Below are 72,089 nucleotides of genomic sequence, written 5' to 3' on the forward strand. Positions count from 1 at the left end.
TACCGCTAGCATATCCAACGTTGCAGGAGCAGGAAGAGATGTGATGCGGTCAAACACTTGGTGTGGTAAGTGTCATCAAGCAGGCCATTTAACCACTGAATGTACACGAAAACCCACCATTCCTGAGGCCTTCTGTTCCTACTGTTTGCGGAAGAATCATACAGAGGACATTTGCTCTCTGAAGGAGATGCATGATAGGAGAAGGAAGGAAGAAGACGCAAGATTCAACTTGCTGGAATCCAAAATGACAACACAGGATATTGGACCCAAGCCTAGAGAGTTTGGTCCTAATTTCGGACCCAGAAGATTTCCCTCTCAAAGTTACAGAGGAAGACAATCTGGTGGTGGTCAGAGATCAGAAGTGGAGTGTTACAGATGTGGAGAAAAGGGACACATCTCACCAAATTGTCCAAATCCTCGAAGGTCAGTGGATTACAAGCCTTTATGCAGTCGATGCAAAGGAGAAGGCCACACTGCAAAAGACTGCCCAAGTCCAGCCCCAGTGAAAAACAGTGCTACTGACAGTCCGGCCAAGGCCCAAGAGCCTACCTCCAATTTGGTGGAATTGGAAGTTGCTGCCATCACGCGTGCAAAGCAGAAGGAACCACCTGTCCAGAAAGAGAATAACCCTCCTGCCAGAACAGTGAAGTTCAATCTTTCACCAGAAGAACAGAACAGAACAGAGCCTAACAGTGCCATACAGAGCCCTACAGTGCCACATAGAGTTATAGAGACAGTTAGAGAGACAGGACCAGAGGTCCAGGATACAGAAGAGGAGGAAGTGCCACAAGTGGCAGACGAAGTTCCTGTAATTCCTCTGTTGGAAGAAAGAGGGAAAATGAAAATGGGTGTTGCCCCATTCCCTAACCGATTAGAGAAGCCAGTGGATCCTATTAAGGAATACGATCTGGTCAAAGATCTAGATACCTTTAAACCAAACCTTACATTTCGACAATTATTGATGTTGTCTCCCAGTTGCCGGAAAAGATTCAAAAGTATACTGACAAAAAGACGTGGTTTAAGGATTGCTCCCTCAACAGCAACAAAGTCCAACAAGGCTCCAGAGCCTGTAAAAGAAGTGGATGTGGCTAATGCTTTCCTAGATCCAGGTACTCCAGAGACTGGCGCATGGATAGAAGGCTGCTTCATTGCAAATGCACTGATTGATGGTGGTTCATCGGTGAACATTATGACGGATGTTACAATGAAGGATCTAGGCTTACAAGGTGTGAAACCAACCCAATGGCTCATCAGACTGGCGGATCAGAGTAGAATCAAGCCTTTGGGCATTCTCCCATATGTGAAGACTACAGTGGCTGGAAAAGATTATTGGCTGACCTATTTGGTGGTAAAGCCAAACTCTTATGGTACGTCCTATCCCCTATTACTGGGCAGACCATGGCTTTTTGAAGCCCGAGCAAGGACGGATTGGTTTAAAGGAACTTTGACCTTGGGTAGAGGACCCAACAAAGTGGTGCTGAAACTGTATGGTTCTCAAAAAGGACATGGATCCACCTCCTTGGAATTATCTTCTGACTCCCCTAATGAGGCTACAGATGGAACATCAGCAGACAAAGATGCTGTAAAACAGATCCTTCCCAAGAAAACAGTGGCACATTCCTTAACAGTGGATACTGTAAGCCGACTTCCAAAAGATGCAAAGCCATTATCAATGGGTGAATACTTCCTGCCTGAACCAGGAATGACTTTTGAAATCACTTCTGACAGTGAGATAGAAGCATGGATGTACTGCTCTCCCTGTTACATGGCCATAGCAGAAACAGAGACAGAAGCAGGAGAGGAAACAGAGAATCTGTTCTTCTGTTACAGAGCTCCTACAGAAGTAGAAACAGAAGCAGAAGCAGAAGCAGACGCAGAGACAGAGACAGAGACAGAGACAGAAGAGGATGAATATGATATGGACGAAGAAGGTGATGAAAGTGAGCCAGAAGAGTCTATCCCACCTGAAGAGGATACATTTGAGGAAGAAGTTCCAGAAGTATCAGAAGCCGATGAGCTCATGCTATGGGACAGAATGGCGATGGTACCATTTGGTCTGGTAAATGGATCTTCTCATATGCAAAACCTTTATAAGAAATGGATTAAGAAGAGCAAGCCGTCTTTTAAGTGTGGCTCCTGCCGTCCTAACCCATCCTTGCCAAAGAAAGATGATGATGATGCACCGTGCCAACAAGCACCAGTCCCACAAACCCAACAGAAATCAGAGGGTCCATGTTATGTGACGTTCCTGGATGCGTCATCAGAAGATGAGTCTTCAAGCCAAGAGGTAATTAATTTTGAAACCAAGCCCGAAACGGCTTTAATCCCATTTCAACATCTCGAGGAGCAACCTAAGTCTCCACCAAAAGAAGAAATTGGTTCTAGTGGGACATCAGAAGAGGACACCACTCCCTTGAAGGAGTCGGATCTCTACCCAGAAGCAGTCCGTGGAACCTTCATCCGTGAAGTAGAAGGTGAAAGGCAGTTAACCTTTGTGAATGCAGAAGGCACTGAACGCCACTTGAAGGTGGGTAGCAGTCTCCCAGAAGAGGAGTTGTCAACCTTATACAACTTGTTGAAAGAAAATTTGGACGTGTTTGCATGGTCTTACAAAGACCTAAAGGGGATTGATCCCACAATATGTCAACATCATATTGACTTGGAGCCTGATGCCAAGCCAGTATGGCAACGACAGAGGCGAATGAACCCGAATTATTCCACATTGGTGAAAGCGGAGCTGCTGAAGCTTCTGGAAGCCGAGTTCATCTATCCAGTGGCAAACAGTGAATGGGTTTCACCCATCGTGGTTGTACCCAAGAAGAATGGCAAATTGCGAATATGTGTGGATTTCCGAAAGCTTAATTCCAAGACAAAGAAGGATCACTTTCCAATCCCTTTCACAGACCAACTGTTGGACACAGTGGAAGGACATGAGCTTTATTCTCTTTTGGATGGATTCAGCGGATACAACCAAGTCCAAATCGCAGAAGAAGACCAATCCAAAACAACCTTCACCACAGAATGGGGGACCTACGCTTACCGAGTGATGCCATTTGGGCTCTGCAATGCCCCTGCTACTTTTCAACGAGTCATGATGGCCGCATTTCAAAATCATCTGCACGACTTTATTGAGGTATATTTGGATGACTTTTGTGTCTATAGTTTGATTTGTGAACACTGGGAACATCTGGAACAATGCTTTGACCGATGCCGGGAGTATGGGATTTCCCTCAACCCCGACAAATGCATCTTTGGGGTTTCTTCTGGAGTTCTGTTGGGCCACATTGTCTCTGCACAAGGGATATCAACAGACACTGCAAAGATCGAAAAGATTGCAGCTCTGACAGCACCCACCAACCTCAAACAGTTGAGGGGATTCTTAGGTCATGTGGGTTACTACAGAAGGTTCATAGCCCATTTTGCAACAAAGGCAACTTCCTTGCACAAGCTTCTGAGGAAAGATGCAGAGTTTACTTGGACAGAAGAATGTGACAAAGCCTTTCACACTCTGAAGCAGTGTCTAATAGAGGCACCCATTCTGCAACCTCCTGATTGGACGAAAGAGTTCCATGTACACACTGATGCATCAATTGAAGGTTTAGGTGCTGTCCTCTGCCAAAAGGGCCCCTTGAAGTTGGATCAACCAATCTATTCTGTAAGCCGAAAAGTCACTGATAGGGAACGGAACTATACAATGACCGAGCTGGAGTGCTTGGCAATGGTGTTTGCCCTGGAGAAGTTTCGCCATTACCTCCTATCTACCCATTTTAAATTTTATGTGGATCATGAGGCCCTATCCTTCCTAATGAACAAAGTGGATGTGAAAGGACGAATGATGAGATGGCTCCTTTTATTCCAGGAGTTCGACTTTGAGGTGATTACTAAGCCTGGTCGTTCCCATGTTCTGGCTGATCATCTGTCGCGTATCCCACAAACTGCAGACGAGGAGCAAGATGATCCAGACCTCCCTGATGCTTCCCTATTCTTGGTAGAAACTGTAACTCCCTGGTATGCAGACATTTCCAATCTGTTGGCAACCCAACAGTACCCTCCTGGTATTTCTAGTCGGGAAAGGAAGAAGCTCATGCTAGAATCAGCCCCCTACACCCTGCTAGGCGGTGCACTGTACAAGAAAGGCAAAGATGAAGTACTCAGAAGATGTGTTGCAGGAGATGAGATTGGGATTGTTCTGAAGGCTTGCCATGACGAGCCATGTGGAGGTCACTTCGCAAGAGAAGCTACGGCCAGGAAGGCTTTGCTAGCAGGATATTGGTGGCCTGCAATTCACAAAGATTCCTATGATTACTGTAAAAGATGTGATGCTTGTCAAAGAATGGGGAAACCCACCAAGACAAGTGCCATGCCATTGCAACCTATCCTTCCATTGAAGCCGTTTGAGAAGTGGGGTATTGACTTCGTAGGTCCGATCGACCCTCCCACCAGAAGGAAACAGAACCGATACATCCTCGTATGTACGGATTATGTCACAAAGTGGTGTGAAGCTAAAGCTCTAAAGCGGGACGATGGTAACAGCGTGGCCCTATTCATGTACGAGAATATCATCACCCGTTTTGGCAGTCCCTTAGAGCTGGTAAGTGACAGAGGCACTCATTTCCTTAACAAAGTCATGGAAGAGTTGACAGAGTTGTATAAGATCCGCCATCGCAAGTCCACTCCTTATTACCCCAGAGCCAACAGCCAAGTCGAAGTCACCAATCGCATCCTCTGCTCGATTCTGACAAGAACAATTGCTGCACATCGTCGTGATTGGGATGATCGACTTACAGAGGCCCTCTGGGCGTACAGAACCTCCCATAAAGCAGCAACGGGACAGACACCTTTCCAGCTGGTGTATGGTACAGAAGCAGTTTTTCCTGTTGAATTGGAACTACCCTCTTTGAGAGTGGCTATCAAAGAGCGTTTGGGGGATGATGATTCACTGCAACGTCGTCTCCTGCACTTGGAATGTTTGGACGAAATTCGTCGGATGGCTCTACAGTGCATGGAAGCCACGCAAGCTCGACGCAAGGCTTACCATGACAGTTTCATCAAGCACAAAGAGTTCAAAGAAGGTGATTTGGTCCTAGCTTATGATTCACCCTTTGGCAAGTTTCCTGGCAAGCTCTAGCAGCGGTGGATGGGCCCCTATAAAGTACTTGCAGTCAACCCTAATGGCTTTGTTCAAGTACAGACCCTGGATGCCTCTGATGATCCCTTTCTGATCAATGGATATCGCCTAAAGAAATACTTCCCTCCTTGGGGATCTTGACAATTACGGTCACGTGATCCTTTCCCTCGTTGGCACGGCACTGTACTTCTTATGATGCTACTTTTGATAGCCGTTCTTCAATCATTTCTGATGAAGAGGGCGCAACTCTCTGTCCCCTCCAAACCCCCTTCCAGTCTTAATTTCTTATCCTCTATTTTCCACCAGCGACAGTGGCGAGGTTGGTCTTGAGACATGGTTTTTCTACCATTCCCTTGCTCAACTGGAAGAAAAAAAAAAAGAGAACAACAAAACAAAACAAAATATATCGGTTATGGGAGAAAAGGACTTAGGTCCCTGTCATGCCGACCTCTTCTTCGAGAAAAGGTGGAAACACCCTCGGGAATAGGGGAAAATAAGAAAAAAGAAAAAAAAAACAAAGAAGAAGAAAAAAAAAACAAATCTGCTATGAGAGAAAAGGAAGCAATTCCCTGTCATAGCAGGCCTCGTGCCAAGAAAAGGTGGTAAACACCCTTGGGCGAGAAGCTGGCTGTGGAAAAGGTGGTAACACCCAACAGTCCAGAAAGTGGATTCATTGATTGATATCCCTAGGATCCAATTCCGACGCTACCTCCCTTGGTACGCTGTGTCCTGGGTCTCTTTGCAAAGTGACTACCTATCCTCCAGCAGACAACATGTTCCTATCCAATACAATGTTCGAATTGATGGCTACCTCCCTAGGTACGCCTCTTTAACAATTGATGACGCGATCTTCATCGACAACCAATCGAGTGATGTGAGCTTTCATCCTAACCGGATGGGGAAGTGAGTACGGTTGCCCTCTGTATCTATCAACAGAGAGTGAGACAGGGGGTGGGGCGAGAGACTAGTCTTTTTCCTTCAAAGCGAATGAGAGGTGAGAAGTGTGAATGAAGTGTTGCACGTACACGATGGGCCTCTCAATGCACAAAGCACAATTTGTTTCTGTGCACTGCACTGTAAGGCTCCCTCGCCTTCCTTCTCGCACCGTATGCCGGCACAGGGCGGGATGCACAGTTGCACCATCAAATGTGCACAAGGCATACACCCTTTGCACAAGTGACTGTGAGGATTACATCAATGGGTTTCAGGAAAAGGCTGCCCTCCTGTATCTATCCACAGAGCATGAGACAGAGGGTGGGTTGAGTGTGACTGGAGTTTCTTCAATCATTTACCGAGAGGTGAGATTGAGGGGCGTTACGACACTTGGAGTCAGGTATGTTCCAGTTTCCCTGTGCACCCACGGGATGGGTCTTTACCGTCCTCACAAGACACATCACCCTGTTCTGTACATTGCACCATAAGGCTCCCTTGCCTTCCTCCTTGCACTTATGCCAGACGGGTTGGACGCACTAATGCACCATCAACTGTGCACCCTGGCATACTCCTTCTGCACCATTCCCCCCTTGTCGATTCCTCAACCGGGTATGAGATATGGATTTTAATCATGCTGCTTCGAGTGATATCAGTCATGGGGCGAGTGACTGTTCTTTCATTCCAATTGAGTGATTGTGAGTTGAGTGCAATATCCCTCATCATCGACAAATTTCCTGCGATTCCTTCCATCAGTTACCTCCCTGGGTGCTGCCGCGTGGTCCCTTCCATGACGGACGTGTGCTGAGAAGATGCCTTGGTCCCTCTAGCGCCGACAACCACACTGGACGTGCCGTCGACACTCAACCTTGATTCTTGACGAAACGGGCCAAGTTTTTCTAACCCTACACTTCGGGTTCTTCGTGACGTTCATGTTTTAAGTGTGGGGACGTTAGTGGATGGTCTATGGCGTGGTCCTAGGTCCCTGTTGCTCGGTTAACCCTATCCGTTAAGGTCTTAAGTGTGGGGATGCGTCCCTGCGCGTCTACATTGCATACCCTTCTGCATATGCCTTACCCTGTTCATGCATGAATGCCTTGCCTTGCTTTTACCCTAATGGGATCCCTTTCCACCCATCCGGTTATGTTCCACCCACCCTTGAGGCTGTTTCCCTGCAGTTTTCCTTCATTCCCTGATTTTGAGGTCCTTCCATGTGAATGCACCCTACGTTCACCAAAGTCCCCATCCAACCTTATAGCCCTGTTCCTCCCATTGAACGGTCCATTTTTTCTTTTTACCTACCCCTGTTCCGGTGCACGATTTTTGAGTTATTAATTTTTGAAGCATTTTGTGCAATTTAGCTGGGTTTCCATGTGAACGCGTTTTTCTTGCTTCAGAACCGTGATCTGATGTCATAACCCTGACCATCACTTTTCCCCTGACATTTTTCCTTTTTATTCCACATCATTTCGATACATGGTTTGTCCGTTATTAATTTTCCGGTTTTTTAAGACTTTTTCGTGTGTATTTTTGACATTTTTCCATGTGAACCTGCCCTATTTGCATCGGAAATCCAATTTGATTTGACAGCCGTGTCCCCTGTGCCTTCTCCCACCTTTTTCCTTTTTCCTCCACCCTTTTTCGACTTCTGGATTTTTACTTATTAAATTTTAAATGACTTTTCGGGAGTATTTTTGGAGTTTTTCACATGTGAACCCCTCTTACTTCCACCGGAACTGCGGTTTAACGTGATAACCCTGTGCCACCCTTTTCTGCGGACATTTTTCCTTCTTACTGCATGTCATTTCGGTGAATGGGTTGTCCGCTATTAATTTCCGATCCCATTTTTGGGTTTTTTTTTTGGGTTTTTCCCATGTGAACGCGTCTTATCTTAGTCGGAATTATGTTTTGATGTGATAGGATTGTCGGGCACATCTTTCTGCACAGTTTTCCTTTTTTCTGCACTTCATTCCGATGCACAGATCTTTCGATATTAATTTTTAAATTGCGTTTTTGGTTCGTTTTTTGTGTTTTTGCACGTGACCGCCCTTTACCCCTCCCGGAACCCCCGTCCCGTATTTTCCTTGTTTCCCTCCTGTCGTCTTGCCCACTTTTTGTTTTTACGCTATTTCGTTTTGACGTCCGGATTGGGAGTTATTAATTTTTCTTTATTTTTACGTTTTTTCTCGCGCCCGTTTTGCGCATGAACGCGCGTTTTCGATTTTACGCATCTCCACGCGCCCCGGTCGTGTCCGCGTAACCCGTACCGTCTTCCCCGCGCCATTTCAATCCCGTCACGGCAAATTTTTTTACCCCGCCCCGCGCACGCGCGCGGGACGGGGGTACGCGCCCATGGGCCCCCACCCCTTCCCCCCACCCTTTCCCCCCACCCCTTCCCCCCACCTGCCCACCCCATGGCCCCCCCACCCCTCCCCCCCCCCCAACTGCCACCCCTTCCCCAACCGCCCTTCTCAATCTTTCTTTCTCTCTCTCCCTTTCTTTCTCTCTCTCTGTGCACCTTCTCCCTCCTCCCCCCAGCCCACCGTGCCTCCTCCTTCCTCGCCTTCTTCCTCCTCCCCCCAGCCCACCGTGCCTCCTTCTCCCAGCGCCTTCCTCCTCGCCTTTTCTTCCCTCCCCGCCAGCATCTCCTCCTCTCCCTCCGTCCGCTAGCGCCTCCTCCCTCCCCTGCTTCGCCATCTCCTTCCTTTTCTTCCCCTCCTCCTCCTCATTCTTCCCCTCCTTCCCCTCCACCTTCTCCCTCCTCCCCCTAGCCCACCGTGCTTCCTCCTTCCTCGCCTTCTCCGCCTACTCCCTACTCCCCGCCCGTCCGCTTTCCTGCCTACCCCCCGCCCGTTCGCTGTCTTCTCCCTTCTCCTCCCGCGCCACGTCGCCCCAGACACGCCGCCACATCGCCCGCTGTCGCCGCCAGCGTTCCGACCACCCAGGCCGCTGTCGCCGCCGCGTGGAGCCGCCGTCAGCCGTCGAAACGCCGCCATCCACCTCCCCTTCCTCCTCCTCTTCCTCTTCCACCTCCTCCCTCAGGCTACTCACTAACCTCCCTAGTTAATTGACTAACCTAACTAGGTTAAACTAACCCTAGTTAATTAACTAACCTAACTAGGTTGAACTAACCCTGGTCAACTAACCTAATCCCACCCCCTAACCCTAACCTAACCTTAGTTAGGTTAACTAACCTGATCCCACCCCCTAACCCTAACCTAACCTTAGTTAGGTTAACTAACCTAATCCCACCCCCTAACCCTAACCTAACCTTAGTTAGGTTAACTAACCTAATCCCACCCCCTAACCCTAACCTAACCTTAGTTAGGTTAACTAACCTAATCCCACCCACTAACCCTAACCTAACCTTAGTTAGGTTGACTAACCTACCCTGACTAACCTAGCTGACTGACTGACCTGACTAGACTTAGGTAGACTAACCTGACTTATCCCACTAACCAGACTTAATTGACTTATGCTTAATTGACTTATCTGATTAATGTGATTTAGGTGACTTAATTAATCACTACATTCATTTTTCCATTAAAAAAATTCAAAAAAATTTCTAAAAATTCCTTTTGCCTTTTGTCAATTTTTGGGAATTTGTCTGCTGGAAATTGCCTACCCTATAATTTTTGAAAATTCCACATTTCCTAAATTTACCCCTAAATTACCAAAAAATATAGAAAATTCATTTAAAAATTCTAAAAATTTCTAAAAATTTTCTAAAAACATTCTAAAAAATTCCCCTCACCTCCCTTGCTCATTTTCCATTTATTCAACCATAAATAATCACAACTTAACACAAGAAAATATAAAATATAAAATAAAAAATAAAAAATAAAAATCAAAATAAACAACCAACACAACCCAAATCCACACAACCGCTAAGGTGTTGTTATTGTTGTTTCATCAATGATCTTTACTTTTCCTTTCCTGGATTCCCTTCTTTTGGTGGATTCTTCCGTGCGCATTCCTGCATTACATACACACCCCTTCCAGGTATTTATTTTATGTGCTTTATTTATTTTTATTTTTCCCCTTAATCACAAATTAATTGTTAAAATGAACCCTTTAATTCACCCACAGTTTCCACGCGCATTCGCACTAAACACACATACTTTTTAATTAAAATAAACCAGCCGTTCACTTAGCACGCGCTACGTGCGCTACAGAGGCACTTTAAATTTTAAATTAAAAAGAACCAGCCGCCACATGAGCACGCGCTGGCCAAAAAGCGCTCCACATCACCTTAATTTGTAATCAATGAATTGCATTTAGAGACCCAGTCGGGAATCGAAGTCCGGGAATCGAATAACTGCACCGTTTTAACCTAATAATTGGTAATTAAATAACTAATAAGGAACCGCCATTTTCTTGCTAAGGTTTATCACCTAATAAAAAATTCACCCATTTTTATTAATTAATTAAAATCAACCCTTCATTAAATTAATTCCCCCCTCACTGCACTTAATTCCCTTTTTTTTTAATGAAGCGTTTCGTGGGATGGGTATGCGCCGTCATTAGAGTTATTTTCCATGGTCCAGTCTTGGTTTATCACAGATATAGTATTGATATGTGTCGGATGTGGTCTTGTTTTGGTTTCATGTCTTTGTTACGGTTACGGATACGGTATGCAGTTTTTTCTTTTGTTGCCTAATACGGGGTTCAGGGTGTTTGTCTGATGCATCGCATGAATCTTTCGGTCGCATTTGTCTCAAGGTAATGTCAAATTTTTTCTAGGATGTGGTTTGCTTGGGGTTAGTAGGTCGAGTCACGTTTGATTGGTTGTTCTCTTATCCTTGGTTTTTTTCTGTTGCTTTGCAGGCATTCTCCTTGATTGTCTGTGTTTGTGGTGTGTGTGTAACCATCTGAATGGCGCCTTCTCATGCTCCTCCCCCTATCCAGTACGTCCCACTAGTTAGTAGGGATTACTCGTCCCTACTTACTTTTGAGCCCCTCACGAAGGCAGGACTTGCTGCTTTTGTGGCCACTCCTTTTCCATTGCTTCCAGAGGATCCGTCCTTATGTGATGAGTTCCTGGCCTCTTACAGCAAGAAGACAGGAGTAGTCCAAGGCATGTCTATGACTTTGACATCTCGAGGCCTAGGGAAGGCTCTGTCTTTACCCTTCAAAGGAGAACCTTTTGTGACCACTCGTCAGCTCTTCTCTAATGAAGAGATTCTAAAGCTGTTGCAGAAGCAGACAAGGGAAGTCCTTGATGTTAAGAAAGTGATAAACTCTTCAGGAGTTTCGTTTTCTATGATTACTGATCCCGTATGGAAGACGATGTGTCAGTTCCTTCAGGACAGGTTTATGCCTACCAAAACACCATCCCACTATTTGTCCAAAGAGCTTTTCACAGCTTCCAGGATGGTGCTGAAAGGCGTTGCTATTGATTGGAGCACATACCTCCTTACTAAAATGGATCAGCATTTTGTTAAAGTCACCAGGGGTAATGTTACCAATGTTACCTATGGATCCTATTTGTTTGCCTTCTTGACCTATTCAGGTTTACAGAAGACTGTACCTCCACCTCCTCCATCAGATCCAGTACCTCCTCCTCCACCTTCAGAAGAGTCAGCACCCATTGACATTGAGGATGATGATTCTCCGCCTCCCCTGGTCATACAACGCAAACGCTTGAAGAGGGTAGCGGATAAAGCCCCTGCTGTACTTCCCTCAGTGCCTATCCCTGCTACTTCTGGCAGTGAACTCCCTGGGTATCTCACTTGTAATAACCTGTTCCGAGCACATCGAGAAGGATCCTTGGAGATCTCAGTTCCCTCCCTGAACAGTCTCGTTTCAGGAGATGCCATTCCTTTCCTCTGCAAGGATATTCAAAGTTCCATTGAGTTGTCAGTGACAGCCTGTGTTCAATAGCTGTACGCATCTTTCTATGAAGAGCTCATGCAGTCCAAAGACCAGTTGCATAAGGCAACATCTGAGTTAGCTTCTGCTAAGGATACCCTAGCAGATCTATTTAAGCAAATGGAACAGCAAACCCAACTGGTTGCCACTCAAAGCGATGAGATTTCTTCATTGAAGACCCAGTTATTCGAGGCTCAGTCACAGGTTACTAGCCTTTCAGCAGAGAAGGAGAGGATGTCCAGCGAAGCGAAAGAATTCCAAGTTCTTTTAGATGACAAGCTTTCAGCTTTACAGACTGCTAATGACACAGTGGCCAACCAAGCCTCCCAAATCCAGCAGTTGCAAGATCAGCTTGCAAAGTCCCGCTCTGTTCCTCCAAGCCCTCCTGTTCCATTGATTCCTTCTCTTTCACAGCAGGACTTGGCTGCCCTACAGAGACAGGCTACTTTGTGCCCTCTATTCCAAGATAAAGTGGAAAGATTGCAGTCCAGAATGGACTTGTTATGGTCTACCTTTGAGCAGTTTCAGGAATATGTCTTACCAGACCATTCTTTCTTTGTCCACTACCACTTACAGAAGTTGGTCTTCTACATGAAGCTTTCCACGATGGATTTACCTTTTCCAGAGGATGGCTGGAGTGGGGCTTGGTCTGCTGAGTTGTTGACAGAGGTAGTCAGAATAGTCTTTGAAGATTCTGTCACGCCAGATACCATGTTGATGTCATACATGTATCTACGAGGAGATTTGTTAATTCCAGATGAGGTAGATATGGCATGGTATGTGGGGGATGTGGTCTTACAGGCTGTTCTATATGTCAATCATTTGGAGTTGCGCATAGCTGATATGTTCCAAAGTTATTCCTCCAAAGTAGCTGATTGTCAGGATAATTCGTGGCATCCCATGATTGATTCGGTGGTCCTCAATCAAAGACAAAACACAGCTCCTACCTTTGCCCAGAGTACTAACCAACTGAGGATGGATCTCTTAACCTATCTTTCCAAACATAATCCATTTGATGCTACCTTCTTTGATGCCTATCATAGACGATCTCTCTTAGGACCTTCTGTTCCTACCCTCCTCTATTACCAACAATTGGCTCACCGCTATGATATATATTTTTCCCTTTGTCAAACTAATTCCACAGTAATTTTACCACTTCTTTTCCAACCTTCCAATTTCCCTCAAATTCCTATTTTCACTTACTGTTCCTTTATTGAGGATAGGGTATTTTCCCCTTCTCCACCCTGTCCTTCACCCCTCATAAATGTACCCTCCACATTTCCTATTTATCAGTTAACACCGTTCCTTAGTGATTCCTTACAAATTTCTGCCACTCCTTCTTTAACCTTTTCTTCTTTTTATGATTTTTCCTATCCTTCCCTACATCCACTTTCCCTTATTCCATTACCCTCTCCTAATACTTCCATATCTCAACCACCTCAGTTGGTTAGTGACTGTGACGGTTTTGATAATCAGATTTCCAGAAGAAGGGGATGGAGTTCGGATGATTGCCTTACAGGACCGCAGATTAATTGGCCAGTAATTCCAGGGGAATGGACAGCTTCCAGTCAAGCTTATCAAAACTATGTTCATTTTGCCCAACAATATTCACAGTCTGCAGATCCCTTAGTGAGATTAACTGCTCACTTTACTTGGTACCAGGCGTATATGCATAGGCACTCTCATACTGATTCAAAGCCTATTCCAAAGTTGTGCATGAATGTCAATATTAGCATTGATTCCCAACAGCTGGAGATACTGTATTTTCATGCCCTCTGTTTGCCTAGCAGATACTTGGTCCTGTTGGAAAGGATGTGCTGTCTCCAATTTTTTCAAAATCCTCCTAAAAACTTTGTAGATGAATCCTTATCTATGGATCGATTCCGACAACATCAATCTTTTAAGAGGGATCATCTTCATTGATACCTTTCCAATGTATGGTGGAAGCTTTTTAATGAACAACTTTCTTTTTGAAGAAGTCATTCAGATGGTTGTGTTGTGTATTAGTGTTTGTGTTGTGAGTTCATTTATGTCAAATGAACGTGGTGGTTTCCTATTGGATTTCGTGTACGAGCTATGTTTTGGAGATTTGTAGAGTTGGGGTCGTGGTTAGAGAGTTGAAGCTGATGCTGATGAAGAAGAAGCAAACTCTTATATCCTTTACATAATTTGTGATGATTTTTAGTTTGATAAGAGGTGTTAATTTCAAAAGAGTTTTCCTTTCTTTGTATTTTTATATCAGAAACAGGTTATAAGTTGGGGTCGTGGTGGATGGATTCTTTGTGAAAAGATCTTGAAGATCAAATATGAGCTTTTCCTTGAACTTGTATTCCCTTTTTCCTGGGTCGCGAGGACGCTTCCTTATTAAGTGTGGGGATATGTTGAGTGTTGAAATGACTTGTTTTTTGGCTGATTTTTGTTGTTTTTGAGAGCTGAATGGTTGATTTTATGGGATGATTGATTGATTTAGAAGTGGATTGAGAGTGTTTTAGATGATAATGATTGTGTTTTGGAAGTTCATCATGTTTGTTGATGATTCTGTGATGTTCTGATAGGTTCTGATTGGTTCTGTATACCTTCTGTTTCGCTCTGTTTTGGTCTGTTTTGTTCTGATTGTCTTCTGTAAGGAGGGATAGAGTATTGATTGATGAAGAATGAGATATTGTGAAAGTTTATTGAATGGTTTGTGAGAGTTTGGAATGATTTAAGAGTGAGTTATGAGGTTTTGATGACCTTCTGTAACCTTCTGTAGGTCTTCTGTAGAGCTTCTGCTTCTGTTCTATTCTGTACTGTAGCTGTTCTGTAGACTGTTCTGTATGCTTCTGTAAGTGTTCTGTGGAATGTATGTGTGACTTTTGGGGAAAGTTTTATAGACTTGGAAAGAGGTGAATACAAGTGCAAAAGAGCTGAAAGAAGTGGAAGAAGTAGCTGTTGAAGACTCAAGTAAAGACTGAAGTGAAGTGACAGTAGTGAGCCGTGAAGAGACACTGTAGTGGCTCTGGTGACTCTTCATATCAGACATACCTCTTGGGAGGGGTGTCCACGACCTAAGAGTGATTATTGAGAGTGATTTTTGAGAGATTGTAGTGAGGATATGATGTATTATTGATGGAGTGAGATAGAGAGAGTCAGAGATAGCCAATTCTACTCAAACAGAGTGATTGTATATGAGAGATTGAGAGAGAAGACTATGAAGATATTGAAGATGAATACTATGTGATGTATTTATATTCAAAGATGGTGTATTTCTTTGCTTTCTTTGTTCTATTGATGGATTTTGTGAAGATATTGAAGAATATGGTTGGTTCTATTAAAACCGTGGGAGATTTACATGATGCTGCATGAAGATTTGTTGTGCCTGGTGTTCTTTTCTTTATTGTGATAATATGAAACATGATAAACAAGCTTGTTGATGTTACAAGATAGATTTTCTTGCAAGAGAATTCCCTTTTCCTTGGTGTTCCTCTTGGGGCCCCACCCATATGTGAAGACTACAATGGCTCGAAAAGATTATTGGCTAACCTATCTGGTGGTGAAGCCAAACTGACTTCTGTGTCTATAGTTTGATCCGTGAACACTGGGGATATTTGGAACAATGCTTTGATCGATGCCGGGAGTATAAAATTTTCCTCAACCCCGACAAATGCATCTTTGGGGTCTCTTCTGGAGTTTTGTTGGGCCACATTGTCTTTGCACAGGGATATCAACAGACCCTACAAAGATTGAAAGGATTGCAACTCTGACAGCACCCACCAACCTCAAACAGTTGAGGGGATTCCTAGGCCATGTGGGTTACTACAGAAGGTTCATAGCTCATTTTGCAACAAAGGCAACCTCCTTGCATAAGCTTTTGAGGAAAGATGCAGAGTTTATTTGGACAGAAGAATGTGACAAAGCCTTCAATACTCTGAAGCAGTGTCTGATTAAGGCATCCATTCTGCAACCTCTTGATTGGACGAAGGAGTTTCATGTACACACTGATGTATCAGTTGAAGGGCTAGGTGCTGTTCTATGTCAAAAGGGCCCCTCCAAATTAGATCAACCGATCTATTACACAAGCCGGAAAGTCACTGATAGGGAACAAAACTATACAGTGACAGAGCTGGAGTGCTTGGCAATGGTGTTTGCCCTAGAGAAGTTTCGCCACTATCTGCTGTCTACCCACTTTAAATTTTATGTGGATCAGAGGCACTGCCCTTCTTGATGAACAAAACAGATGTGAAAGGACAAATGATGAGATGGCTCCTTTTATTCCAGGAGTTTGACTTTGAGGTGATTACCAAACCTGGTCGTTCCCATGTTCTGGCTGATCATCTGTCGCGTATCCCACAAACTGTAGACGAGGAGCAGGATGATCCAGACCTCCCTGATGCTTCCCTATTCCTAGTAGAAACTGTAACCCCCTGGTATGCAATTATTGCCAATCTGCTGGCAACCCAACAGTACCCTCCTGGCATCTCTAGTCGGGAAAGGAAGAAGCTTATGTTAGAATCAGCCCCCTACACCATGTTAGGCGGCGCACTGTACAAGAAGGGCAAAGATGAAGTGCTCAGAAGATGTGTTGCAGGAGATGAGATTGGGATTGTTCTGAAAGCTTACCATGACAAGCCATGTGGAGGCCACTTTGCAGGAGAAGCCACAGCTAGGAAGGCTCTACTAGCAGGATACTGGTGGCCAACCCTCCATAAGGATGCCTATGATTACTGCAAGCGATGTGATGCTTGTCAGAGAATGGGGAAACCCACCAAGACCAGTGCCATGCCACTGCAACCTATCCTTCCTTTGAAGCCATTTGAGAAGTGAGGGATTGATTTCATGGGTCCCATTGATCCACCCACTAGAAGGAAACATAACAGATACATCTTGGTATGTACGGATTATGTCACAAAGTGGTGTGAAGCTAAAGCCCTAAAGCGGGACGATGGTAACAGCGTGGCCCTATTCATGTACGAGAATATCATCACCCGTTTTGGCAGTCCCCTAGAGCTGGTAAGTGACAGAGGCACTCACTTCATTAATAAAGTCATGGAAGAGTTGACAGAGCTGTATAAGATCTGCCATCGCAAGTCCACTCCTTATTACCCCAGATCCAATGGCCAAATTGAAGTCACAAATCGCATCCTCTACTTGATTCTGACAAGGAAAATTGCTGCACATCGTCATGATTGGGATGATTGACTTACAGAGGCCCTCTGGGCGTACAGAACCTCCCATAAAGCAGCAACATGACAGACACCTTCCAGCTTGTGTATGGTACAGAAGCTGTTTTTCCTGTTGAACTGGAATTGCCCTCTTTGCATGTGGCTATCAAAGAGCGTTTGGGGGACGATGATTCATTGCAACGCCATCTCTTGCACTTGGAATGTTTGGACGAAACTCGCAGGATGGCTCTACAGTGCATTGACGCCATGCAAGCTCGACGTAAGGCTTACCATGATAGCTTCATCAAGCACAAGGAGTTCAAGGAAGGTGATTTGGTCCTAGCCTATGATTCACGATTTGGCAAGTTTCTTGGAAAGCTTCAACAGCGGTGGATGGGCCCATATAAGGTACTTGCTGTCAACCCTAATGGCTCTGTCCAAGTGCAGACCGTTGATGCCTCTGATGATCCCTTCTTGATCAATGGCTATCGCCTGAAGAAGTACTTTCCTCCTTGGGGATCTTGACAATTACGGTCACCTGATACTTTCCCCCGTTGGCATGGCACTGTAACTCTTATGATGCTACTTCTGATAGCCGTTCTTCAGCCACTCCTGATGACGTGTACGCAACCCTCTGTCCCCTCAACCCCACTTTCCAGCCTTGATCTCTTATCCTTTATTTTCCACCAGGGCAGTGGCGAGTTTGGTTCTAATATATGGTCTTTCTACCATTCCTTTCCTTTTTTAAAAAAAAAGGAAAAAAATATATACATATCGGTCATGGGAGAAAAGGACTTCGGTCCCTGTCATGCCGACCTATTCTTCGAGAAAAGGTGGAGACACCCTCGGGAATAGGGAAAACAAGAAAAAAGAGGGAAAAAAAACAAGAAAAAAGGAAAAAAAGAGAAAAAAAGAAAAAAAACTGTTATGGGAGAAAGGAATAAATTCCATGTCATAGCAGGCCTCGCTCCAAGAAAAGGTGTTTAACACCCTTGGGCGAGAAGCTGGCTGTGGAAAATGTGGTAATACCTTGCAATTCAGGATAACTGACTCACCAGCAGAAAATTGTCCAGAGAAATTTGAAGCCACCTCCCTTGGTGCGTTGTCTCTGCAACTTCATCAGTCTGTCTGCCCCCTTTTGCAGACGATCTTTTCTACAACTAATTGAAGTACCAGATCTTATGGCTACCTCCTTGGGTACACCTCTTCAACAACTCACAACACGATCTTCATCAACAAACAATTGAGTGATGCGAGCTTTCATCCTAACCAGATAGGGAAGTGAGTATGGATTGCCCTCTGTAACTATGAAATGAGTGTGAGACAGAGGGTGGGGCGAGAGACCAGTCTTTTCTCTTTAAATCAAATGAGAGGTAAGAACTGTGAATGAAGTGTTACACGCACGGGATGGGCCTCTCAATGCACAAAGCACTATCTGTTTTTGTGCACTACACCATAAGGCTCCCTGGCCTTCCTTCTCACACCGTATGCCGGCACAGGGCGGGATGCACAGCTGCACCACCAAATGCGCACAAGGCATACAACCTTTGCACAAGTGACTCTGAGGATTACATCAATGGGTTTCAGGAAAGGGCTGCCCTCTGTATCTTTCAGCAGAGCGTGAGACAGAGGGTGGGCTGAGTGTGACTGGTGTTTCCTCAATCACTTATTGAGAGGCGAGATTTGAGGGACGTTACGACACTTGGAGTCAGGTATGTTCTCTTTTCCCTATGCACCCACGGGGTGGGTTTCTGCCATCATCACAAGACACGCCACCTTGTTCTGTACACTGCACTGTAAGGCTCCCTTGCCTTCCTCCTTGCACCTATGCCAGACGGGTTGGACGCACTGATGCACCATCAACTGTGCACCCTGGCATACTCCCTCTGCACCATCCTCCTTGTCAATTTCTAAAGCGGGTGTGAGATATGGGTTTCAATCATTATTCCTCGAGTGATATTAGTCATGGGGCGAGTAACTGCTCTTTCATTTCATATGAGTGATTGTGCGTTGAGTGCAATATTCCTCATCATCGATGAATTTCCTATGATTCCTTCAACTAGCTACCTCCCTGGGTGCTGCCGCGTGGTCCCTGTCACGACGGATGTGTGCTGTGAAGATACTTTGGTATCTCCTGCAGCTGACAATGACAGTGGACGTGCCATCGACAATCAACCTTAAATCTCGACAACATGGGCCAAGTTTTTCTAACCCTACACCTTCTGTGGTCAGTGACGATCATGTTTTAAGTGTGGGGACGTTAGCGATTGGTTTGTTGAGTTGTCCTAGGTCCTTGTTGCTCGGTCAACCCTACCCGTTAAGGTTTTAAGTGTGGGGACGCGTCCCTGCGCATCTACATTGCATACCCCTCTGCATATGCCTCACCCTGCTAATGCCTCTATGCCATGACTTGCTTTTACCCTCCTGGGGTCCCTTCCCCACCCACTCATCCATTGTCACCCCCAATTTGATTCGATAGCCATGTCCATCGTGCCTTCCCCCACATTTTTCCTTTTTCCTCTACCCTCTTTCAACTTTTTGATTTTTAATTATTAATTTTTAAATGTGTTTTCGGGTGTATTTTTGGTATTTTTTGCATGTGAATCCCTCCTACTTCCACCGGAACTACGTTCTAACATGACAACCCTGTGCCACCCCTTCCTGCGGACATTTTTTCTTTTTACTGCCTGTCATTTCGGCACGCGCTTCATCCAATATTAATTTCTGATTCTATTTTCGGGTCTATTTTTTGGGTTTTTCCCATGTGAACGCGTCTTATCTCAGTCGGAACCATGTTTTCATGTGATAGGATTGTTGGGCACGTTCTTTTGCACATTTTTCCTTTTTCCCACACTTCGTTCCGATGCACGGATCTTCCGATATTAATTTTCGTTTGCATTTTCGGGGCCTTTTTTGTGTTTTTTGCATGTGAACGCCCTATCTTCCCCCTGCATGTGAACGCCCTGGCTTTTCCCTATCTTCCCCCTGTCATCCTGGACATTTTTTGTTTTTACGCTATTTTGTTTTGATGCCTGGATTGGGAGATATTAATTTTTTCTTGTTTATACGTGTTTCGCGCAACTCGTCCCGCGCGTGAATGTGCCCGTTTTCGATTTCACGCGTCTCTACACGCCCCGGTCGCGTCCGCGTGCCCCGTACCGACATCCTGGCACCATTCCGATCCCATCACGACAAATTTTTTTTACCCCACCCCGCGCACGCGCGCGGGACGGGGGCACACCTTTCTTTTATTTAATTTATTTCTTATTTTAACCATAAAAAACTTTTATTTATTATTAAAAAAACAATTTTATTATCTCCCTCCCTCCCCCCATGGGCACCCTCCCCTATCCCCCCCCACCCCCCTTTCTCTCTCCCCGACATCCTTCCCCCCAACCACCTACCCCACGCTCTCCCCCACCTTCATCTCCTCTTGCCCCCTCCCATCTCTTCCTCCCCTTCCCTTCCCCTTCTCCTCCTCTTCTCCATCTCCCTGCTTCCTCCTCCTCATCTCTTTTCTCCTCCTCCTCTTCTCCTCCCTCCCTCATCCCCGCACGCCTGGCGTTTTTGCCCCCCACCTGGGCTCCGCCGTGCCCACGCCTCGCCGCCTAGGCCCTCTGATGCCACGCCCTGCCCCCCGTTGCCTCGCCTGGGCCCCGCCTTGACCCTGTAGCCGCCCGCCACGTCAGCCGCCTGGTCCAGGCACTGGAGATTGCTGCCCCGCCGCTGCACTTGGACGCTGCCGTCACCTGCTCCCTGGCCGCTCATCCGCCGCCGTGGAGACCTGGCGCGCCTCCCTCCCACACCACCTACACAACCCAACCCACCCTTCACCCCCCTCTAGGCCCCCAGTTCCACCCAATCCCACCCCACCCCCACAGGCCCCCATTCCCCCCCCCCCCCCCCAATTTCCACCTACCCCACAACCCATCTAGCTGTTCACACGCAGCTGACACGCAATCCATTCTCGGGTATATATTCCCGAATTTTTAATTTCCAAACCCGCAAAAACCCTAAAAATACATTGAACAATTCAAAAAAATCATTAAAAATCAATTAAAATTTAAAAAAAAAAAATCTTTTAAAAATTCTTAATATTTCTGCAGTAAATTGAAATATTTTTTCAAACTGAAAATCTCAGAAAATTTTGAAAGTAAAAATTCTTTCAAAAATACATACAAAATGAGCAAAAATTCATTACAATTGGTAAAAATACCAATTTAATTGCAAAAAAATTCTTGAAAATTTCATCAACTTCTTTGCTTATTTTTGGAATATTTCCTAAGTTGAAAATACTGTGTTAATTTATTTCATTATTATTTTATGGCAAAAATGCTTCATTAAATGCCTAAATTTATGAAAAATCTTCTTTAATTCCAAACACAAGTTGAAAAATCTGGAAAAATCCAGATACCTTGGTCATACGTGGTGGATTGATGCTGAAAATCTTCAACATTTTTATATGTGTTTCATTATCAAAATTTTTCTACAAAGATCAACAAAAACACCAAAAAAAAAACATTACAACAAAAAAATACATAAAAACCAAAATACACAATCAACACTATACAACATTAAAAAAAAAACACAACAACAACATATAAGCCATCAGTCATCCAAACAAATTCATATACACTAATTTTGCTATGTCGTGTGTCCAATTATTTTCAGTCCGTGGTTTTTCTTTTTGGATTGCTGACCTACATTTTGGGGATTGAAACGTGCGCATTCATTGCATACACATACACCCACTTCTAGGTATTTTTCCTTTTATATTTTTTATTTTTCGCTACCCCAAAATTCACGCTTAATTTTTAACATGAATCCTAAACACCACCATGGCGCGTGCGCTCGCGCCAAACACACCTTTTTCTAATTAAAATCAACCCGCCGTTCACTTAGCACGTGCTACGTGCACTTCAGAGGCACCTTAATATTTTTAATAACAATGAACCGCCGTCACAAAAGCATGCGCTGGCAAAAAAGCGCTCCACATCACCTTAATTTTTAATAAATGAATTTGCATTTAGAGACCTCAGTCTGGTATCGAAGTCCGAGTTGCATTAAAGCACCGCTCGAACCTAATAATTTGTAATTAAAATTTTAAGAAGGAACCGCCGTTTTCTTGTTAAGGTTTAACACTTAATTAAAAATTCACCCATTTCTTAATAATTCATAAAATGAACAGTTCATTAAACTATTTCCCCTCATTGCACTTATTTTCCCTTTTTAATGAACTCGCTTCGTGGGATGGGTACGTGAAGTCTTCGGAGTTGTCTCCATGGTCAAACCTGATTATCAAAGTTGTGGTCATGATATATGTGGATTGTTGTTATGTTTTGGTTGAGTTTCTTTGATACGGTTAAGGGTATGGTGTGTAGTTTTTTTCTTTATTGCCTAATACGGGGATTTGGGTGTTTGCATGTTGCATCGCATGAAGCTTTCGGTCGCATATGTGTAGAGGTCATGCCAAATTTTTTTTCTAGGCTGTGGTTTGCTTGGGGATAGTTGGTCGAGTCACGTTTTACCACCTTGGTTGATATCTTATCCTTGGTTTTCGTCTGTTGCTTTGTAGGCATTCTCTTTATGATTATTCTTTGTTACTGGATTCGGACGTTGTCACTAAAGCGGGCTTGTCCAAGTTCGTGAGCCTTTCTTTCCCACTGGTTCCAGATGATCCTACCATTTGTGACGAGTTTTTAACCTCTTACAGTAAGAGGTCTGGTCCAGTCCGTGGCACTACTGTTCTTCTGACACCGAAGAGTCTAGGCAAGGCTCTTGGTCTGCCATATCGTGGGGAGTCTGTCCCTACTGCCAGATAGTTGTTCGCCAATGACGATATTTTGAAGCTGTTGCAGAAGCAGACTCAAGATGTTCTTGATTCGAAGAAGGTCATTACCACGTCAGGAGTCGGTGTCTCCATGATTTCCAATCCCCTATGGAAATAGCTATGCCAACTCTTTCAGGACAAGTTTATGCCTGCAAAATCCCCATCTCATTATCTTTCCAAGGAGTTGTTTACAGCTTCACGAATGATTTTGAAAGGCATACCTATTGATTGGAGTACCTACCTCCTCTCCAAGATGGATCACCACTTTATCCGAGCTACTCGAGGAAATGTGACTAATGTTACATTTGGGTCTTTCCTCTATGTCCTCTTGCTACATGCTGCCCCTGCAAAGGAAGTTCCTTTACCTCCAATTGATCCTCTAGAAGTTCCTCCTCCGCCTCATAATGATGATGATGATGTGATAATTGAGGATGATGATTCTCCTCCTCCCCTTGTCATTCAGAGAAAACGCCTCAAGAGGGTGGCTGAGTCAGTGCCTGTTCTTCCTTCTCCAGTTCCAGTGACAGTTCCTGCGCAGTCTTGCAGCACCTTGCCTGCATTCCTTCAGACGCCAAATCTTTTCAGAGCCCATAGAGACGAGATGCTAGAACTTACTATTCCTTCTGTTCACCTCTTGGTAACAAGAGATGCTATTCCGTTCCTGTGCAAGGATATCCAGAGTTCTATTGAACTTTCGATGACTGCCTGTATCCAGCAATTATATTCTTCATTTTATGATGAAGTTCAGCAGTCTAAGGAGGAACTGAATAAGACCAATACTGAGTTAGCCTCTGCTCAGGAGAAATTCTTTGACCTTTGTGCACAAATGGAGCAGTAGAGTAAGCTCATGGATACTCAGAAAGCTAAAATCTCTAAGTTGAAAGCTGAGTTGGCAGAAGCTAGGTCTCAAGTGGTTGCTGTAACAGAGGAGAGGGATAAGTTACAGAAGGAGAGTCAAGAGATGAAGGAGGTGATAGCTGCCCAAGCAGAGAAGTTTAAATCCACCACAGCTATCTTAGACCAGAGCAATGCTCAAATCCAGCAACTCAAAGATCAATTGGCTCAGTCTCGGTCTAATACATAGAGTCCTGTGCAACCAGTTTCTCTTTTATCCCGTGCAGACTTGGCAGCTCTTCAGAGACATGCTAGATTATGTCCCTTATTTCAAGCCAAGGTGGAAAGATTGCAATCTCGCATGGATTTATTATGGTTTTCTTTTGAGCAGTATCAAGAATATGTTCCACCAAATCATTCCTTTTTTGTCCATTATCAACAACAGAAGTTGGCCTTCTATATAAAACTTTCCACGATGGATTTACCTATTCCAGAGGATGGATGGAGTGGGGCCTGGTCATCTGATTTGCTGATAGAAGTAGTGAGGATGGTTTTTGAAGACTCTGTCACTCCAGATACGATGCTTCTGTCCAATATGTGTTTGAGGGGTGATTTACTGATTCCAGATGATGAAGATCTGGCTTGGTATGTCGGAGATGTGGTATTGCAAGCTTCTTTGTATGTCTGACATTTGGAGTTGAGGATTGATGAGATGTTCCAAGGATATTCTTCAAAGGTGGCTGAGTGTCATGAGTTTTCATGGCACACTATGGTTGATGATGTCATTTTGAATCACCATCAGGTCAAAGCTTCAGCTCATGCCCAGAACATTAACCAACTAAGGGTGGATCTTTTAGCCTATCTCTCCAACCAACCCCCATTTGATACTTCTTTCTTTGAAGCCTATCATCATAGATCAGCTTTAGGTCCCGTCCTTACCATGCCTAACTCATTATCAACAAATGGCTCATAGGTATGATGCTTATATTTCCCTTTTTCAATCTAACCCAAAGGTTATTTTACCCCTTCTTTTCCAACCTCAAGGATCTCCTCAAATTCCTATATTTACCCATTGTTCTTTTATTGAAGATCGAGTTTTTCTACCTCCTGATCCTTGTCCTTCCCCATCCCCTGACATTCTATCAACTTTTCCTGCTTATCTTTTAACGCCTTTCTTAACCGAATCTCCTGAATTTTCAGCAAATCCATCTTTAATCCATTCTTCATTTTATGATTTTGCATATCCATCGCTTCATCCTCTTTCATTAGTCCCTCTTCCGTCTCCTAACACTTCTATTCCTAATCCTCCTCAGTTGGTTAGTGGGTATCAAGGTTTTGATTAGAAGATTCTTCAAAGAAGAGATTGGAGTTCAAATGATTCTCTTACTGGACCTCAAATCAATTGGCCATTGATCCCAGGAGAATGGATAAGTGCTAGTTAGGCTTATCAGAATTATCTGCATTTTGCTCAGCAATATTCTCAGTTTGCAGATCCTTCTGTGCGCTTAACTGCTCATTTTACTTGGTACCTGGCGTATATGCATAGGCATTCTCATAATGATTCAAAACCTATTCCCAAGTTGTGCATGAATGTCAATGTGAGCATTGATTCCTAGCAACTGGATGTCAACCCTACCCACCCCCCCATACCTACCCTTCCCTTATGGGCACCCCGCCCATTCCCCTATGCCCACCCCCCTATAGGCACCCCACCCCCCAGGCACCCTTCCCTATCCCCCCCTACCCCCACCCTTCTCTCTCCCCGACCCCTTCCCCCCCCCAACCACCTCTCTTCCTCTCCCTTCCTCTGCGTGTCTCCTTCCCACCCCCTCCACCTCCATCTCCCTCTCCATTCCTGCACCTCCATCTTCTCTTCTCCTCTCCGTCCTTACTCTCCTTCCCCTCCTACTCCTCTTCTCCTCCCTCCTCTCCTCCACCGCGCCATCTGCCCCCTCCCTCTTCGCCCTCGTGCTGCCGTGCGCCACCCTGTCCGCCTCTGACGCGGCCGGGGGCCTCCTTCCCTACCCCGCCTTCGCCCCGCCACGGTGCCCTGTGCTCTGACGCGACTGGGCTCGCCTCTGACGCCGCTGAGTGCCTCTGCCGCCGCTGGGCCCGCCTTTGACGCCGCCGAGTGCTGCGCCCTGTGCCCCCCGCCTGGTGGACGCCGTGATGCTGCTGCCACGCCGCCCCGTGGCCCTCTGGCTGCCGCTCTGGTGCCCGTCGTGAAGATCCTGCCCGCCGCCGACCGTCGTCCTCCCCGCCGTCGACGCCTCTGCCCGTGGCCTCCTCCCTGCCGCCCTATTTGCCCTTGCGCCGCCGCACGCTTCTGTCCGCTGCCTCTGTCCCCTCCCTCTTCGCCCCTGTCCTCGCCTGCCACCTCCTTCTACCGCCTGTATGCCTCTGGCCTGGCCTTCGCCCCGCCACGTGCCCACAACACCCCCCCTACCCCCACATAAGCCCCCTCCCCCCCCCCCAAGGTACCCCCACACCCCCCACCCCCACCCAAGCCCCCAGTCACAAGCACACCAAACCCCTTCAACCTCCCTCCAAGCCCCCCTTCCCCCCCACAATCACACCATACACACTCAACCCCCGTGCAAGCCCCCTTTCCCCCCAAGACACACTCCACCACCACACCCCGCCCTCCAAGCCCCTATTCTTCCCCTCGCAGACCCGCAGAAAACCTCCCTCCAAGCTCCTGTTCCCCCCCCGCAGACACCCAACCACAGAAACCCCTCCATAAGCCCTTGTTCCCACCCGCAGCAACCACCGGACAACACCCAGCCGCACCCAACCAAACCGCGCAGAACCTCCCGATACCATTGTCAGCCCTTGACACACGCGCACGTGATTGTTCGTGTTCGTGTGCGGGAGTCTGTTAGCGTTTGTTCACGCGCGGGGACGTGCGTTAGCTGGTCTGTGAGGTGGTGTGCAGCCGGCTGTTCACACGCAGCTGACACGCAGTCTATTCCTAGGTATATTCTCAGATTTTTAATTCCAAAATCCGAAAACCTTTAACATACATTGAAAAATTACCAAAAAATCATTAAAAATCACTTAAAATTCAAAAAAAAAAGAAAAAGAAAAATCTTGAAAAATTCCCAATCTTTCTGTAGCAAATTGCCATATTTTTCTAAACTGAAAATTTTAGAAAAAAAATAAACAAATTCAGAACATTTTAAAATTAAATATTCTTGTAAAAATACCCACAAAATGAAAAAAATTCATTAAAAATGGTAAAAAATTCCAATTTAATTGCCAAAAAATTCCATTCACTTTTTTACTTATTTTTGGAAGATTTTCTAAGTTGAAAATGATGTGTCATTTTATTCCATGATTATTTTATGGTAAAAATATTTTATTAAATACTAAATACCTAACAAAATGCTCTTTAATTCAAAACACACACTGAAAATTCTAGAAAAATCCAGATACCTTGGTTCTTTTTGGATTGCTGACCTTCATTTGGGATTGAGGAGTGCGCATTCATTGCATACACATACACCCACTACCAGGCATTTTTTCCTTTTATATTTTTTATTTTTTTTCGCTATCCCCAAATTCATGTTTAATTTTTAAAAATGAACCCTAAACACCACCATGGCACGCGCATTCGCGCTAAACACACCATTTTATAATAAAAATTAACCCCTCGTTCACTTAGTACACACTAAGTGCACTTAAGAGACACTTTAATATTTTTAATTAAAATGAACCAGTCGTCACAAGAGCACGCGCTGGCAAAAAAGCGCTCCACATCACCTTAATTTTTAATAAATGAATTTGCATTTAGAGACCTAGTCTGGGTATCGAAGTCTGGGATTCAGATTAAAGCACCGCTCCAACCTAATAATTGGTAATTAAAATTTTAAGAAGGAACCGCTGTTTTCTTGTTAAGGTTTATCACTTCATAAAAATTCACCCATTTCTTAATAAATTCATAAAATGAACCTTTCATTAAATTAATTCCCCCTCACTGCACTTCCCCTTTTTAATGAACTCGTTTCGTGGAATGGGTACGCGAAGTCTTCGGAGTTGTCTCCATGGTCAAACCTGATTATCAAAGTTGTAGTCTTGATATGTGTGGGTTGTTGTTATGTTTTGGTTCAGTTTCTTTGATAAGGTTAAGGGTACGGTGTGTAGTTTTTTTCTTTATTGCCTGATACGGGGATTTGGGTGTTTGCATGTTGCATAGCATGAAGCTTTCGGTCGCATAAGTGTAGAGGTCATGTCGAATTTTTTATAGGCTATGGTTTGCTTGGGGATAGTTGGTCGAGTCACGTTTTACCACTTTGGTTGATATCTTATCCTTGGTTTTTGTTCGTTGCTTTGCAGGCATTCTCTTTGTTTGTCTGTGTTTGTGGTGTGTGTGTAACCATCTGAATGGCGCCCTCTCGTACTCCTCCCCCGATTCAGTATGTTCCTTTGGCTGTCCATGATTATTCTTTGTTACTGGATTCAGACGTTGTCGCTAAAGCGGGCTTGTCCAAGTTCGTGAGCCTGTCTTTCCCACTGGTTCCAGATGATCCTTCCCTTTGTGACGAGTTTCTAACCTCTTACAGTAAGAGGTCTAGTCCAGTCCGTGGCACAACTGTTCTTCTGACACTAAGAGTCTAGGCAAGCTCTTGGTCTGCCATATCATGGGGAATCTGTCCCTACTGCCAGACAGTTGTTTACCAATGATGATATTTTGAAGCTGTTGCAGAAGCAGACTCAAGATGTTCTTGATCCAAAGAAGGTCATTACCACGTCAGGAGTGGGTGTTTCCATGATTTCCAATCCCTTATGGAAACAAATATGCCAATTCCTTCAGGACAGGTTCATGCCTGCAAAATCCCCATCTCATTATCTTTCCAAGGAGTTGTTTACAGCTTCCCGAATGATTTTGAAAGGCATAACCATTGATTGGAGTACCTACCTCCTCTCCAAGATGGATCACCATTTTATCCGAGCTACTCGAGGAAATGTGACTAATGTTACATTTGGGTCCTTCCTCTATGTCTTCTTGCTACATGCTGCCCCAGCAAAGGAAGTTTCTTTACCTCCAGTTGATCCTCCAGAAGTTCCTCCTCTGCCTCATAATGAAGATGATGAAGTGATAATTGAGGATGATGATTCTCCTCCTCCCCTGGTCATTCAGAGAAAACGCCTCAAGAGGGTGGCTGATTCAATGCCTGTTCCTCCAGTTCCAGTGACAATTCCTGCCTAGTCTTGCAGCAGCTTGCCTGCATTCCTTCAAACGCAAAATCTTTTGAGAGCCCATAGAGATGGGATGCTCAACCTTAATATTCCTTCTGTTCACCGCCTGGTAACAGGAGATGCTATTCCGTTCCTATGCAAGGATATCCAGAGTTCTATTGAACTTTCAATGACTACCTGTATCTAGCAATTATATTCTTCATTTTATGATGAAGTTCAGCAGTCTAAGGAGGAACTGAATAAGACCAATACTGAGTTAGCCTCTACTCAGGAGAAATTCTTTGACCTTTCTATGCAAATGGAGTAGCAGACTAAGCTAGTGGATGCTCAGAAAGCTGAAATCTCTAAGTTGAAAGCTGAGTTGGCAGAAGCTAGGTCTCAAGTGGTTGCTGTAACAGAGGAGATGGATAAGTTACAGAAGGAGAGTCAAGAGATGAAGGAGAAGATAGCTGCCCAAGCAGAGAAGTTGAAATCCACCACAGCTATTTTAGACCAGAGCAATGTTCAAATCCAGCAACTCAAAGATCAGTTGGCTCAGTCTCAGTCTAATACACAGAGTCCTGTGCAACGAGTTTCTCTTTTATCCCCTGCAGACTTGGCAGCTCTTCAGAGACAAGCTACCTTATGTCCCTTATTCCAGGACAAGGTGGAAAGATTACAATCTCGTATGGATTTGTTATGGTCTTCTTTTGAGTAGTATCAAGAATGTGTTCCACCAGATCATTCCTTTTTGGTCCATTATCAACAACAGAAGTTGGCCTTCTATATCAAGCTTTCCACGATGGATTTACCTATTCCAGAGGATGGATGGAGTGGGGCCTAGTCATCTGATTTGCTAATAGAAGTCATGAGGATGGTTTTTGAAGACTCTGTCACTCCAGATACGATGCTTTTGTCCTATATGTATTTGAGGGTGATTTACTGATTCCAGACGAGGAAGATTTGGCTTGGTATGTCAGAGATGTGGTATTGCAAGCTTCTTTGTATTTCCGACATTTGGAGTTGAGGATTGATGAGATGCTCCAGGGGTATTTTTCAAAGGTGGCTGAGTGTCCTGAGTTTTCATGGCACCCTATGGTTGATTCTGTCATTTTGAATCACCGACAGGTCAAAGCTTCAGCTCATGCCTAGAACACTAACCAACTGAGGGTGGATCTTTTAGCCTATCTTTCCAACCAACCCCCATTTGATACTTCTTTCTTTGAAGCCTATCATCGTAGATCAGCTTTAGGTCCATCCTTACCATGCTTAACTCATTATCAACAAATGGCCCATATGTATGATGCTTATATTTCCCTTTTTCAATCTAACCCAAAAGTCATTTTACCCCTTCTTTTCCAACCTCAAGGATCTCCTCAAATTCCTATTTTTACCCCTTGTTCTTTTATTGAAGATAGAGTTTTTCTACCTCCTGATCCTTGTCCTTCCTCATCCTCTGATATTCTATCAACTTTTCCTCCTTATCTTTTAACACATTTCTGAACAGAATCTCCTCAATTTTCAGCCAATCCATCTTTAATCCATTCCTCATTTTATGATTTTGCCTATCCATCACTTCATCCTCTTTCATTAGTCCCCCTTCCATCTCCTAACACTTCTATTCCTAATACTCCTCAGTTGGTTAGTGGGTATCCAGGATTTGATCAGAAGATTCTTCGAAGAAGAGGTTGGAGTTCAAATGATTCCCTTACTGGATCTCAAATCGATTGGCCATTGATCCCAGGAGAATGGATAAGTGCTAGTCATGCTTATCAGAATTATCTGCATTTTGCTCAGCAGTATTCTCAGTCTGCAGATCCTTCTATGCGCTTAACTGCTCATTTTACTTGGTACCTGGCGTATATGCATAGGCATTCTCATAATGATTCAAAGCCTATTCCAAAATTGTGCATGAATGTCAATGTGAGCATTGATTCCTAGCAATTGGATGTATTGTACTTTCATGCCCTCTGTTTGCCTAGCAGATACCTTGTCCTGTTGGAAAGGATGTGCTGCCTTCAGTTTTTTCAGAATCCTCCCAAGACATTTGTAGATAAATCCTTATCCATGGATCATTTTCGAAATCACCAATCTTTCAAGAGGGATCATCTTTATTGATACCTTTGCCATGTATAGTGGATGATTTTTAATGATAAATCTCTCTTTTTGGAGGAATCATTCAGATAGTTGTGTTGTATGTAGTGTTTGTGTTGTGGGTTAATTTATGTAATAAGATCGTGGTGGTTACCTATTCGATTGGCTTTCGTGCAAGCTATATTTTTCGAGAATTGTGGTGATGGTGTTGCTGGTTGGATAGTTGAAGATGCTGATGCAGAAGTAGAAGAAACCTCTTATATCCTTTACAAGTTTGTTGTGATTTCGAGTTTGATAAGAAGTATTAATGTATAAAGGGTTTTCCTTTCGTTGTATTTTTATATCAGATACAGGTGATAAGTTGGGGTCGTGGTTGGATGGAATGTTTTTGAAGATTTATTGAAGATCAAAGTTGAGCTTTTGAATGAACTTGTATTCCCTTTTTCTTGGGTCGCAAGGACGCTTCCTTATTAAGTGTGGGGATATGTTGAGTGTTGAAATGATCTATTTTTTGGCTAGTTTTTGTTGTTTTTGAGAGCTGAATGGTTGATTTTATGAGATGATTGATTGGTTTGGAAGTGGTTTGAGAGTGTTTTGGATAGGTTGGAATAGTTTTATTAAGCTCATGATGTTTATTAGTAGAGATGTGAAGTTCTGATGATGTTCTGATTGGTTCTGATTGATTCTGTTTTGTTGTGTTTTGTTCTGTTTTCTCTCTATAAGGAGAGATGGAGTATTGATTGATAGGGTTTGAGATTGTTTGAAAGCTTATTGAGTGATTTTTGATGGTTTAGAATGGTTTTGGTATGAGTTATGTGGTTCTGATGCTTTTTGTTGACCTTCAGTAACTCTCTGATGAGCTTCTGGTGAGCTTCTATAGACCTTCTGTATGCTTCTGTATGTGTTTTGATGGATGAGAGTGTAGCTTGGGAAAGTTTTCTAACCTTGGAAAGAGGTGAATACAAGTACAAAAGAGCTAAAAGAAGTGAAAGAAGTAGCTGCTGAAGACTCAAGTAAAGACTGGAGTGAAGTGACAGTGGTGAGCTACGAAAGGACACTGTAGTGGCTCTGGTGCCTCTTTATATCAGACATACCTCTTGGGAGGGGTATCCATGACCTAAGAAGGATTATTGAGAGTGATTATGAGAGATTGTAGTGAGGATATGATGTATTATTGATGGAGAGAGAGAGAGAGAGTCAGAGATAGTCAAATCTATCAAAACAGAGTGATTGTATATGAGAGATTGAGAGAGAAGACTATGAAGGCATTGAAGATGAATACTATGTGATGTATTTCCATTCAAAGATGGTGTATTCCTTTGCTTTCTTTGTTCTATTGATGGATTTTGTGAAGATGTTGAAGAATATGGTTGATTCTATCAAATCTGTGGGAGATCTACATGATGCTGCATGAAGATTTGTTGTGCCTGGTGTTCTTTTCTTCATTGTGATCATATAAAACCTAATAAAAAAGCTTGTTGATGTTACAAGATAGATTTTCTTGCAAGAGAATTCCCTTTTCCTTGGTGTTCCTCTTGGGGCTCCATTGGAGAATATGGTTGATTCTATCAAATCCGTGGGAGATATCTACTATGATGTTGTGTGAAGAATTGCTGTTTTTCTTTGTTTTGATGATCAAAAGAATGAAATAAAAGCTTGTTGATGTTACAAGATAGATTTTCTTGCAAGAGAATTCCCTTTTCCTTGGTGTTCCTCTTGGGGCTCCATTTACATGGATTACTAATTGTGACAAAGTGTTCAACACTCTCAAGTAGTGTTTTATTAAAGCACCCATCTTATAACCTCCTGATTGGACAAAGGAATTCCATGTGCACACTGATGCATTTGTATAAGGTTTAGGAGCAATATTATATAAAAAAGGCTCCTCGAAGTTAGATAAACCTATCTATTATGCAATCTAAAAAGTAATTGATTAAGAAAGAAACTACATAGTGTGACAGAGCTCGAATGCTTAGCAATGGTGTTTGCCTTGGAGAAATTCTGACACTACCTATTGTCTAGATGCACTTTAAATTTTTTGTGGACCATGAGGCATTATCCTTTTTTATGAACAAAGCTAATGTGAAAGGTCGGATGATGAGATAGCTTCTTCTTTCTCAGGAGTTTGATTGTGAAGTGGTGACCAAGCTGGTTGCTCCCATGTCCTGGGGGCTGATCATTTGTCTCGAATCCCTTAGAGCAACGAAGAGGAGCAGGATGACTCAAACCTCCCCTGATGCTTTCCTATTTTTGGTTGAAACTATAACCCCATGGTATGCAAACATAGCCAACCTCTTGGGTACTAAAAAATATTCTCTTGGTATCACTAGCCATGAGAAGAAGAAGATTCCATTGGAATCAGCCCCCTATACCTTGTTAGGTGGCACTTTGTATAAGAGAGGTAAGTATGAAGTACTGTGCAAATGTGTGGTAGGAGATGAGATTGGGATAGTTCTGAAAGTTTGCCATGACGAACCATGTAGAGGACACTTTGTAGGAGAAGGGATAGCAAGAAAGGCTTTGCTCACAAGATATTGGTGGCCAACCCTTCACAAGGATGCCTATGACTACTGCAAATGTTGTGATGCTTGTCAAAGAATGGGAAAGCCTACCAAATCTAGTGCTATGCCACTATAGCCCATCCTTCCCCTAAAGCCATTCGAGAAGTGGGGATTGACTTTGTGGGGCTGATTGATCTACCAACCAGAAGAAAGTAAAACATATACATTTTGGTTTGTACGGACTACGTGATGAAGTGGTGTGAAGCCAAAGCTCTCAAGCGGGATGATGGCAACACTATGGCTCTATTCCTGTACGAGAACATCATCACTCGTTTCGGTAGTCCCCTAGAGATAGTAAGTGATAGAGGTACTCACTTCCTCAAAAAGATTACAGAAGAATTGATAGACTGTACAAGATTTGCCATCACAAGCTCCAACAACATTGGATGGGCCCCTACAAGATACTTGCAGTCAATCCTAACAGCTCTGAGGCCATCAATGCTTTTGATGATCCCTTCTTAATTAATGACTATCACCTAAAGAAATACTTCCCTCCTTTGGGATCCTAACAATTACCATTGTCAGTTTCTCTCCTTTTGAGACATTACTCCTTCCTACTTCTCATGTTGCTCATGATAGCCCTCATGCTCATCTTGATGAGGCGACCTTGTTCTTCTAGCCCCTCACAGCCACCTCCCACCCCTACCTTGCTTCCTTCTCGTCTAATCCAGCAGAGGTGGTGAGGATGGTTTTGATACATGGTGGTTTTGCCCTTCTCCTCTTGGAAATAAACATTTATTAAAAAAAAGATAAAAAATATAAATATATATCAACCATGGAAGAAAGGACTTCGATTCCTGTCATGCCACCCTATTCTTCGAGAAAATGTGAAAACACCCTCAAGAGTAGGAAAAAAGGAGAAAAAAACACTATTATGGGAGAAAAGGAAGGAATTTCCTATCATAACAGGCCTTGTTCCAAGACAAGGTGGCAAATACCCTTGGACAGGAAGCTAATTGTGGAAAAGGTGGTGACACCCCATGGTAAATATCAGTTGAGTCCTCAGTCAACCTTCCAGGATGTAGTTCTGAAGTTGTCTCCCTTGGTGGGTTATATCTCGCAACCCCATTAGTGGATCTGACTCCTATAATAGATGACATCTCTCACCTCCACAATCAAAAGATTTAGATTTATTGGTTACCTCCCTGGGTATGCCTCTTCATCAATCGATACAAGTTGACATCATCAACTAGACGAAGCTGAACTTCATCGACAATTTTGAGTGATATGAGATTTCATCCTAACCGGATGGGAATGTGAGTATGGGCTATCAAATGTATTTATCAGACGAGTATGAGACAAAGGGTGGGGTGAGTGACTAGTCTTTGCCCTTTAAATTCAATAAAGAGGTGAGATGTGTGAATGGAGCGCTGCACGCATAGGTTGGACCTCTCAATTCACAAAGCACGATCTATTTCTATGCATGTCACTATAAGACTCCCTGTCCTTCCTTCTTGCACCGTATGCCGGTACAGGGCAGAATGCACTGCTACACAATCAATTGTGCACACGGCATACAACCTTCGCACAAGTGGTGGTGAGGATTATATCAATGGGTATGAGGAACTTGGTTGTCCTCCTATATTTATCAATAGAGCATGAGATAGAGGATGACTGTCAAGATTGAGTGATGTATACCTTGCCATATCTATGACTTACCATATCTTCATCAACAATGCTACCTCCTTGGGTGCTACTACATGGTCCCTGCCATGTCCAAAGTGTGCTAAGGCAAACCGTGGTACCTCCTGTGGATGACTTCGACTTCCTAGCGCGTGCCAATGACGATATCCATCAATCAACTGAATGGGATAAGTGTTTCTAATCTTACCTCTTGTGTTCATTTATGTGCATGTCATATCTTAAGCGTGGGGACATATGGGCATGGGCCATGGTCCAATGTTAGGTCCTTGTTAATTACTAATCCAATCTATTTAAGTCTTAAGTGTGGGGCCATGTCCCAACACATCTTGGCTGCATACATTTGTGAACATCCTGTTTATCGATCCTTACACGATACCTCGTTTTCCTTATGCCCTGTTGAGGTCCCTTCCTCACCCACCCAACCTATTTTACCTTGTTCCCGTAGTCTTTTCTTGCCCTGTCAATTATTTTATCATTTTGTTGATCCTCCATGTGAATGCACTCTATGTTTACTGAAATTGTAATATGAACCTACATCCTTTTTCATCCCTTTGAATTGACCACTTTTTCTTTTTTTAGTTCCGAGCTGCGATTCCTAGGTTATTACTTTTTGAAGAATTTTACATGATTAAGACGTGTTTTCATGCGAACGTACCTTTTTAGGGCCGAAACTAAAGTTTGATGTGATAGCCCTAATCTTTCCCTGTTCTTGGATACTTTTTCCTTTTACAACCCCTCTTTTTTATGCAAGCAAACTGCCTGGCAATTATGGGATAAGATTCGTAATGTCTATGATAAGCAAAGCCCTGCCTCTCAAACGTATTGGTTGAAGCAACTCATGGATCTTCAAATGAAGAAGGGGACTTTCATGTCTGCCCACTTAAATGAATTTCATTTTATTTTCAACGACTTGTCCTCACAGGGGGATTGACTTGAAAATCAATCTTCCTCCCTTCTTATTATTATTGGTTACATTGCTTGAGTCACGCAACACATTTGATACTGCTATGTATGCAAATATGCCTATTGATAGGCTGAAATTACATGTGATGTAGAGGGTGCACTCTTGAATGAAGAGGTTAACAAAAAGAATGTAGATGCTTCTCATACCTCTCATGCTTTGATAGTTAGAGGCAATAATGGTAGGAGCGGTAATGACCGTCATGGGAGAGACTCTCAAAAGTCTCATTCTCAATCACGTGGACAGTCTCACAATAAGTCCCATGGCCATAAGTTTGCATTGACTTATCACTATTGTGGAAAGTAATTGTAGAAAGTAGGATCATATTTGGTCACAGTGCAATAAAATGTGTGATGATAAGTGCAAGGAGGGAAAATGAAAAGGGTAAAGTGCAGGAAAAGAATGGTGATTGCAACATTGTTCCTAGCAAGTTGGCATTAAGATTGAAGGGATTGATGCCGTGCAAATTCTGATGAAGACTACATACTCATAGCTTCTTCTCTTGATGACTCACAGTTGAGTAATGCCTCATCTACCTATGCTCAGTGTTGGCTGATCGATTTGGGAGCTTCATTTCATGTCACCCCTCATCAAGAGTGGTTCCACTTCTACCATAGCATGACATGATTTGTTAGATTGGATAATGACTTGGCATTAGATATTGTTGGTATTGGAGATGTCTAGCTATAGTTTCCTTCAGGTAATATATTTAGTTTGCATTATGTATGCCATGTTCCAACTTTGACTAAAAGCTTACTTTCGACTAGATAATTGAATGATGTAGGTTATGTTGTATCTTTTGGTGATTCCTCAAGGAAGCTTACTGGTGGAAATCTTATTTTGGCATGAGGTGCCAAGTTTGGTACTCTTTATCCCTTGTATCTAGGTCCATTGACCATGTTTTGGCAGTGAGGTTGCAGTACAACATGTATTGTTATGGCATAATCGCCTTGGACATATATAATTAAAAGGAATGAAAATGCTTACTCATTTGTAGTACCTTCAGTTCCTTGACTATAAGTGTTTTGATTCTTGTGATCATTGTCTTTATGGCATGCAAATGTGTAGTTTGCATAAGAAGTTTGAAATTATGTGCATGGGTGAGACTTTGACTCTTGTTCACTCTGATGTTTATTGTAATATGCCCGTCTATTGGCTGTTTAAGCACATTTTTGGCAGTCCATCGAGAAACGAATCTAAGCATTGTCACCCAGCACTCCCACGGAATGTCACGAGGTTTGTTGCCTAGGTTTTCCCAAGTCCGCCTCGCACTAGAATGTTCATGGTGGAACCCACTAGGATCGACTTGAATCTTGAATCCCTGGTGGTAAAGGTTTCCCAGTCACTCTACTTTATGCAGAGTTACCCAATCCGAAGCAAGTCCATACCCCTCTAGTTTCAAGGAGAAGTAAGAATGAGAGGGATGCATCACTCCACCTCTCTATCCATAGGGCATAATCCCCTTCCGGTCCCCAAAAATGGTATGAATTCGGGAATTAACCCACGCTGCCCACAGGTCTAATGATGGTAAAATCTTGTGAGAAGGCTCCAAGACCACCTTGTCGTAGGATAGACCCATCGGGGGTTCCGCCCTCATGCTTCCCTCATTTGGCCTACTTTAGTTATCTAATTAGCCCTATCACTTTTAGGTGTGTGAGCGCGGAATTTAGGTGACGGGAAGTGCTTAAAAATAGCAAAAAATTATGAATGTCAAGGGAAAAATATTCACCGTCAAAGTCGGCGGCTCGATCTAGGACGATTTTAAGCACCGAAGTGCTTTAAAGACGCGCGAGCGACACTTGTTGATTTTTCATAAATTTTCAGACAGCCGTGCGGGTTGACATGAGCTACTGGCCAATGCGGGATGCTAAGCCGGACGTGCAGGATTTTTCAGAGCTCGATTCCGAGACCGGACGGGGAAATAGCCACAAAGTGGTCAAGATTTGAAAAGGTGGACCAAAGTTTGGCCAAAATGGGCATGACCTTTGGGGGCCCAAACTTAAAATGCCACATGAAATGTTTGAACCAAATCGTGGAGAGAGAAAAGGAGGAGAACATCACGCCATGCTGCGCCCGAAAAATGTGCTTGAAGATCATGGAGGCTCCCTCCTGCCTGTGAACAACCCATGCAGATCATCATTGCCCTTCATTCCCCTCTGAATCCTGACTCTATCGCCGCCCTTCGCTCGTGCAATGATGCCCTCTTTGAAGATCTCCGATTTCAGTCTTTCTCTCTCCTCCCTCTCTCTCTTCTAAAGGCAAGTTCATGTGGGAAGAAGAAGGAAGAAGAAAGAATGATGGAGGCTTGTCCGGCATGGATCGGATTGCTCCACGGGCTGGAAATGGTGATTGGTGATTGTGCTGGACATGAAGTGCTGCTGATTTCCAAATTTACAGCCATGGACATGAAACCCGAAACACGCAAATAAGCGGTAATTTAAAATTTTCAAAGGAAATTTGAGATTCTATAGCTTTTAATTGATGAAACGTTGTTCATGTGGGATAAAAATTATTCATGTTGCTGTTTTCTATGAGTTCTTGCTGGTCCTAATCAAAAAATCAGAAAATTATGCATCTTGTGGTTCAAAATAATACATTAAAACACGAAAAACATGAAAAATCAAGGGAAAATGATGGTTTTTTGGCATAAAAATGGGGAAGTGAATGGGAACATAAACTAAACTTTCATTTTTCTGCAAGAAGGAACTAAGGGCCACAGCCCATAACTTGTTTTGAATTTTCAGTAATTAAATAATGCAGGAAAATAAGGGAAAATACAAGAAAAGGGTGGAAAAACCCTAAAAAATAGGGGAAAAATACATTTTGGGTTCCGAAAAATAAGGATAAATAAGAGCAATGTTTGTGAATGTTTGTGGGGACTGAAGCATGAGGATTTTCCTCAGTTCAACCCCACTTTCTTGTGCTAGTGTGGTTTTTTCCCGCTTTTTATACATAAAATGGTGTCAAAATACCCTATAAATCTATGCAACGACGCAATATTTAAACGAGGAAGGTTAGAGGAGTTGAAATATGTCTAAATGCCGTGTGAAATGATGGGAAAGTTTCTGATTTCTATGCATAGCATTTAGGACGGATGATAATTAAAATTAAGAGCTTAGTAGCACGAGGATCACCTCGGTGCTAGGCCCATGCAACGAAGCACGAACAGTAGTTGGAAACCATAAAAAGAATGTTTTGCACTTGTGCACGATACTGTTTTGCTAAATGTTTGAGCACTAGGCATCCACCAAATGCATAGAGCATAAAAAGAATTTAGAAAATATCAGTGACCAGCTCCTGGACATGCATTGCAATTGGTTTATTAGAGCATGACCTACGATGAGAGGCAGTGAGGTACCCATGCTGTAGATAGACGCGGGTCCCAAAGGGGAAAGAGAAGTAAGGACAATGGTACATTCCTGGACACGCTTATTTAGTACCTTGAGCGACTTTTGTGCGATGTGTCTATTTGTTGAGCGACACACTGAGGGGCCAATCCCCAAGGTGTAGGAGAGTCGCAGAGGATTGACGGCATTCAGCCGTAGGAGGAACCCCATGTGTATGTGATTCAAGCCTTTTGGCTATGTGAAAGGGACTCCCTTTGAGGAGTAATATTGGGTTAGGATCAGTTGGACTACAACATATTATAAACGCAATGTTTAGGAAGACAGAGATTTTGATAGACTCTCCTGGCCGCGAGGCCGAGGGGTTGTCTTGTGCATAGTGACGAGGCCCGGCTAGTGCATGAGCCAGTGCCGGCCCATTTTTAAGTCCATCAATGGTGCGTCTGCCGGGAGCTGCTTAAAAGTGGCGGTTCTCAAATCCTGGTTGTTTAGGGACCAACTAGCAGTTTATGCCAAAGGATACTGAGATTGACCCGTTATTTATTGATAAGCATCGTCTAGCAGAAATCCAAAAGCAAGAAAGAGACGAAAGAGCTAGGCGACGTGCTGAAATTTTTAGGAGATATTCCCCTAAGCGTAGCGGTGTTGAACCCTTACAAGGGAGTGGATCTAGTGGTCTTAGTACCTGGAGCCCCGAGAGGAACACCAAGGAAAAGGGAATTCTCTTGCAAGAAAATCTATCTTGTAACATCAACAAGCTTGTTTATCATGTTTCATATTGTCACAATGAAGAAAAGAACACCAGGCACAACAAATCTTCATGCAGCATCATGTAGACCTCCCACGGTTTTAATAGAGTCAACCATATTCTTCAATATCTTCACAAAATCCATCAATAGAAAAAAGAAAGCAAAGAAGTACACCATCTTTGAATGGAAATACATCACATAGTATTCATCTTCAATATCTTCATAGTCTTCTCTCTCAATCTCTCATATACAATCACTTTGTTTCAGTAAAATTGGCTATCTCTGACTCTCTCTCACACACTCCATCAATAATACATCATATCCTTACTACAATCTCTCTAAAATCACTCTCAATAATCACTCTTAGGTCGTGGATACCCCTCCCAAGAGGTATGTCTGATATGAAAGGTCACCAGAGCCACTACAGTGTCTCTTCACAGCTCACTACTGTCACTTCACTCTAGTCTTCTCTTGAGTCTTCAGCAGCTACTTCTTCCAGCTCCTTCAGCTCCTTTGCACTTGTATTCACCTCTTTCCAAGGCTAGAAAACTTTCCCCAAAATCACTCATACATTCCACAGAACACTTACAGAACAGTCTACAGAACAGTACCAGAACAGCTACAGTACAGAACAGAACAGAAACAGAACAGAAGCAGAAGCTCTACAGAAGACCTACAGAAGGTTACAGAAGGTCATCAAAACCACATAACTTATACTCAAACCATTCAAAACTCTCACAAACCATTCAATAAGCTTTCACAATATCTCATTCTTCATCAATCAATACTCCATCCCTCCTTACAGAAGACAATCAGAACAAAAACAGACCAAAACAGAACAAAACAGAAGGTATACAGAACCATTCAGAACCTATCAGAACATCACAAAACCACCAACAAACATCATGAACTTCCAAAACACAATCAATATCATCTAAAACACTCTCAATCCACTTACTAATCAATCAATCATCCCTTAAAATCAACCATTCAGCTCTCAAAAATAACAAAAATCAGCCAAAAAACAAGTCATTTCAACACTCAACATATCCCCACACTTAATAAGGAAGCGTCCTCGCGACCCAGGAAAAAAAAAGGAATACAAGTTCATTGAAAAGCTCAACTTTAATCTTCAATATCTTCTAAAAAATAATCCATCCACCATGACCCCAACTTATAACCTGTTTCTGATAGAAAAATACAAAGAAAGGAAAACCCTTTATACATTAACACCTCTGAGCAAACTAAAAATCACAACAAATTTGTAAAGGATATAAGAGTTTGCTTCTTCTTCATCTGCATCTTCTTCAATTTTCCAACCACGACCCCAACACCACAAATCTCCAAAATGTAGCTCGTACACGAAATCCCATAGGAAACCACCACGTTCGTTTGACATAAATAAACTCACAACACAAACACTAATACACAACACAACCATCTGAATGACTCCTTCAAAAAGAGAGTTGTTCATTAAAAAGCTTTCACCATATATTGGAAAGGTATCAATGAAGATGATCCCTCTTAAAAGATTGATGTTGTCGGAATCGATCCATAGATAAGGATTCATCTACAAAGTTTTTAGGAGGATTTTGAAAAAATTGGAGACAGCACATCCTTTCCAACAGGACCAGGTATCTGCTAGGCAAACAAAGGGCATGAAAATACAGTATCTCCAACTGTTGGGAATCAATGCTAACATTGACATTCATGCACAACTTTGGAATAGGCTTTGAATCATTATGAGAGTGCCTATGCATATACGCCAGGTACCAAGAAAAGTGAGCAATTAATCTCACTGAGGGATCTGCAGACTGTGAATACTGTTGGGAAAAATGAACATAGTTTTGATAAGCTTGACTGGAGGTTGTCCATTCTCCTGGAATTACTGGCCAATTGATCTGCGGTCCTGTAAGGCAATCATCCGAACTCCATCCCCTTCTTCTGGAAATCTGATTATCAAACCCGTCACAGTCACTAACCAATTGAGGTGGTTGAGATATAGAAGTGCTAGGAGAGGGTAATGGAATAAGGGAAAGTGGATGTAGGGAAGGATAAGAAAAATCATAAAAGGAAGAAAAGGTTAAAGAAGGAGTGGCAGAAATTTGTAAGGAATCACTAAGGAAATGTGTTAACTGATAAATAGGAAATGTAGAGGGTACATTAATGAGGGGTGAAGGACAGGGTGGAGAAGGGGAAAATACCCTATCCTCAATAAAGGAACAGTAAGTGAAAATAGGAATTTGAGGGAAATTAGAAGGTTGGAAAAGAAGTGGTAAAATTACTGTGGAATTAGATTAACAAAGGGAAAAATATATAGTATAACGGTGAGCCAATTGTTGGTAATAAAGGAGGGTAGGAACAGAAGGTCCCAAGAGAGACCGTCTATGATAGGCATCAAAGAAAGTAGCATCAAATGGATTATGTTTGGAAAGATAGGTTAAGAGATCCATCCTCAGTTGGTTAGTACTCTGGGCAAAGGTAGGAGCTGTGTTTTGTCTTTGATTTAGGACCACCGAATCAATCATGGGATGCCACGAATTATCATGACAATCAGCTACTTTGGAGGAATAACTTTGGAACATATAAGCTATGCGCAACTCCAAATGATTGACATATAAAACAGCCTGTAAGATCACATCCCCCACATACCATGCCATATCTACCTCATCTGGAATTAACAAATCTCCTCGGATATACATGTATGACATCAGCATGGTGTCTGGCGTGACAGAATCTTCAAAGAGCATTCTAACTACCTCTGTCAACAACTCAGCAGACCAAGCCCCACTCCAGCCATCCTCTGGAAAAGGTAAATCCATCGTGGAAAGCTTCATATAGAAGACCAACTTCTGTAAGTGGTAGTGGACAAAGAAAGAATGGTCTGGTAAGACAAAGTCCTGAAACTGTTCAAAGGTAGACCATAACAAGTCCATTCTGGACTGCAATCTTTCCACTTTGTCTTGGAATAGAGGGCACAAAGTAGCCTGTCTCTGTAAGGCAGCCAAGTCCTGCTGTGAAAGAGAAGGAATTAATGGAACAGGAGGGCTTGGAGGAACAGAGCGGGACTTTGCAAGCTGATCTTGCAACTGCTGGATTTGGGAAGCTTGGTTGGCCACTGTGTCATTAGCCGTCTGTAAAGCTGAAAGCTTGTCATCTAAAAGAACTTGGAATTCTTTCGTGTCACTGGACATCCTCTCCTTCTCTGCTGAAAGGCTAGTAACCTGTGACTGAGCCTCGAATAACTGGGTCTTCAATGAAGCAATCTCATCACTTTGGGTGGCAACCAGTTGGGTTTGTTGTTCCATTTGCTTAAATAAATCTGCTAGGGTATCCTTAGCAGAAGCTAACTCAGATGTTGCCTTATGCAACTGGTCTTTGGACTGCATGAGCTCTTCATAGAAAGATGCATACAGCTGTTGAACACAGGCTGTCACTGACAACTCAATGGAACTTTGAATATCCTTGCAAAGGAAAGGAATGGCATCTCCTGAGACGAGACTATTCAGGGAAGGAACTGAGATCTCCAAAGAGCCTTCTCGATGTGTTCGGAACAGGTTATTACAAGTGAGATACCCAGGGAGTTCACTGCCAGAGGTAGCAGGGATAGGCACTGAGGGAAGTACAGAAGGGGCTTTATCCGCTACCCTCTTCAAGCGTTTGCGCTGGATGACCAGGGGAGGCGGAGAATCATCGTCCTCTATGTCAATGGGTTCTGACTCTTCTGAAGGTGGAGGAGGAGGTACTGGATCTGATGGAGGAGGTGGAGGCACAGTCTTCTGTAAACCTGAATAGGTCAAGAAGGCAGACAAATAGGATCCGTAGGTAACATTGGTAACATTACCCCTCGTGACTTTAACAAAATGCTGATCCATCTTAGTAAGGAGGTATGTGCTCCAATCAATGGCAACTCCTTTTAGCACCATCCTGGAAGCTGTGAAAAGCTCTTTGGACAAATAGTGGGATGGTGTTTTGGCAGGCATGAACCTGTCCTGAAGGAACTGGCACATGGTCTTCCATACGGGATCAGTAATCATAGAAAACGAAACTCCTGAAGAGTTTATCACTTTCTTAACATCAAGGACTTCCCTTGTCTGCTTCTGCAACAGCTTGAGAATCTCTTCATTAGAGAAGAGCTGTCGAGTGGTCACAAAAGGTTCTCCTTTGGAGGGTAAGGACAGAGCCTTCCCTAAGCCTCGAGACGTCAATGTCATAGACATGCCTTGGACTACTCCTGTCTTCTTGCTGTAAGAGGCCAGGAACTCATCACATAACGACGGATCCTTTGGAAGCAATGGAAAAGGAGTGGCCACAAAAGCAGCAAGGCCCGCCTTTGTGAGGGGCTCAAAAGTAAGTAGGGAAGAGTAATCCCTACTAACTAATGGGACGTACTGGATAGGGGGAGGAGCATGAGAAGGCACCATTCAGATGGTTACACACACACCACAAACACAGACAATCAAAGAGAATGCCTGCAAAGCAACAGACAAAAACCAAGGATAAGAGAATTACCAATCAAAACGTAACACGACCTACTAACCCCAAGCAAACCACATCCTAGAAAAAATTTGACATGACCTCGAGACAAATGCGACCGAAAGCTTCATGTGATGCATCAGACAAACACCCTGAACCCCGTATCAGGCAATAAAAGAAAAAAAAACTGCATACCGTACCCGTAACCGTAACAAAAACAAGAAACCAAAACAATACAACATCCGACACATATCAATACGACATCTGTGATAGAACTAAGACTGGACCATCGAAAATAACATTAAAAACGGCGTATACCCATCCCACGAAACGGTTCATTAAAAAGGGAATTAAGTGCAGTGAGGGGGGAGTTAATTGAATTAAGGGTTGATTTTAATCAATTATTAAAAATGGGTGAATTTTTATTAGGTGATAAACCTTAATAAGAAAACGGCGGTTCCTTATTATAAATTTATGTACCAATTATTAGGTTAAACCGGTGCAGTTATACGATTCCCGGACTTCGATTCCCGACTGGGTCTCTAAATGCAATTCATTGATTATAATTAAAGTGATGTGGAGCGCTTTTTTGCCAGCGCGTGCTCATGTGACGGCTGGTTTATTTTAATTAAAAAAAATGTGTGTTTAGCGCGAATGCGCGTGCCATGGTGGGTGAAGTAAAGGGTTTATTTTAACAATTAATTTGTGATTAAGGGGAAAATAAATAAATAAATAACATCAAATAAATACCTGGAAGGGTGTGTATGGAATGCAGGAATGCGCACGGAAGAGTCCCAGTAAAGGAAAAGCAAAAAGCACTGATGAAACAACAATGAACACCTTAGCAGATGTGTTAATTTGATTGATGTTGGTTTTTTATTTTTATTTATTTTATTTTATTTTGAGTTGTGAGTTTTTTTATGTTTGAATAAATGGAAAATGAGCAAGGGAGGTGAGGGAATTTTTGAGAATGTTTTTATAAATTTTTAGAATTTTTTACAATTTTTAAAATGATTTTTCCATATTTTTTTGGCAATTTATGGGTAATTTAGGAAAGATGGATTTTTCTGAAATTTTAGGAAAGGCAATTCCTAGCAGACAAAGGTCCAAAAATTGACAACTGGCAGAAGGAATTTTTTGAAATTTTTTGAAATTTTTTAATGGAAAAATTAATGTTGTGATTAATTAAGTCACATTAAGCACATTAGTCACATTAGTCATATGAGTCATAAGTCACTTAAGTCAGGTAAGTTAAGTTAATCAGGTAAGTCTACCTAGGTTAGTCTGGTAAGTCAACCTAGGTTAGTTAAGTTAGGTCTACCTAAGTCAGTTAAGTCTAACTAAGTTAGTCAGTTAAGTCTAACTAAGTTAGTTAATTAAGTCTAACTAAGTTAGTGAAGTTAAGTTTTAACTTAGGTTAGTTAAGTTAAGTTTTAACTTAGGTTAGTTACTAACCTAAGGAGGAGGTGGGATAGGAGGTGGAGGGGTGGAGGGAGGCGGGCGAACGCGGCGCTGCGGCGGCGAAGTGGCGTGGCGTCGGCGATCCGGGCGGCGACGGCGAGGGCGAGGGCGGCGACGATGACGGCGGCGACGGCGGGTGGTCGAGCGGCGACGCGGGCGTGCTGGACGCGGCCTGGAGGCGACGACGGCGGCGATCGCAGAGGGGGAGGAAGGAGGAGGAGTGGCGCAGGGGGGAAGGCGACGACGGTGGAGGGGAAAGAGAGGAGAAGGAAGGGAGGGAGTGAGAAGAGGGAGAGGGAGAAGAGGAGAAGGAGGAGTAGGAGGAGGCGGCAGGAGAAACAGGGGGAGGAGGAAGTCGTGGAGGGGAGGGAGAAGAGGGAGGAGAGAGAGGAAGAGGATGGAGAGGGCGAAGAATGGGAGGAGAAGGAGGAGAGGGAAGGGAGATGGAGGAAGCGTAGAGACGCACAGAGAGAGAGAGAGAGAGAGAGAGAGAGAGAGAGAGAGAGAGTGAAGCAAGAACAAGAGAGAGAAGAGAGAGAAAGAAGAAGAAAGAGAAGAGAGAAGAGGTGGTTGAGAGTCGGGGGGAAGGGAAGGGTGTCCGTTGGGTGGGTTTTTTTTAAATAAATAAATAAATTAATTATTATTTATTATTATTTTTTTAAAAAATAAAAGGTGGGCAGGGGTAAGGGAGGATGGGCGGGGTCAAGAGGGGACGGATCCCCGTCCCGCGCACGTGCGCGAGGCGGGGTAAAAAAAATTTGCCGTGACGGGATTGAAACGACGCTGGGATGACGGTACGGGGTACGCGGACACGACCGGGGCGCGTGGAGATACGTAAAATCGAAAAAAGGGCGCGTTTACGCGCAAGACGGACGCGCGAATACATGGAAAAATAAAGAAAAATTAATAACTCCCAATCCGGACGTCAAAACGAAATAGCGTAAAAACAAAAAGTGGGCAGGACGGCAGGCGGAAAATAAGGAAAATACGGGACGGGGGTTCGGGGGGGGGGGAAGGGCAGTCACGTGCAAAAAACCCAAAAAACGAACCAAAAAACACAATTAAAAATTAATATCGAAAAATCCGTGCATGGGAATGAGGTGCAGAAAAAAGGAAAACTGTGCAGAAAGATATGCCCGACAATCTTATCACATCAAAACATAATTCCGACGGAGATAAGATGCATTCACATGGGAAAAACCCAAAAAACAAACCCGAAAATGGGATCAGAAATTAATATCGGACAAACCGATCACCGGAATGACATGCAGTAAGAAGAAAAAATGTCCGCAAGGAGGAGTGGCACAGGATTATCACGTTAAACCGCAGTTCCGGCGGGAATAGGAGGGGTTCACATGTGAAAAACTCCAAAAATACTCCCGAAAAGTCATTTAAAAATTAATAAGTAAAAATCCAAACGTCAAAAAAGGGTGGAGGAAAAAGGAAAAAGGTAGGGGAAGGCACAGGGGACACGGTTGTCAAAGAAAATTGGAATTCCGATGCAAACAGGGCAGGTTCACATGGAAAAATGTCAAAAATACACACGAAAAAGTCTTAAAAACCCGGAAAATTAATAACGGACAAACCATGTAGCGAAATGATGCGGTATAAAAAGAAAAAATGTCAGGGGAAAAGCGTTGGTCAGGGCTATGACGTCAAATCACAGTGTTGAAGCAAGAAAAGAGCGTTCACATGGGAAAACCATCTGAATTGTGTAAAATGCTTCAAAAATTAATAACCCAAAAACCGTGCACCGAAACAGGGGTAGGTAAAAAGGAAAAATGATCAGTTCAATGGAAGGAACAGGGCTATAAGGTTGGATTTGGATTTAACTGAACGTAGGGTGCATTCACATGGAAGGACCTCAAAATCAGGGAATGAAGGAAAACTGCAAGGGAACAGCCCCAAGGGTGGGTGGAAAATAACCGGGTGGGTGGGAAGGGACCCCATCAGGGTAACAGCAAGGCAATGCATTCATGCATGAACAGGGTAAGGCATATGCTGAAAGGTATGCACTGTAGACGCGCAGGGACGCGTCACCACACTTAAGACCTTAACGGATAGGGTTAACCGATCAACAGGGACCTAGGACCATGCCACAGACCATCCACTAACTTCCCCACACTTAAAACATGAACATCACGAAGAAACAGAAGTTGTAGGGTTAGAAAAACTTGGCCCGTTGCGTCAAGAATCAAGGTTGAGTATCAACAGCACGTCCAGTGTTGTTGTCGGCGCTAGAGGGACCAAGGCATCTTCTCGGCACACGTTCATCATGGCAGGGACCACGCGGCAGCACCCAGGGAGGTAGCTGATGGAAGGAATCGCAAGAAATTCGTCGATAATGAGGGATATTGCACTCAACTCACAGTCACTCAATTTGGAATGAAGGAACAGTCACTCGCCCCATGACTAATATCACTCGAGGAAGAATGATTAAAACCCATATCGCATACCCGGTTGAGGAATCAACAAGGGGGAAATGGTGCAGAAGGAGTATGCCAGGGTGCACAGTTGATGGTGCATTAGTGCGTCCAACCCGTCTGGCATGAGTGCAAGGAGGAAGGCAAGGGAGCCTTATGGTGCCGTGTACAGAACATGGTGATGTGTTTTGTGTTGATGGTAAAGACCCATCCCGTGGGTGCATAGGGAAACGGGAACATACCTGACTCCAAGTGTCGTAACGTCCCTCAATCTCGCCTCTCGGTAAATGATTGAAGAAACTCCAGTCACACTCAGCCCACCCTCTGTCTCGCGCTCTGTTGATAGATACAGAAGGGCAGTCTTTTCCTGAAACCCATTGATGTAATCCTCACAGTCACTTGTGCAAAGGGTGTACGCCTTGTGCGCAGTTGATGGTGCAATTGTGCATCCCGCCCTGTGTCGGCATACGGTGCGAGAAGGAAGGCAAGGGAGCCTTATGCTGCAGTGCACAGAACAAATTGTGCTTTGTGCTTTGAGAGGCCCATCCCGTGCGTGCAACACTTCATTCACACTTCTCACCTCTCATTCGATTGGAAGGGAAAAGATTGGTCTCTCGCCCCACCCTCTGTCTCACTCTTTGTTGATAGATACAGGAGGGCAGCCCATACTCACTTCCCCATCCGGTTAGGATGAAAGCTCACATCACTCGATTGTTTGTCGATGAAGATCGCGTCATCAGTTGTTGAGGAGGCGTACCCAGGGAGGTAGCCATCAAATCAAACATTGTTTTGGACAGGAACATGTCATCTGCTAGAGGACAGTTAGTCACTTTGCAAAGAGACCCAGGACACAGCGTACCAAGGGAGGCAGCTTCGGAATTGGATCCGAGGGATATCAATCAATGAATCCACTTTCTGGACTGCTGGGTGTTACCACCTTTCCCACAGCCAGCTTCCCGCCCAAGGGTGTTTATCACCTTTTCTTGGAACGAGACCTGCTAAGACAGGGAATTGCTTCCTTTTCTCTCATAACAGATTTTTTTTTTTTCTTCTTCTTTGTTTTGTTCTTTTTCTTATTTTTCCCTATTCTCGAGGGTGTTTCCACCTTTTCTCGAAGAATAGGTCGGCATGACAGGGACCTAAGTCCTTTTCTCCCATGACCGATATGTTTTGTTTTTTTTTTTCGTTTTTTCGAATTGAGCAAGTGAATGGTAGAACTACCATTTTTCAGAACCCACCTCGCCATTGTCACTGGTGGAAAATAGAGGATAAGAGATCAAGGCTGGAAGGGGGTTTGGAGGGGACAGAGGGTTGTGTCCACTTCATCAGGAGTGATTGAAGAACGGCTAACAGAAGTATCATCATAAGAAGTACAGTGCCGCGCCAACGAGGGAAAGGATCAAGTGTCCGTAATTGTCAAAATCCCCAAGGAGGGAAGTACTTCTTCAGGCGATATCCATTGATCAGAAAGGGATCATTAGAGGCATCAACGGTCTGTATTTGGACAGAGCCATTAGGGTTGACTGCAAGTACCTTATAGGGGCCCATCCATCGCTGTTGGAGCTTGCCAGGAAACTTGCCAAAGCGTGAATCATAGGCTAGGACCAAATCACCTTCTTTGAACTCCTTGTGCTTGATGAAACGGTCATGGTAAGCCTTACGTCGAGCTTGCGTGGCTTCCATGCACTGTAGAGCCATCCTACGAATTTCATCCAAACATTCCAAGTGCAGGAGACGGCGTTGCAGTGAATCGTCATCCCCAAAACGCTCTTTGATCACCACTCTCAAAGAGGGTAGTTCCAGCTCAACAGGAAAAACTGCTTCTGTACCATACACCAACTGGAAAGGTGTCTGTCCCGTTGCTGCTTTATGGGAGGTTCTGTACGCCCAGAGGGCCTCTGTAAGTCGATCGTCCCAATCACGACGATGTGCGGCAATTGTTCTTGTCAGAATCGAGCAGAGGATGCGATTCGTGACTTCGACTTGGCCGTTGGCTCTGGGGTAATAAGGAGTGGACTTGCGATGGCGGATCTTATACAACTCTGTCAACTCTTCCATGACTTTGTTAAGGAAATGAGTGCCTCTATCACTTACCAGCTCTAAGCGACTACCAAAACGGGTGATGATATTCTCATACATGAACAGGGCCACGCTGTTACCATCGTCCCGCTTTAGGGCTTTAGCTTCACACCACTTTGTGACATAATCCGTACATACGAGGATGTATCTGTTCTGTTTCCTTCTAGTGGGAGGGTCGATTGGACCTACGAAGTCAATGCCCCACTTCTCAAACGGCTTTAACGGAAGGATAGGTTGCAGTGGGATGGCACTTGTCTTCGTGGGTTTCCCCATTCTTTGACAAGCATCACATCTTTTACAGTAATCATAGGCATCTTTGTGAATTGTAGGCCACCAATATCCTGCTAGCAGAGCCTCCATGGCTGTAGCTTCTCCTGCAAAGTGACCTCCACATGGCTCATCGTGGCAAGCCTTCAGAACAATCCCAATCTCATCCCCGGCAACACATCTTCGGAGCACTTCATCTTTGCCTTTTTTGTACAGTGCACCGCCTAACAAGGTGTAGGGGGCTGATTCTAGCATGAGTTTCTTCCTTTCCCGACTAGAAATACCAGGAGGGTACTGTTGGGTTGCCAGCAGATTGGCAATGTCTGCATACCAGGGAGTTACAGTTTCTACCAAGAATAAGGAAGCATCAGGAAGGTCGGGATCATCCTGCTCCTCGTCTGCAGTTTGTGGGATACGCGACAGATGATCAGCCAGAACATGGGAACGGCCAGGCTTAGTAATCACCTCAAAATCAAACTCCTGGAATAAAAGGAGCCATCTCATCATTCGTCCTTTCACATCTGCTTTGTTCATCAAGAAGGACAGGGCCTCATGATCCACATAAAATTTAAAGTGGGTAGATAGGAGGTAGTGGCGAAACTTCTCTAGGGCAAACACCATTGCCAAGCACTCCAGCTCGGTCACTGTATAGTTCCGTTCCCTATCAGTGACTTTTCGGCTTGTGTAATAGATCGGTTGATTCAGCTTCGAGGAGTCCTTCTGGCAAAGGACAGCACCTAAACCTTCAATAGATGCATCAGTGTGTACGTGGAACTCTTTCGTCCAATCAGGAGGTTGCAGAATGGGTGCCTCTATCAGACACTGCTTTAGAGTGTGGAAGGCTTTGTCACATTCCTCTGTCCAAGTAAACTCTGCATCTTTCCTCAGAAGCTTGTGCAAGGAAGTTGCCTTTGTCGCAAAATGGGCTATAAACCTTCTGTAGTAACCCACATGGCCTAGGAATCCCCTCAACTGTTTGAGGTTGGTGGGTGCTGCCAGAGCTGCGATCTTTTCGATCTTTGCAGGATCTGTTGATATCCCTTGTGCAGAGACAATGTGGCCCAACAGAACTCCAGAAGAGACCCCAAAGATGCATTTGTCAGGGTTGAGGGAAATCCCATACTCCCGGCATCGGTCAAAGCATTGCTCCAAATGTCCCCAGTGTTCACTGATCAAACTATAGACACAAAAGTCATCCAAATATACCTCAATGAAGTCGTGCAGATGATTTTGAAATGCAGCCATCATGACTCTTTGGAAAGTAGCAGGGGCATTGCAGAGCCCAAATGGCATCACTCGGTAAGCGTAGGTCCCCCATTCTGTGGTGAAGGTTGTTTTGGATTGGTCTTCTTCTGCGATCTGCACTTGGTTGTATCCGCTGAATCCATCCAGAAGAGAATAAAGTTCATGTCCTGCCACTGTGTCCAACAGTTGGTCTGTGAAAGGGATTGGAAAGTGATCCTTCTTTGTCTTGGAATTAAGCTTTCGAAAATCCACACATATTCTCAATTTGCCATTCTTCTTGGGTACAACCATGATGGGTGAAACCCATTCACTATTTGCCACTGGATAGATGAACTCGGCTTCTAGAAGCTTCAGCAGCTCCGCTTTCACCAATGTGGAATAATTCGGGTTCATTCGCCTCTGTCGTTGCCGTACTGGCTTGGCATCAGGCTCCAAGTCAATATGATGTTGACATATTGTGGGATCAATCCCCTTTAGGTCTTTGTAGGACCATGCAAACACGTCCAAATTTTCTTTCAACAAGTTGTACAAGGTTGACAACTCCTCTTCTGGGAGACTGCTACCCACCTTCAAGTGACGTTCAGTGCCTTCTGCAGCCACAAAGGTTAACTGCCTTTCACCTTCTACTTCACGGATGAAGGTCCCACGGACTGCTTCTGGGTAGAGATCCGACTTCTTCAAGGGAGTGATGTCCTCGTCTGATGTCCCACTAGAACCCACTTCTTCTTTTGGTGGAGACTTAGGTTGCTCCTTAAGATGTTGAAATGGGATTAGAGCCATTTCGGGTTTGGTTTCAAGATTAATTACCTCTTGACTTGAAGACTCATCTTCTGAAGATGACACATCCAAGAACGTCACATAACAGGGACCCTCTGATGCCTGTTGGGTTGATGGGACTGGTGCTTGTTGGCACGGTGCATCATCATCATCTTTCTTTGGCAAGGATGGGTTAGGACGGCATGAGCCACACTTAAAAGACGGCTTGCTCTTCTTTATCCATTTCTTATAATGGTTTTGCATATGAGAAGATACATTTACCAAACCAAATGGTACCATTGCCATTCTGTCCCATAACATGAGCTCGTCGGCTTCTGATGCTTCTGGAACTTCTTCCTCAAATATATCCTCTTCAGGTGGGATAGACCCTTCCATTTTACTTTCATAATCTTCTTCGTCCATATCATATCCATCCTCTTCTGTCTCTGTCTCTGTCTCTGCTTCTGCTTCTGCTTCTGTCTCTACTTCTGTCTCTGCTTCTGCTTCTGTCTCTGTAGGAGCTCTGTAACAGAAGAACAGATTCTCTGTTTCCTCTCCTGCCTCTGTCTCTGGCTCTGCTTCTGCCTCTGCTTCTGCTTCTGCTTCTGCTTCTGTCTCTGTCTCTGTCTCTGTAGGAGCTCTGTAACAGAAGAACATATTCTCTGTTTCCTCTCCTGCCTCTATCTCTGCTGTGGCCATGTAACAGGGAGAGTAGTACATCCATGCTTCTATCTCACTGTCAGAAGTGATTTCAGAAGTCATTCCTGGTTCAGGCAGGAAGTATTCACCCATTGATAATGGCTTGGCATCTTTTGGAAGTCGGCCTACAGTATCCACTGTTAAAGAATGTGCCACTGTTTTCTTGGGAAGGATCTGTTTGACAGCATCTTCGTCTGCTGACGTTCCATCTGTAGCCTCATTAGGGGAGTCAGAAGATAATTCCAAGGAGGTGGATCCATGTCCTTTTTGAGAACCATACAGTTTCAGCACCACTTTGTTGGGTCCTCTACCCAAGGTCAAAGTTTCTTTAAACCAATCCGTCCTTGCTCGGGCTTCAAAAAGCCATGGTCTGCCCAGTAACAGAGGATAGGATGTACCATAAGAGTTTGGCTTCACCACCAGATAGGTTAGCCAATAATCTTTTCCAGCCACTGTAGTCTTCACATATGGAAGAATGCCCAAAGGCTTGATTCTACTCTGATCCGCCAGTCTGATGAGCCATTGGGTTGGTTGCACACCCTGTAAGCCTAGATCCTTCATTGTAACATCCGTCATAATGTTCACTGACGAACCACCATCAATCAGTGCATTTGCGATGAAGCAGCCTTCTATCCACACACCAGTCTCTGGAGTACCTGGATCTAGGAAAGCATTAGCTACATCCACTTCTTTTACAGGCTCTGTAGCCTTGTTGGACTTTGTCGCTGTTGAGGGAGCAATCCTTAAGCCACGTCTTTTCGTCAGTATACTTTTGAACCTTTTCCGGCAACTGGGAGACAACAACAATAATTGTCGGAATGTGAGGTTTGGTTTAAAGGTATCTAGATCTCTAACTAGATCGTATTCCTTAATAGGATCCACTGGCTTCTCTAACCGGTTAGGGAATGGGGCAACACCCATTTTCATTTTCCCTCTTCCTTCCATCAGAGGAATTACAGGAACTTCTTCTACCACTTGTGGCACTTCCTCCTCTTCTGTATCCTGGACCTCTGGTCCTGTCTCTGTAACTGTCTCTGTAACTCTCTGTGGCTCTGTAGGGCTCTGTACGGCACTGTTAAGCTCTGTTCTGTTCTGTTCTTCTGGTGGAAGATTGAACTTCACTGTTCTGGCCGGAGGGTTATTTTCTTTCTGGGTAGGTGGTTCCTTCTGCTTTGCACGCGTGATGGTAGCAACTTCCAATTCTACCAAATTGGAGGTAGGCTCTTGGACCTTGGACGGACTATCAGTAGCACTGTTTTTCACTGGGGCTGGGCTTGGACAGTCTTTTGCAGTGTGGCCTTCTCCTTTGCATCGACTGCATAAGGGCTTGTAATCCACTGACCTTCGAGGATTTGGACAATTTGGTGAGATGTGGCCCTTTTCTCCGCATCTGTAACACTCCACTTCTGATCTCTGACCACCGCCAGACTGTCTTCCTCTGTAACTTTGGGAAGGAAATCTTCTGGGTCCGAAATTAGGACCAAACTCTCTAGGCTTGGGTCCAATATCTTGTGTTGTCATTTTGGATTCCAGCAGGTTGAATCTTGCGTCTTCTTCCTTCCTTCTCCTATCATGCATCTCCTTCAGAGAGCAAATGTCCTCTGTATGATTCTTCCGCAAACAGTAGGAACAGAAGGCTCCAGAAATGGTTGGTTTCCGTGTACATTCAGTGGCTAAATGGCCTGCTTGATGACACTTACCACACCAAGTATTTGACCGCATCACATCTCTTCCTGCTCCTGCAACGTTGGATATGCTTGCGGTGTTCACTTTCAGCGTCTGTAGTTGCTCTGTAATCACATCCATCAACTCCTTTTTGATGTTTGCAACTGAGTTGGATAAATAATCCTTCAAGCTTTCTCCTCCGAACGTACTGGTAGGAGGGTTTTGAGGAGTTTCTGTAATCACTGCATAAACTGGTTGGGTTGGTACAGAGGGGTCTCTGTTCTGGTTCTGATTCAGAGCTCCTGTTTGAACTGTTGGCTGTTGACTCCAGTTGGTAGGGTTCCACTGTTGCTGTTGATTTGGCATTGAGGAAATTGGTTGGGACCATTGTTGTTGTGGTTGAACCACCATTTGAGGCATGGATTGTGGCCACTGTGGATTTGGTGCACTGTATTGTGAGACCGGGGGCATCTGTTGGTAGGGGTAGGGAACAGTCCCTGGGATTGCATTTGGTGGGTACATCATTCCTGGCACCAGAGGAGGTAGAACTCCTCTTCCTGTATTCATTGCTAATCTAGCTTCCACTTCATCGTACAGTCTGGCACCTTCTGTTGCAGCTTGCAGGGTGGCTCGTCTTTGCAGCTCCACAAACTTACGGACTTCTGGTTGTAATCCTCTGAGAAACACTCCCTTCTGAATGCCATCATCTAGATTATGGTTAGTCCATCTCTTCAGGATGGATTCCATTCGTGAGACATAAGCTTCTACTCTTTCTCCAGAGGACTGACTTAGGTTCATAAATTCCTCTCTCATCCGCTCTTCAAAACCTTCACGCCTGAATTTAGTGAGGAAGGCCAACTTCAGGTCGTCCCATGTGCCAAAAGTTCCTGCTGCTTGTCTCTCATACCACTGAAACGCCGCGCCCTTGAAAGTGGCGGGGAATATTGCTAACCAATGCTCAGGGGTTCTGGCATTGTTAGCCACACACGCTACCATAAACTCTGCTACATGAAGATCGGGGTCTTCATTGTACTCTCCCTTAAAAACTGGCAATGGGACTACATTCGCTGGCCTGTCATCAATATTTCCAGGACGGATCTGCCTTGGAAGTGGGCCTCCAGCAGGAGGAGGAAGGGCTTGATGTGCCATTGGGACTTCTGTAAAGAGTTCCGCAAGGGCGTCAAAGGCGGCTTCTGCTGCGAGCTCGCTCTCGGCTCTGATTCTTGCTTTCTCTCTTCTCACGTACCTCTGGACTCGTTCTAACGCTTGCCTTTTTATTGCGTCATTCATCAGGGGGTTGACTCCACTATGTTGTTAGTGCTCCACAGAGGGTTAACAGAAGGCTTCAGTCTCTGGAGGACTCTCTTGCCAACATTTCTTCTACTTCTTTCTTTTCAACGTCCCTGAATTCTGCTTTCATGCCGCTGCACAGAGGAAGGTATTCGGTTCTGAAGGTGTCAAAATGCATACGTCTGAGCATTGTGGTGGTGCCATCATCATAGTAATGCCAGCTTCTGATGGTTTCAATAGTGTATGTTGTGAAAAACACTCTATCTACCAACTTCCAGTGGGTTGCTAATTGAACAAACAGAAGATTATCAGTACACCAAGCATCCCATGTATCTTGCTGTTGAGCATCCACGAACAAATTCCAACTCTTTTCCTTCTTGTCTTTGTGAACCTCTACAGACCAAGACTCCTGAAGCTTCTTCACAATCTCCCACTTGATGTTGTCTGGAAACTTCTCAATGAATGCCAAATCTTCCATGGATGTTCATTCTCTCTGTTTCTGTTCTTCAGTTTGTTCCCAAACAGTTTGCCACCAAGATGCAAGTTTCTGCTGCTTTAATAGGAAGAGGAAACTGTCCACCACATAGAGCATGCATCATGATGGTGATATGTTTCCGCCATTGTGGGATGAACTTCTTATGGAAAGTGGCTTTGATTATAAGGAATTCCAACTCTTCAGTGGAAGAAGGAACTTTACAATCATCCATTGAATTCTTCTCTTCTTGGCAATACCATTTCCTTCATTTTCAGCCTCTTTTGGTGCTTGTTGATGGCAAGTTTCCCCGGCTGCGCACCAAAAACATGGAGCCCCGAGAGGAACACCAAGGAAAAGGGAATTCTCTTGCAAGAAAATCTATCTTGTAACATCAACAAGCTTGTTTATCATGTTTCATATTGTCACAATGAAGAAAAGAACACCAGGCACAACAAATCTTCATGCAGCATCATGTAGACCTCCCATGGTTTTAATAGAGTCAACCATATTCTTCAATATCTTCACAAAATCCATCAATAGAAAAAATAAAGCAAAGAAGTACACCATCTTTGAATGGAAATACATCACATAGTATTCATCTTCAATATCTTCATAGTCTTCTCTCTCAATCTCTCATATACAATCACTTTGTTTCAGTAAAATTGGCTATCTCTGACTCTCTCACACACACTCCATCAATAATACATCATATCCTTACTACAATCTCTCTAAAATCACTCTCAATAATCACTCTTAGGTCGTGGATACCCCTCCCAAGAGGTATGTCTGATATGAAAGGTCACCAGAGCCACTATAGTGTCTCTTCACAGCTCACTACTGTCACTTCACTCTAGTCTTCTCTTGAGTCTTCAGCAGCTACTTCTTCCAGCTCCTTCAGCTCCTTTGCACTTGTATTCACCTCTTTCCAAGGCTAGAAAACTTTCCCCAAAATCACTCATACATTCCACAGAACACTTACAGAACAGTCTACAAAACAGTACCAGAACAGCTACAGTACAGAACAGAACAGAAACAGAACAGAAGCAGAAGCTCTACAGAAGACCTACAGAAGGTTACAGAAGGTCATCAAAACCACATAACTTATACTCAAACCATTCAAAACTCTCACAAACCATTCAATAAGCTTTCACAATATCTCATTCTTCATCAATCAATACTCCATCCCTCCTTACAGAAGACAATCAGAACAAAAACAGACCAAAACAGAACAAAACAGAAGGTATACAGAACCATTCGGAACCTATCAGAACATCACAAAACCACCAACAAACATCATGAACTTCCAAAACACAATCAATATCATCTAAAACACTCTCAATCCACTTCCTAATCAATCAATCATCCCTTAAAATCAACCATTCAGCTCTCAAAAACAACAAAAATCAGCCAAAAAACAAGTCATTTCAACACTCAACAGTACCACAAGCAATAAGTTAGGAGAAGGTGGAAGCTCTAGTGCTCCCCTTCCTTCTATAAGCCAGTCCACGTCAAGTACGGGAGGTGTAACCCTACCGTCCCCTATTCCTAGTGCAAATCCAATCCTTGTCATGGCGCAGCCTATTGCAATTCCAGCAGGAACGACGGATTTGCCGGCTCTAGGTTACCCGCTACCCATTTTTAATGGGCTAGTTGGGGAAGATGCAGAACTCCACATTAGGGAGTTTCAAAAGCTGATGTTTAATTGTCGCATCCAAGAAGAAGGACATTTAATGATGTTCTTCAATATGACTCTCAAAGGAAGAGCCGCTATATGGTATCATGGTTTAGAAGCCGGAACCATATTGAACATTGATGCATTTTATGGAGCTTTTCGAAGGGAGTTTGCCCCTGAAAGGGGTGGGCAATATTGGTTGCGTGTACTCAACGTGACTCGCCAAGAACCACACGAGGATATTCGTGCTTATGCGAAGAAGATAAAAGAGGTTTTCCGTAAGTTGGACACCTCTATTCCTATCCCCGCAGCTGCCCAATTGCAATATTTCCTACATGGTTTGGACTTTAATATCCAATTGCAGTTGAGTAGTGTCCCCTTGGGGGATATAAATACTGCCATTACACGAGCACAAGAGGTGGAATCCCGACTACAAGCAGCCTATGCTTCTCGAGGCAATTCGAACATGGGTTTAGTATTGGGAAATAATATGGCAATAGCCAATGGCAGTAGTGGTCAAGGGATAGCGATGGCTAACCCTAATGGGAGAGGGAACATGATGCAAAATGTCCCTTTATTACCATCTCCCCCTGGCATGTCGATGCCTACGGGCAGTCAAATGGCTCCAAATGGTGGAGGCCAGGCGGTTAATTCTAATACCATGCCTGTGGCTCAACAACCAGTGCCTAATCGAATTGTTAGGCCGATGGAACGACATGGTAATGACCAAGGCTATGAGTCGAGTTCTTCCAATGTTCTTGGCAAGGTTAAGGACATGATGAAGCATTATACTGACATGATTACGGAGCAGTATCAACAAATAGCCGTTGATGTCAACTTCCTTAAAAAACAACAAAATTTGATAGGAAGTAGATACCTAGAGGAGGGTGCCCCTTCGAGGTTTAGTTGCAAATGGTGTGGTGGGCAGCACTATCCCAGGAATTGCCCAAATGTTAAGTGCGACATCTGTGGAAAATCCAGCCATTTAGCAGCCACTTGCTGGAGTAAGATCAGTTCCCTCCAGCGAGGTAGTCGGCAACCAGGGCCTGTTAATCATCGTGCCCAAGGAAATGATTCCCAGTGAGAAGACGGGCCTAAACAAATACTTCAACGACCAAAGACTACAGTGGAGGAGCTACCAAGTGGTAGTGGGGTCAGTTTGATTGAGGCTGTATGCGTTAATGATGCTGAAACCTCTAATTTGCGAGCTGTACTTACAAGAGGTCAAAAGGGTAGAGAAGCCGACAAGGATAAGCCTGTCGACGGAAACCCTAAACAAGGCGACAAAGGAACGCAAGTTTTGGATCCTGCCCTGGAAGGGGGACCTTTGAAGCCCGTAGAAAGTAAAGCCGATAAGGAACCACCAAAGAAGAAGGTGACAGTTAAGAAAGAGGCAATAAAGCCGGTTCAGCGACCTAAAGAGCGGATGGTTTGGCGTGAAAAGCGAGCTCTATCGAACTATCATGAATTCGATTTGGCAAGCTCTCTTTGTGAAGTCAAACCGGATGTGAATCTTTTACAGCTTATTAAGCTTTCCCCAGGAGTACGTAAGGAATTTAGAAAGATCCTACGTACCGGGTATATCGTAGAACCTTTGGGTATTGCGCAAGTTGGTGATGGCTGGTTCGAGCATGCTGAGAAGCATTGCCCAAGGGTTGCAGCCTATGTCGATGGGATATTAGTAGATTATGCCATTGTCGACACGGGATCATCTGTTAACATTATGAGTTCTGAACTCATGGAAAGGTTGGGTCTTGCGATCCAGAAAGATACCTCCACAATTCTCAGAATGGCAGATGATAGTTTGAGACAGTCGGAAGGCTGCATTACTAAGGTCCATGTCACTGTTGCGAATGTAGAATGCTTGTTGGACTTTAGGGTGATTCGTTTTGCAAGGCGTCCAAGTTACCAAGTATTACTCAGACGACCTTGGATCTTGCAAGCGGATTACCAAGTAGATATACCTGCAGGTCGACTAATATTCGGCAGAGATGCCTAGCGTGTGGTAGTTAATGCTTATCCTGAGTCCCCGCAGAGTGGGAGAGCTCCTCTATCTTCTACAGAATTGGAGACATTAGAAGATTTATCTGCCAGTGAGACATCATCGAGTGATGAGTTCAAAGAGGGATCCACCACGGAGGACATCTATCAGATCACTTTGAATGAGCCAATAGAGGGCCAAGATCATATAAGAGATGCAGATGTTATCGAGCTAGACCTTGGTACGCCTGATGATTCGCGGCCAATCAAATTAGGTTCTATGCTCAGCTCAGCAGAAAGGGAGGACTATGTGGCCTTGATCTAGGAATTCCGGGATATCTTTGCCTGGAGTTATGATGAGTTGAGAGGCATTCCTCCTAGTCTTGCTGTTCATACAATTCCGTTGAAAGAGGGCAGTCGTCCTGTACGGCAGAAAGTAAGGCGTATGCCTTTCGAACTGAGGGACGGCCTGTTTGAAGAGTTACAGAAGCTTCGAAAAGCAGGTTTGATTTTTCCTGTGCAACACACGGAATGGTGTTCTCCAGTTGTGATTAGAAAGAAGAAAAATAATCAAATCCGATTATGTGTAGACTTTAGGGAGCTGAATAAGCAGACAGTTAAGGACTACTACCCGTTGCTATTTATTGACCAGATTTTGGATCAATCAGCGGGTAGGGAGATATATTCGTTTATGGATTGCTTTGCAGGATACAACCAAATGGCAATTGCAGAAGAGGACAAGTTGAAAACAACTTTCATCACTGTATTTGGTACTTTTGTGTACCATGTGATGGCCTTTGGTTTATGCAATGCGCCTGGTTCGTGGCAACGAACAGCAGATAAGACATTCGATGACATATCCCCTGAAGAGTTGAAGGTGTTTATTGATGACGTAGGGGCCGCCACTGTGAGAGAAAGGCAGTTAATGATTTTAAGAAAATGCTTTGAGCGCTGTAGACAATTTTGCATCACCCTAAACCCACGGAAGTGTGTTTTTGGAGTACCTTATGGGCTATTGCTGGGTCATGTGGTCAGTTCGGTAGGAATTGCGACAGACCCCGAGAAGGTTAAAGTTATAGTTGCCATGGGTCCACCACGCACTCCGAAGGAAGTTCATAGCTTTCTGTCTTCGGTTGGTTACTACCGTCGATTCATCAACGCCTTAGCAGAAAGAACGTTGCCGCTTACAAATTTATTGTCCTTTAGTTGCTCGTTTGTATGGGGTGACCCTTGTAAGGTAGCATTTGAGGATGTGAAACAAGAGCTAGCAAGAGCGCCCGTTTTAAAAGCCCCTAAAAGAGGTGAGGTGTTTTATATATTTTCGGCAGCCACCATGTATAGTATCAGCTGTGCTGTTTAGCCCAAATTTGGGAAGAGAAGTGGTACCACCCGATTGCTTTTGCTAGTCGGAAGCTAGGGGTATCCGAAATCAATTATACCTATATGGAGAAATTGTGTCTAGCGATGGTCTTTGGGACCAAGAAATTCAGGCATTACATTCTCTATGAGAAAGTCGTGCTTTATACGAAGGCGGAGGGACTTCGATTATTGATGAATAAGCTACAGCCGCCTGATCATCTAGCAAAGTGGTTGATCACTTTGCAGGAATTTGATTATGAAATCAAGAGTAAGCCACCAAGGTTGCAAGGCATCGTGGAATGTCTTGTGGACTTTGGGGAGCCGAAAGAATCTGTGGCTGAAGGTAGTGACATGGAGTTGTTATTTAAAATAGATACGGCATCTATTCCCTCCTGGTATGCTGCAATAACGCATTATTTATCAACAGGAGAGGCGGGATCCAAATTATCCAAGGCTGAGAAAAGGAAAATTAAGCAGCAAACGTTAAAGTTTGCTTTGATCGCAGGTACATTATATCGGCAAGGGGTTGATGACATCTATCGCCGATGCGTGATGCCTGACGAGGTGCCATTCATTTTGGAAGAGTGCCATGATTCTGCTTGTGGTGGCCATTTTGCTGGACGGCTCACAGCACAAAAGGCTTTAAGAGCAGGTTATTGGTGGCCTGCCATCTTCCAGGATGTGTTTGCGTATGTTAAGCGATGCGATATTTGCCAACGACATGATAGCCGAGAGAATAGGAAACGACCACTCACCCCTATTATGGCGATACTTCCATTTGAGAAGTGGGGAATAGACTTTGTGGGTCCTATTACTCCGTCGTCGACTACGCAAAAGAGGTACATCATTGTAGCAACCGACTACTTCACAAAGTGGTCAGAAGCACGTGCAACAAGGAAAGATGATGCTAAAGAAACTGCTAGTTTCCTGTTAATATGCCGGTTTGGTCCGCCGAAAGAATTAGTGTCGGACTGCGGAACCCATTTCCTGAATAAGGTGATTAAAGGTTTGACAGAGATGTGGCAAATCAAGCATAACAAGACAACCCCATATAATGGGCAAGTTGAAAGCACCAACAAGCAGGTTGTGGGCATCCTGTCCAAAATTGTGTCGGAAAATAAACGGGATTGGGATAAAAAGTTATACGTGGCAGTGTGGGCCTACAATACGACTTTCAAACGAGCCACTGGCCATACCCCGTTCAAGTTAGTATATGGGGAGGAGTGTGTCTTGCCTTTAGAGATTGAGCTGCCGACTATTCGGTTTGCCATCAATCATTCTTTGAGCGATGAAGATGCACTTTTTGAGCGCTTGACGACATTGGCACATTTAGATGAGCTTAGGTTGCAGAGCTTATTGCACCAAGAAGTGGCGAAGCACCAAATGAAGCAGCTACATGACCTCAAAGCCAAGAAATACACCTTCAAGAAAGGATAGCTTGTTCTGTATTATGACGCACGACGTGAATTATTTCCAGGCAAGTTAGAGCCCAAATGGGATGGGCCCTATAGGATCGTTAGAATAGGAAAGAATAAATCCACAGTCTTGTTAGCTGACCTTGAGGGGATAGAATTTAAAAATAAGGTTAATCTTAATAAGATTAAACCTTATTATTTCTAATTGCACTAATGTTATGACTGCCTTGCAGGTCTAGGCGAGATCGATCAAACATCTGCAAGGAAATCGTGATAGGGGTTGATGGGTCGTCTGATCCCTTATTTAGAACACCCATATTTGGAACAAAGGTATCATCAGGGAAAGCTCATTTGGTGGAGCAAAGGATACAAGGTGATTGAGCAAGAAGGCGGGACATTTATTTGGGAGATTAAGGTCTTCTGCTATCACTGCCTACAAATTTTGACGAGCATCCCTGTTGCATTCAATGACGATGGAGGGATGGAGCCTACAGTCCACCCGTTGAATATGCTGAATTTCGATTACCATAATTACGAGTAGAGTTCCGAATGGCGGGATATGTAAACCCTTTATGGACGTACACCTTGTATTTTGATGGGGCGTCCAGGGGTCCATGCAAAAAAGGAAGTGTAGGAGTTGTCATCCGAGAACCCCGACGACGCATTGTCATGAAGTTAGCTGCTTATCTCGGGGCGAACTTTACCAATAATATGGCAGAATACAAAGCCTTGATTATGGGTTTGAATATAGCGAAGAAGGGTGGTATCCGCCAGTTGTTGGTGAAAGGGGACTCTCAGTTGGTTTTAAATCAACTCAATGGTCTCGGGGTGAACTTTACCAATAATATGGTAGAATACAAAGCCCTGATTATGGGTTTGAATATTACGAAGAAGGGTGGTATCTGCCAGTTGTTGGTGAAAGGGGACTCTCAGTTGGTTTTAAATCAACTCAATGGGACATACATGGTACGTAATCCCATCCTTTGTATGTACCGTCATACTGCCATAGCCCTGCTAGACGAATTTGATAGAGTGTCTTTTCAGCTGATTCCACGACATTGGAATCAGTTTGCCGATTCTTTGGCTAATTTCGCGTATGAAGAAGACCTCTTCTTTAATTGTGGCCCTTGTCCCGATATATCTATTGATGGTGAGACAGGACCTGGTCGTTTGTGGGGTATGCTTTCTGACCATGCCCTCTTTGGCAGACGATGGTTGATCTGGGTGATGCAAAGGGTAAGCGAGACTCATCTGCCTTTATTATCTTGGACCCACAGGCTGGTTAGATGACATGTGATGCGAACACCTCTTGCGATATATGCAGGAGGGATAGGTCATAATTTAATGCACCTAGTTTAGGGCTACGAGCCTCTGTTCCCCTGGGAATAGTATGCTTTGTTGTCTATCATAGTTTTTTCCAGGAGGATGTTATGCGTAGTATTGTTTGATTTCATTAGGCCAAGAGGGCCGATTCAGTTTTGTAGTGAAGTGTTTCATTTCATTAGGCCAAGAGGGCCATTTCCCTACCTAGTGCGGGTGCGTTTAATCGGGTTTTTGTTTTAAGTGTTGTGCTGGACAGATTTCGTGGTTAGTGGAATTTGGTGGAGCCTGGAGGACCCTGGAGGAGCCTTTGCTGCGATGGAAGCTTCTTGTGGCCAATCCAGGTGATATCTCTCCTTTATGAGTACCTTTCTTTCCTGCTATATGTGTATTTGTACTTGTCGAGGGGATACATTTTTGTTGGGGACCGGCAACCAAGGCATGAAGTCCCAGGTTTAGGTTAAGTATGTTTGAGGGAGGTCGGAGTAGTCATTGCCTCCTGCAAAGACATTGTCAGGCATCGAAAGACCTGTTTTAGAAGGACGTCCTAGTGGCCCTGTTCTGCTAGCCTGCTAGGCAGCCATTCTAGGAGTTCTTGTTAGTAGTGAGGCAGTTAGAGAAGCCTGCCAGAAGATAATAATAATGATGCCAAGAAATCCTGAATATCCTAAAAGATGAATATAAATACAAAGGTGTGTAAAAAGGGGTTCTAACCCCTATCAAAGAAAATAAAAGGAATAGAAATGTATAAGTAGTTGATCATTGCCTTGCGAATGCCTGGTAGGTTCCTGGGGACGAGTCAGACCCGGGGCCGATACCTTGTCTTCCTAGGGGTGGCTTCTTGCTGGGAAAAAAAAAAAAAGACACAACAAGGAAGGTTGGAGCAAAAATAAAAGTGAGCGTTAGAAAAGGATTAAGTGTCGCCTTGCAAGGGCTTGGTAGGTTCTTGGGTGCCGAGACAGGTCCTGAGGCCGATGCCTTGTTCTCCTTGGGTCACTACGCTCAGCTCCCTCCTTTTTACATGCCCAAGTATGTTCATCCAATACAAACCCTAAAAGAAGACATGTACTGAAAGAAAATACTCCTTGATCAGGCTATAGGAGACCTCGCCTTGTAGGAGCTCCTAGTGGTGTTGTCTTTAGTTGGTAAGTAGTACAGACTACCACTTAGGGCAACCTCTTTGATAGGTTTTTTTTAGTTTGGCTGTGTTGGAGCAACTGGTTAGTGCCTCACTTCAGATCTTCTATTAAATGATGCTAGGCCTATTCCTTGTGGATGTCATGCCTTGGTTCTGTCCAGGGGTAGGGGGAGCATTGTGCTGAGGTTTATTATATATTTGTTTTGTATCAGTTTGATGCTTCCTTGGTTGTTTATGTGCAGATATGTTCGTGGATTCGACGGGCTGAGTCACCCTATCCCGTGGTCGCCAATTATGAATGTCAAGGGAAAAATATTCACCGTCAAAGTCGGCGGCTCGATCTAGGACGATTTTAAGCATCGAAGTGCTTTAAAGACGCGCGAGCGACACTTGTTGATTTTTCATAAATTTTCAGACAGCCGTGCGGGTTGACATGAGCTACTGGCCAATGCGGGATGCTAAGCCGGACGTGCAGGATTTTTCAGAGCTCGATTCCGAGACCGGACGGGGAAATAGCCACAAAGTGGTCAAGATTTGAAAAGGTGGACCAAAGTTTGGCCAAAATGGGCATGACCTTTGGGGCCCCAAACTTAAAATGCCACATGAAATGTTTGAACCAAATCGTGGAGAGAGAAAAGGAGGAGAACATCACGCCATGCTGCGCCCGAAAAATGTGCTTGAAGATCATGGAGGCTCCCTCCTGCCTGTGAACAACCCATGCAGATCATCATTGCCCTTCATTCCCCTCTGAATCCTGACTCTATCGCCGCCCTTCGCTCGTGCAATGATGCCCTCTTTGAAGATCTCCGATTTCAGTCTTTCTCTCTCCTCCCTCCCGCTCTTCTAAAGGCAAGTTCATGTGGGAAGAAGAAGGAAGAAGAAAGAATGATGGAGGCTTGTCCGGCATGGATCGGATTGCTCCACGGGCTGGAAATGGTGATTGGTGATTGTGCTGGACATGAAGTGCTGCTGATTTCCAAATTTACAGCCATGGACATGAAACCCGAAACACGCAAATAAGCGGTAATTTAAAATTTTCAAAGGAAATTTGAGATTCTATAGCTTTTAATTGATGAAACGTTGTTCATGTGGGATAAAAATTGTTCATGTTGCTGTTTTCTATGAGTTCTTGCTGGTCCTAATCAAAAAATCAGAAAATTATGCATCTTGTGGTTCAAAATAATACATTAAAACACGAAAAACATGAAAAATCAAGGGAAAATGATGGGTTTTTGGCATAAAAATGGGGAAGTGAATGGGAACATCAACTAAACTTTCATTTTTCTGCAAGAAGGAACTAAGGGCCACAGCCCATAACCTGTTTTGAATTTTCAGTAATTAAATAATGCAGGAAAATAAGGGAAAATACAAGAAAAGGGTGGAAAAACCCTAAAAAATAGGGGAAAAATACATTTTGGGTTCCGAAAAATAAGGATAAATAAGAGCAATGTTTGTGAATGTTTGTGGGGACTGAAGCATGAGGATTTGCCTCAGTTCAACCCCACTTTATTGTGCTAGTGTGGTTTTTTCTCGCTTTTTATACATAAAATGGTGTCAAAATACCCTATAAATCTATGCAACGACGCAATATTTAAACGGGGAAGGGTAGAGGAGTTGAAATATGTCTAAATGCCGTGTGAAATGATGGGAAAGTTGCTAATTTCTATGCATAGCATTTAGGACGGATGATAATTAAAATTAAGAGCTTAGTAGCACGAGGATCACCTCGGTGCTAGGCCCATGCAACGAAGCACGAACAGTAGTTGGAAACCATTAAAAGAATGTTTTGCACTTGTGCACGATACTGTTTTGCTAAATGTTTGAGCACTAGGCATCCACCAAATGCATAGAGCATAAAAAGAATTTAGAAAATATCAGTGACCAGCTCCTGGACATACATTGCAATTGGTTTATTAGAGCATGACCTACGATGAGAGGCAGTGAGGTACCCATGCTGTAGATAGACGCAGGTCCCAAGGGGGAAAGAGAAGTAAGGACAATGGTACATTCCTGGACACGCTTATTTGGTACCTTGAGCGACTTTTGTGCGATGTGTCTATTTGTTGAGCGATGCACTGAGGGGCCAATCCTCAAGGTGTAGGAGAGTCGCAGAGGGTTGACGGCATTCAGCCGTAGGAGGAACCCCATGTGTATGTGATTTGAGCCTTTTGGCTATGTGAAAGGGACTCCCTTTGAGGAGTAATATTGGGTTAGGATCAGTTGGACTACAACGTATTATAAACGCAATGTTTAGGAAGGCAGAGATTTTGATAGACGCTCCTGGCCGCGAGGCCGAGGGGTTGTCTTGTGCGTAGTGACGAGGCCCGGCTAGTGCATGAGCTAGTGCCGGCCCGTTTTTAGGTCCATCAGTGTGACATGTATAAGCAGCTTCCTTAATTAGCCTCTTAAAGGATAGGGTTCGTTCACGTAATCTTATGGCACTGACATAAAACAAATTCAAACAGGTTCCTTGGAAGTAAACTTAATATTAGAAATTTATCATAGATACAAGTCTTGTTCAAAAAGAGGCAATGTCCGCAATCCGTAAGGATGCACTTTATTTCCACCAAGTTTCTTCCTTGCACTAGTAAAGAGGCCCCCTTGGGAATCTATCTCGAGTCACTATCCCGAGTCACACAGATCATTTGAGTAGGACATTGAGGCAGGGAATTTACAGCCAGAGCCCCCTGGCATCCAAGCGTCCTCCTACATTCAAACCAACCCACGATGAGACCTCTTATGGCGGGTTCGGTCCATGTTCCCATCACAGCTATTTAGAACCCCCTTGGCTAGGGTTGACGGCCAGCTGCGGGTGGTTTGGCGTGCCCTCCAAAAGTTCAACCTGATTCATTATTCTCATTTATGAGTTTGGGGTTATACAATCTTTTTTTTTGAAGCGGTGGTCCTAATTTTACAAGCACAATCAAAGGTGCAGGTGAGTGCTCGAGACATCTGCTAAGGTGGGGGTCCCTATCTTGATGCTTAGTGATTGACCTTCTTACCCTGGCAGCAATTTCCAATATCCTCCGAGGGCTAGGGAATACCTTCTTCCTGGCCCCGTTGTTGTGTGATAGGAGTGAGCAAGTACGCAATTGGATCTATATTCGATGGTTCTCTGATGAAAGCTGTCCTAGCTTGCTAGTCTTTAATTCAGGGTTTTTGTCATTAGAAGAAACGACACTTGAACCTCTTGTATTAATGACAGATTGTGTCATGGTTAAAGGTGATATCTTCAAAGTTGTTTCAGCTTTATTGATGCCAGATTTGGAATAGAGGCTAGTGAGTGTTTTACTTGTCTCATGGTCCACTTATGAAGTAACAATAGATTGGCTCAATTACCTTTAATTCTAAAGAAGTCGAGTTAAGCCCCATATAGGATTTATCTCATTAAACTACGTGAGAAATTAAGGTTAACGTTTCATATGCGTGTCTTACAACTATCTTTAAGATGAATCGCTAGCAGTGCCACTGAAACCGTCCGTGATACCTGCGAGTCTTTCCTATGATGATGATGCAATGTGGAGTTCTACTCTTGGGAATTTCTTTTCAATGCACTTACGCAAATTATAAATAAAGGCTTGTATTTTTCTTTTGTACGAGGAACACAAAGTCATCACGCCTAATGCATGTGCGAGCTACATCTCTCTAAAGGATTATAGGAGTCCAAAACCCAGCTTATTGTTGCAATGACCTAAACATACTTAACCTAGTATTGTAGCACTCATGATTCCCATAGAATTGATTCAAGCTTTTACCCCTACCTTTTCAATTTAACCAATTTTGTGATGCCAAAAAAAGTATGATTTTCTCTTAATTTTTAATATGCATAAGCGTCCTAACGACCCATTTCTCAGTACCTTCAAGCATGCCAAAGTTAGTGCATAATCTAAAGCATTATGAGCACAATCAATAATGTTCTTGATTTTTTAGTGTGCATGAATGCAAAATATTTTGTGCAATTTATTCGTTCAAAACATGCCAAAGTGCAAATAAACACAATTTCCAACATGATAGAATGATGCAGCCTAAATGGTGGTTAGTTATCATAGACTTTTGTCAAATACTTCTCCCTTCCCAATGAAGTCGGCCTACATTCTTAAGGCCTCCCATCAAGATAGGATTTATGGGACGCACCTGATTACCAAGTGATGCGGTTCCTTGACCTGCAACTCCATCAATTGAAGCGGGATTCACGTTCAATTGGACTTTACTTTGCTTGGGAGGCATCGTATACTTTTGGTTTTTCCTTCATGGCTACATGCCCAAGTTATGAGAGAGACGACTCCTCGTGGAGGGAATTCGTCCATGAGAACCCTCTCGAAGAGGGGGGAAAAGAAAGACGGCAAGCTTGAAGTCTTCAAAGAGAGAGAAATTCCCTCTCTCTCTCTCTCTTACTCTTCCTCTTTTCTCTTACTCTCCCTTTCCCTGTCTCTCTCTCTTCTCTCATACTCTTCCTCTTTTCTGTTACTCTTCTTTTCCCTCTCTCTCTCTCTCTCTCCTTTCTTTTCTTTTCTCTTACTCTCTCCCTCACACTCTCTCTCTTATTTCTTTCTTTTTCCTCTTACTCTCTCCCTTACTCTCTCTCTAGTCACTAGTTAGGAAGCAACGATCCTCCTCCTTTCCTTCTCTTCAATGCCCAAGGACCTTTTATAGAGGGGGGAAGCTTGGGTAGGGTATGGAGGCCCTCCTCCTCTATTTCCAACAGGGCGGCCAACTGGATGGCCACTGCCGTGCAAGTGATGGGAGGGGGGAGGGGAAGAGGTTACCTCCCCCCTTAAGGAATCGAGATGTCCTCATCATTTAATTAGGGGGGAGGTCATACAGTGGGAGGGAGGGGAAATGTTACATTCTTCCCCCCTTAAGGAATCAAGATGTCCTGATCTCGAAAGGAATTGGGGGTATTGTTTGTTGAGAGTACTCTCGTCAATCCATGTGGCATCTTCTTTTGGAAAGTCCTTCCACTGGATGAGGTACTCCTTGAGGATTCTACTCCTCAATCTCTTTTCTCGAATATCCAAGATTCCAGCTGGCCAGAGCTCAAGGACTCCTTGGCTTGGCATTACAACTTGTTGATCATCGAGTACATGGCTAGGATTGGACACATATTTCTTTAGTAGGCTAACATGAAATACATTGTGAACATTTACGTTCTCAGGGGGTTGGAGTTTGTAGGCATTGGGCCTTAGGCATTTGAGGATCCTGTAGGGTCCGCAATACCTTGGACTTAGTTTTTAAAACTCCCCCAATGATAGGGAACTCCTCTTGGGCCATACACAAATAAAAACCGTGTCTCCCTCATTGAAGAGTCGCTCTTGTCTATTTAGATTTGCATACGCTTTCTGCCTATCCTTGGCGGCCCTAATGTCTTGTCTGATGGTCTTAACTTGCTCATCCATTTCCTCAAGCATTTCCTTAGAAGATTCTACCCTTAAATTAGAATCTAAAAAGTTCAATGGGGTATGGAAATCATGCCCATACAATGCTTGAAAATGTGTCATTTGAATGCTTTGTTGGTAGGAAGCATTATAGGCGAACTCTACTAATGGTAGATATTGAATCCATTTCTTGGGTTCACGATAGCAATAAGATCTAAGAATATCTTCAATGACTTGTTTGACCCTCTCTGTTGCCCGTCAGTTTGAGGGTGATAGGCGGTGTTGAAACAGAGTTGAGTCCTAATGGCCCCGAATATCTCTCTCCAAAAGTGAGATGTGAAGAGGGAGTTGCGGTCACTAACAATCCTTCTAGGCAACCCATGGAGCCTGAAAATCTCCTTGATGAATAGTCTAGAAATATTTGAAGCTTCATAATTTGTCTTGACTGGAATGAGGTGTGCAACCTTGGTGAGCATATCCACTATATCCATAATTGAGTTGTAGCCCCCTTGCACTGAGAGTAACCCAACAACAAAATCCATGCTGATAAATTCCCAGTTCATTTGGGGGATGTCGAGAGGTTGCAGCTTCCCAGGCATCTTGACATGTTTTGCCTTAATGCACTGGCAAGACTAACATTCCATGACATATTTGAGCACGTCTCCCTTAAGCCTTCCCCAATGGTAGCTCTTTATAACCGTGTTGAGGGTCTTGGCATATCCAGGATGG

This window comes from Lygodium microphyllum, chromosome 30, assembly GCF_053477565.2.
Source record: "Lygodium microphyllum isolate KBCC chromosome 30, Lygodium_microphyllum_v1.1.10, whole genome shotgun sequence".
NCBI classification, from domain to species: Eukaryota; Viridiplantae; Streptophyta; class Polypodiopsida; order Schizaeales; family Lygodiaceae; genus Lygodium; species Lygodium microphyllum.